This window comes from Mauremys mutica, chromosome 13 (genome assembly GCF_020497125.1).
Source record: "Mauremys mutica isolate MM-2020 ecotype Southern chromosome 13, ASM2049712v1, whole genome shotgun sequence".
NCBI lineage: Eukaryota > Metazoa > Chordata > Testudines > Geoemydidae > Mauremys > Mauremys mutica.
The window spans coordinates 41,702,599-41,754,235 of NC_059084.1; the positions used below are offsets into that span (position 1 = coordinate 41,702,599).

General features: G+C 44.6%; 2 protein-coding genes across 2 annotated transcripts; both read right to left on the bottom strand.

The window, feature by feature from the left end:
• Nucleotides 1-1,359: 1,359 nt before the first annotated feature.
• On the bottom strand, nt 1,360-2,295 carry LOC123348044 (olfactory receptor 4N5-like). The gene has a single exon (XM_044985290.1). It carries the CDS (start codon nt 2,293-2,295, stop codon nt 1,360-1,362), a length of 936 nt encoding a protein of 311 aa, XP_044841225.1.
• Nucleotides 2,296-23,716: 21,421 nt separating this feature from the next.
• Nucleotides 23,717-36,207, bottom strand: LOC123347351 (olfactory receptor 14A16-like). Its single transcript, XM_044984764.1, has 2 exons — nt 36,073-36,207; nt 23,717-24,700 (listed from the first exon to the last, which is right to left on the bottom strand). Exon 2 carries the CDS (start codon nt 24,671-24,673, stop codon nt 23,717-23,719), a length of 957 nt encoding a protein of 318 aa, XP_044840699.1. The 5' UTR covers nt 24,674-24,700; nt 36,073-36,207.
• Between the last annotated feature and the right edge of the window lie 15,430 nt (nt 36,208-51,637).

The following is a 51,637-nucleotide window of genomic DNA, read 5'->3' on the forward strand; positions in this document are numbered from 1 at the left end:
AAGCAAATAATCTCCAGCAACTACACACCACGCCACAGAAACACTAATCCAGGAACCAATCCTGTAACAAACCCCGTTGCTTTCGCTGTCCCTATATCTACTCTAGGACCATCATAGGACCCAACCACACCATCAGGGGCTCATTCACCTGCATTTCTACTAACGTGATCTATGCCATCATGTGCCAGCAATGCCCATCTGCCATGTACATTGGCCAAAGTGGACAGTCTCTACGTAAAAGGATAAATGGACACAAATCAGACATCAGGAATGGTAACATACAAAAGCCAGTAGGAGAACACTTCAATCTTCCTGGACACTTAATAACAGATTTAAAAATAGCCATTCTTCAACAAAATAACTTCAAAAACAGATTTCAAGGAGAGACTGTTAAGCTACAATTCTTTTGCAAACTTAACACCATCGATTTGGGCTTGAATAGGGGCTGGGAGTGCCTGGCTCACGTACAAAAGCAATTTTCCCTCTCTTGGTATTGACACCTCCTCATCAGTTATTGGGAGTGGAAAACATCCACCCTGACTAAATTGGCATTCAACATTGTTTCTCCACTTGTAAGGTAACTCCCTTCTCTTCATGTGCCAATATATATTTATGCCTGTATCTGTAATTTTTGCTCCGTGCATCTGAAGAAGTGGATTTTTTTACCCACGAAAGCTTATGCTCAAATAAATCTGTTAGTCTTTAAGGTGCCACTGGACTCCTCATTGTTTTTGTGAAATATAAATAAAGACAATAATTAACCCTGCAGTCTTTAAGTGGCATGAATTTAGCACTAGACAATTGACTCATGACCAAAATTCCTTCCATGTTTTAACATAACTAATACAAGCAATGATCATTTCCTGAGTATTAATTATTATTAACCAGGACTGGCACCATATTCAGATATAAAATAGAATGAGCTAATTTCTTTTCTCAGTTATAGCAGTGTAAACTCTTGAGTTACTCCATAGATATTCCACAGATCCTCTATTGATTTTACACATTCATGATATAGTTACTCCATAGAAGGTACGGTGTAAACCCATACACTCCATAGAGTGGCTGCATTTAACCACAGGCTCCTTTCACAGCTACTGTAGACTTACTCATGCGAGTTACTACATAGACACTACAGATTTACTAATTACTCAACAGATTGTACAGGGATTTCAATATATACTACAGACATATTCCATAGATACTACAGATTTACTATAAAGTTATTTAACAGAGTCAAGTTGCTCAATAGATACTACAGCATAACTACAGAGTTTCTCCAGTGTATCTAAAAGCAAAATGGAGCCCTGCACATAGAAAATTATTCACAGTTTGATACTACTTTATTCTGGCTTCCATTTACTTCCCACCCCAATGGCTGTATCTGATCATCAGTCTCTTCATGGCACTGATGATCTCCTTGTTCCTGAGTGTGTAGATCATGGGGTTCAGTAGTGGGAAGACCACGGTGTGGAACAGGGACACCACCTTGTCCAGGGGGAAGCTGCGGAAGGGGCGGGCATAGATGTAGAGGGCGGGGACAAACATGATGAAGACCACGATGATGTGAGTGACACATGTGGAGGCTGCTTTGTTCTTCCCGCAGAGGGACTGAATCCTGAGCTTGACCAGCAGGATGGTGAAGGAGATGAGGAGGAGGACAAAGCACACCAAGGTGACCAGGCCGCTGTTGGAGAACATCAGCATCTCCACCACGTAGGTGTCGGTGCAGGCCAGCTTGATCACCTGAGGCACATCGCAGAAGAAGTTGTCCAGCTTGTTGGGGCCGCAGAAGGGCAACCTGATGGTCAAAGCCACCTGGACTATGGAGTGCATGAAACCCCCCACCCAGGCAGCCCCCACCAAGGCACAGCAGACCCCCCTGCTCACAATGCTGGCATAGTGCAAAGGTTTACAGATGGCCACATAACGATCATAGGCCATAATAATCAGCAAGAAGATCTCAGCTGCTCCCAGGAAGTGGATGAAGAAGAGCTGGGCCATGCAGCCCCCGTAGGAGATGGTCTTGTGGTGGGAGAAGAAGTCAGCCAGCATCTTTGGGGGAGTAACAGAGCAGTAGCAAATGTCCAGGAAGGCCAGGTTGGCCAGCAGAAAGTACATGGGGGAGCCCAGGCAGGGGTCACTCCGGATGGTGAGGATGATGAGGACATTGCCTGGGAGGATGACTATGTAGAAGAGCAGGAAGAGGAAGAAGAGGAAGAGCTGGAGCTTGTAGGCCTCGGATAGTCCCAGCAGCATGAATTCTGTCACCCATGTGAGGTTCCCATGCTCCATCCCATCAGTGTGGATCCCTGTAGCACACACAGGATGGAGAGAGAGGAGAAGATTATAGTGGCCACCGTGAACGAGCACTTCCACATACAATAGCACAGTGCGCCGAGCCGAGGCACAGAGGAGCCTCATTATGAGGATGGGAGGAGAATGGAGCCTCCACTGAGGTAACTTACACACTGAGGGCTAGACTCTGCATGCAGGTGCATGGCTGCAGGTTCTGCTGATTTCCTCATATGCAGATCTGCAATATAGACGGCCGCACTTAGCTGAATGGAGTGCTGACAATTCACACCAGCAGTGAATCTGACTCATTGACTCCAATGGTGCTACTGTCAATTGATGCCAGCTGGGGATCTGGCATTGAGCATATAAATAGACTTATGGAGTTGGTGGTAGAACATCTATACTCATGGTAGCATTGAGATTTTCACTTAAAACATGGAGTTTTGCACTGTGTGAAGAATATAGTGTAATCTCTCCAAATTCACAGCATGTAATTGATGAATAAAGACTGAATTTCAGATTCTCTCATTTTCTAGTCCAGATTGTAAATCAAGTGATTACAAATTGGCCCCTTCTAAAATTTGAAATGTAGAAGGTGTGTGGATTTGGGGGGCACCCCCCAGCAAATTTTTTACTGATTTTTGATATTAGCAAAATCATTCACCTTTGGTGATTTCATCGTAGGCAACCTTTGAAGTTTCATAATCTGTCACTTTTAAGACTGGTAGAAAATTAGCCATCAAATCTCTCTCTCTCTTTTTTTTTCTAGAGAGAATTTGATTTCTGATTTTTTTTTAATGTGGGAAGGGTTTTCTTCCCAATTTTTTTTTAAATTAAGTTAGAAAACGGGAATTCAAAAATATTTCAAGCTTCTGATATTTTTGTCGGTGATTCTTTTTAGCAGTTTTTGGCCATTTTTTGGTTTGTTAGTGGCTGATTGTGTTTGATTTTTTTTAAAGGTTTAATTGGTCAAAAAGAAAAAAATATATTTTGTTTCTTGACAAAAACCTCAAGCTTTCACCCCCCCCCGCCAAAAAACAAAAACAAACAAAAAACAAAGAATCTAACAAAAAGAACAGGAAAAAGTCTGACCAGCTCTAGTCACTTAAAATATATATTCACAATTATATAGAATAACATTCTGTGCTAAAAGAAAGTTCTTTATGTTTTAAAGCCAAGCACTTAAAATTTCAGGATAGCAATAGCTCTTTTTTCCCCCACAGTGTCACACTTGGAGCTCATGTTCAGCTGATTATCCACCATGACCTCCCCCCCATTTTTTTTCTAAGTCATTGCTTCCCAGGATAAAGGCCCCCATCCTATGAGTATGGTGTACATTCTTTGTTCCTAGATATGTGCATTTACATTTAGCTGTATTAAAATGTGTATTGTTTGCTTTTGCCCAGTTTACCAAGCAACCCAGGGCCAAAACATAGGGCCAAAAACTGATCCCTGTGGGACTCATAGGCATAGTTTGACTTCCAATGGGACCATGGGGGGAGTGGGGGATTCTGTGTATGCCCAAGGCTTGCAGTTGGGGACGGGCAATGCTCCCCCCTCATTCTCCAAACTACACTCATAGTGTAGAATCACACCCGCTCAATAATGATTCCCTATTTGCATACAGTTTGGGTATAGCTACACTGCAATTGGGATATCTGATTGCAATTTAGACATACCTTTTGAGACCTAGAAAGTTTTAAAATAATTTAATTTGTCATGTTAATTTTCATCTTTCTAATTTCTTAATAAAAATATGGTATGGTTCCTTCTGTCCTGTCCGCTCTGCATTAGAAAGGCAAGGTGGGTGAGCTGATAACTTTTATTGGACTAACTTCTGTTGCTCAAAGAGACAAGCTTTCAAGCTACACAGAGCTCCTTTTCAGGCCTTGGACTAATACAACTATAACAATACTGCAAACAATTCTTAGACATTGATATTATGATACAGTGTAATTATGTGATCATAAACTATATTTTCCTGCTTTATTCAGTGCACAGGATGGAGAGGAGTATAAATCCCTCTGCTCAGAGCTCTTGTTCCCAGTGTTTAAAATCAATGAAATTCCTCTTTTTTCTCAGCTGTTCAGCCAGGCTCCAGTGGTGCCTGGTGATTGTCTAGGACACAGAAGAAAAACCCAGATGTCGAGCTGCTCAGAAAATGGGATTTCCATCCCGTGGAAAATTCCAAAATGTTGACAATAGCTTCCATCATGAATTGGGATGAAAAAGGAAAAGCTCAGAAAGGTTTCAATTCAGAAAGGTCAAAACAAAACATTTCAACATTTCCTATCACAATACAACGTTGAAATGTTGAAGCAATAGTGCAGATTTGTTTAAGTACTTGTGCGTGTGTTTAAGAGAGTATAATTGGAAATCAAGAGATTTCATTTGGAATCAATTGCTGGCTGAAAATGTGGATTCAAAATGAAACATGCCATTTCAAATATCATTCGGTACATTTGTTGTTTCAATTTTCATGACAGAAAATAAAAAATGGAATAGAAATCAGCAATGTTAACAATTTCTAGAAAGAAAGAAAGAAAGAAAGAAAGAAAGAAAGGGGCGGGAAGGAAAATGAAAAGAAGATTTAAGGAGGAAAGAAAGCACCTAATTGCAGACAGAAGGAAGGAAGGAAAGAAGGAAGGAGAATACATAAGCTTGTGTTTCCTCCCTGTAAAGCAGCTTCTGTCTCCGTTGCTCAGACAGGATGGCCAAGGGGGACAGAGAGCAACTTACCTGGAGGTCCCTGGATGGAATCCCAGCTGCGCCAGCAGCAGCTGGAAATTGCCCCTGTATGATGAGGCTATGGTATGTCTCCATCTCCCATGACACTGAAAGCACCACCTCAGTTGTCAGTCTCAGCTGAGAAGTGAATGCACTCCCTTTCCTGCCTTGGCAGGCAGGGTCAGGCTGATGTTAATATGAATGCAGCTATGCCATGAAACTAGGACATCTGCCTTCTGGCACTCAGTTCACCCCAACACATGGCACCTAGCCCAGCCAGAACTCTGGCCCTGTCACCCACCTTCAGAGGAGCAGGGAGGTTATCTCAGCAAGGGCCCATCTCTGCTCAGCCGCCTCCCAGTGAGGTGCTCGGAATGGTGTCCATGTGATTGTGGGGAGTCAGGGGATGAGATGCCTAGCTCAGAGCCAAGGGCCTTTGTTATAGGTAGTGCAGATCCAGTCCCTAAGGGGTGCGGCAGCAGCTGGGGGAGGTGCCAGACAGTCGCTTGGCAGGAGAGAAGGGGTAGTGATGGACAGGCTGTGAGGGTTACTGTAGAACAATATTTCTCACAGCAGGTGTGATGCCAGTCACAGTGCTTCAGTGCATGAATCCAGAGATCCAAAGACCTCTAAAAAAGGGGGAAAGGTGAGTCTGACTGTGACAGTGTGCCCCATAAGGCTTTATGGGGGAGGTGCTTATAAATGTATGTATGATATAACTGAAATAGAGTTTTGCTAGATATGCCATGTAACATATCTATGTAAAGGTTATGATCTACTGGTTATGTTCATCCTAGTTGTATGCAAGTACCATTTGTGTGTTCAAAGTTATGAACATTGGCTGTATACTTGCTTGATTTCTAAGCAGCCTTAGAACATTTGGTCATTTCTTGGAAAAGGCATGTGCAAGTTAAGCTCTCAATCAGGAAGCACTTAACAGACAAAAGAGCTTGGAAGACTCCAATCCACATAAGAAGTCTATCTCACAACATTTAAAGTAGCATGTGGGTAATGGCTGCTACCTGCAAGTCCTGAGTCATTCATGGGCATGTGACTTGTGACTTACCCATGTGATTCTAAATTTCCATTTAGTGACTGCATTCTACACAGAGGGAGGGAGGGGTGTCTACCCAGAAGAGAAAGTCAAATTTAAACCCTTGGGAAACCCCTCCATTTTGTCTTCAGCTGGCTAAAGAGAGAGTCTCTCTGCCCCCACCCCCCATACTAAAAGAAACTGGAATGAAGGACAGAGACTGCAAGGGGTGTGAGGGATTGCTGGACTCAAGCTAAAGGGAGATTAGTCTGTAAAAGGGAGCATTCTGGAACTGGTGAGATTATCTGTATTCAGTTTGATGAGACATAGATTTGCGCATTTTATTGTATTTTACTTATTGACTTTGTTCTGTCTGTTACTACTTGGAGCCACTTAAATCCTACTTTCTGTATTTAATAAAATCACTTTTTACTTATTATTTAACTAAGAGTATGTGTTAATACCTGGGGGAAGCAAACAACTGTGCATATCTCTCTGTCAGTGTTATAGAGGGCAAACAATTTATGAGTTCACCCTGTATAAACTTTATACAGGGTAAAATGGATTTATTTGGGTTTAGACCACATTGGGAGTTAGGCATCTGAGTGTTAAAGGCAGGAACACTTCTGTTAGCTGCTTTCAGATAAACCTGCAGCTTTGGGGCAAGTAATTCAGACCCTGGGTCTGTGAGGGAGCAGATGAGTGTGTCTGGCTCAGCAAGACAGGGTGCTGAATTCCCAGGCTGGCAGAAGGCCAGCAGGAGTAGAAGTAGTCTTGGCACATCAGGTGGCGGATCATCAGGGGGTTTCTATGATCCAACCCATCACACTGATCACCCCCATTTTATAGATGAGGAAACTGAGGCACAGAGAGCCATGGAAGTGATTTGCTCATGGTCACTGTAGACGTGCGGACTCACCCCTGCAGCGCCTCCTGCTGGTCTCTCAGGGAATTAGCTCGATTTCCAGCCCGGAGCACCCTCTGCAGGCCAGTGATCTGCCACAGCTTGGCCCCAAGTGTCCCTCCCAGGACCCCGGTGCCCATTTAACTGGGTGCTGCCCCCCTGGCAGTACCCTCACAGTTCTGGGTCTCCCCCTCCCAGGGGAACCCCCACCCACTATCCCCACCTCACCTCAGTTTAAGGCCACTGCCAGTCATCGTCTAGCCCCCGCACCCTGGGGCAGACTGCAGTGTCAGCCTACTCATCATTGACAAGGTTGGGTTTGGACCTGCTGCCTTGGTCTACCCCTGGCTGCCCTCTGCAACCCCTAGTACCCCCTAGCTTTCTGCTAGGCTGAAGCCTGGGGCTTTCCAGGCTAGAGTTCCAGTGGATATAGTGTACTTAGATTTTCAGAAAGCCTTTGACACGGTCTCTCACCAAAGATTCTTATGCAAAGTAAGCCGCCATGTGATAAGAGGAAACATAAGAACATAAGAACGGCCGTACCGGGTCAGACCAAAGGTCCATCTAGCCCAGTATCCTGTCTACCGACAGTGGCCAATGCCAGGTGCCCCAGAGGAAGTGAACCTAACAGGCAATGATCAAGTGATCTCTCTCCTGCCATCAATCTCCATCCTCTGACGAACAGAGGCTAGGGACACCATTCTTTACCCATCCTGGCTAATAGCCATTTATGGACTTCACCACCATGAATTTATCCAGTTCTCTTTTAAACACTGTTATAGTCCTAGCCTTCACAACCTCCTCGAGTAAGGAGTTCCACAAGTTGACTGTGCGCTCCGTGAAGAAGAACTTCCTTTTATTTGTTTTAAACCTTCTGCCTATTAATTTCATTTGGTGACCCCTAGTTCTTGTATTATGGGAATAAGTAAATAACTTTTCCTTATCCACTTTCTCAACATCAAAGGTGCTCTCATGGATTGCTAACTGGTTAAAAGATAGGAAACAAGGTGGGCCACGTCTTCTAGAGATTGAATCTTTAGTCCTGACATCCATGCATCCCAATTCTTTCTAATGTAGTAGGCGTGTCTGGGGAATGACACATCTGGTTTCCATGTTAGGGCTCTGAACCGCTGACAGGCATGCTCAGGTGTTAGCCCCATTCTGATACTGGCCTTTGTTTGAAACAGTTTATAATTGTTCATGTTTTCCTTAGGCATTTCAGCCGCCACCTCTGCTAAGGGTCCACTGAGCTGTGGCCTCAGCTCTATCATGTACTGGTCTGTAGGGATGTTGTACCCATGGCAGGTCCTTTCAAAATTTTCTAAGAAGGCCTCAGTGTCATCACCTGCCTTGTAGGTGGGAAATTTCCTGGGATGGGAAACAGTGCCTGGAGAAGGGTTGTTAGGGTTGGCAGGAACATTCTGCTTAGCCTTTTCTAATTCCAGCTCCCTCTTGTGGTCAGCCTCCTGCTTCTCCATCTCTCTCCTGTGGTCAGCCTCTTTGGCTTTTTCTTTTATTTCCATCTCCTTGAGTTTTAATTCCAATTCCTTTTCATTTAATTCCAGTTGTTTTTGTCTTGCTTCCAGTCTAGATGCTTCCTTGGTACTCATTTTTTCTGCTTTCTGGTATTGGCCACACCCCCCTGGAGTCATTGAATTGACTGTGTTGCTTCAGCTCAGGCTGCTTGGTTTACAGTTTCCTAACCTTTCTATTCCCCACTGAATAAAAAGAAAACAAAACTTTTCATTTGCAAATGTCTTTTTGCTGGTGTTGCTTGCTGACAGAGAACCAGAAAAACTGGTTTGCAACTTGTCTCTTGCAAACTGCTAATGCTCTCTCAGTGGGGGTCCTTTCTAACAAGCCTTGTTAGAAAAACTACACCTCTTCCCTCAGGCTGTTTTTCCAAGCAGCCAAAAAGGAAAAAAAAACCTCCCTTGCTTTTGTTTTAAAAACAATCCCCCCCCGCCAGCCTGCTTTCCTGCCCTAGAAGGAGAGAACAGCTCTCACTGGCTCTTGGTTCTTAAAACATTCCAACCGCTGCCTACCATGTCACAGGTTTCTTCCCCACATTGAACTTTAGCATCCAAAAGATGGGGACCTGCATGGATCCTTCTAAGCTTAAATCCTATCTTAGATCTGGTTCTTGCTGCCACCAGCCAGGTTTCAGTGTCTGGCACACTCTCTGTTCCCCCAAACCTTTCCCTGGGGAACACAGATCCAAACTCCTTGGATCTTAACACAAAGGGAAATAAACCATTTCCCCCACCTTCTTCCCCCTCCCCTAGTCGTTGGGAGAGATTACCTTGATTCAACTCCTTGAATCTAAACAAAGAGGGATTCACCTCCCCCACACCTGTCCCTGGTGAGTCAAACTAATCCCCTGAGGTTTCAAACAAGGGAAAAAATCAAACAGGTTCTTAAAAAGAAAAAGCTTTTAATTAAAGGAAAAAAGAAAAGGTAAAATTTAACTCCGTAAAATCCGGATGGAAGTTTACAGGGTATAGTTTATGAAGCTAGAGAGCTAGCATCAGTACAAATACAGCAACCAAAAATAAAATATTTCTCCAGCAAAACACACATTTGCAAATACAGAAATTAATCAAAAGACTAATTTGCCTTTCTAATACTCACTATACTGAATAGAAGAAAATACTTCAGAAAGCTTGGAGAGCCAGGATATACGTCTGTCCCCTCTTAGATCCAAAAAGAGAACAGCCCCCAAAACAAAGAATGCAAACAAAGACTTCCCTCCACAGAGATTTGAAATTATCTTGTCCCTTGATTGGTCCTCTGGTCAGGTGTCCGTCAGGTTTACTGAGCTTGTTAACCCTTTACAGGTAAAAGAGACCTTAACCCTTAACTATCTGTTTATGACAAAGGGGTAAAATAAATGGTCAATTCTCAGAATGGAGAGAGGTAAATAGTGGTGTCCCCGAGGGATCTATCCTGGGCCCAGTCCTATTCAACATATTCATAAATGATCTGGAAAAAGGGTTAAACAGTGAGGTGGCAAAATTTGCCGATGGTACAAAATTACTAGATACTTAAGACCCAGGCAGACTGTGAAGTGCTACAAAAGGATCTCTCCAAACTAGGTGGCTGGGCAACAAAAAGGTAGATGAAATTTAATGTTGTTCAATGCAAAATAATTCACATTGGAAAACATAATCCCAACTATATAAATGATGGGGTCTAAATTATCTGTTACCACTCAAAAAAGAGATCTGGGAGTCATTGTGGATAGTTCTCTGAAAACATCCACTCAATGTGCAGTGGCAGTCAAAAAAGTGAACAGAATGCTGGGAATAATAATAAGAAAAAAAGGATAGCTAATGAGACAGAAAATATCATGTTGCCTCTCTATAAATTCATGGTATGCCCACATCTTGAATACTTGGTGCAGATGTGGTTGCCCCATCTCGAGGTTCAGAAAAGGGTGACACAAATGATTAGGGGTATGGGACGGCATCAATATGAGGAGAAATTAATAAGACTGGGACTTTTCAGTTTGGAAAAGAGACAGCTAAGGGGAGATATGATTGAGGTCTATAAAATCATGACTGTGTAGAGAAAGTAGATAAGGAAGTGTTGTTTACTACTTCTCATAACACAAGAACTAGGAGGTCACCAAATGTAATGAATAGGCAGCAGGTTTAAAACAAATAAAAGGAAGTATTTGTTCACATGACACACAGTCAACCTGTGGAACTCCTGCCAGAGGATGTTGTGAAGACCGTAACAGGATTCAAAAAAGAACTAGATAAATTCATGGAGGATAGGTCCATCAGTGGCGCCTAGCCAGGATGGGCAGGAATGTGTCCCCAGACTCTGTTTGCCAGAAGCTGGGAATGAGCAACATGGGATGGATCACTTGATAATTACCTGTTCTGTTCATTCCCTGTGAGGCACCTGGCACTAGCAACTGTTGGAAGAAAGGATACTGGGCTAGATGGACCTTTGGTCTGATCCAGTAGGACCATTCTTATGTTCTCATGTTCTTATGTGAGAGAAATATGGTGACATTCAATAGTACAAAGTGCAAGTTCATGCACTGAGGGTCTAATAATGAGAATTTCTCCTACCAGCTGGCAGCTCACCAGTTCTCAGCGGGCTCAGCTGTCAGCATTCTGGGGCAGGCCTTAGCCATCCCATTAGGAGGTTTGACCTCTGAACCCCTCTGCCTCCTGATTATCTTTGGGCATCACAGGGGCTTAGCTGGAGGCACATCCATTCTGCTTTGCAACTCACTTTTCACTCTGTCTGGCTCCCCATCACATGGCTCTGCCTCCTGATGGCTCTCTGTGACTGGGATCCCAGAGTGCCACACTGCAGTTACTCAATTAGGGTGAACTGCAAAGAATGGGGCAGACAATCCCCAAAGCTGGTGGATATTTCAATACTTAGCACAACCAGCACAAAACAGCTTCTATAATACCTTACTGGTTACCCAGAAGCCACCCAGCCTTAGGCATCCACCCAGACACCCAAATCAAATATGATGAGGATTACTGAAAATCTTATTCATCATATAAGAAAGTTCTACCAATCCCAAAGGATCGGACACATTACCTTCTAGGTTAATGAATATTCCAGATCTTACTCAAATACATGGTTACAGCCAATTTTTTTAAACTAAACTAAAATTTATTAAAAAGAAAAGAGAGAGAGTATTGGCTAAAAGATCAGTATACATATAGACATCAGTTCAATTCTTGACATTCAGATTTTTAGTAGAGATGGTGAGTTTTGTAGTTGCAAAGAATTGTTTCAGAATTAGTTCATAGGTTATAATCCAATGTTTATATTCAGGATGATTGCAGATTAGTGCTGGAGATCTCAGCTTTGTGGTTTAAACTTCCCCTGCATGAAGCATCAAACAGATGTGAGATGAAAGGATCAAGGCCCAAGAGTGTTTTACACAGTTTTCAGGCTTTCTTTGACAGGCTGGAGTCCTTAGGCAAACAATAGGCAGATTGGAGTCCTTAGGTAAATCTCCTTCCTTACAGGTTTCTAAGGTCAGGTTGACAAAGCCCTGGCTGGAATGATTTAGATGGGGATTGGCCCTGCTTTAAGCATAGGGTTGGAAGGGACCTCAGGAGGTCTTCTAGTCCAACCCCCTGCTTAAAGCAGGGCCAATCCCCAACTAAATCATCCCAGCCAGGGCTTTGTCAAGCCTGACCTTAAAAACTCTAAGGAAGGAGATTCTACCACCTCCCTAGGTAACCCATTCCAGTGCTAAAGGAAAAAGGATGGCTCAACACCTTAGAATCAAAAGAATTTCTCTGGACAGGGCAACACCAGTTTTCCCAAGAGCTCTGGAAATATCAAAACACCTGAAGTGAAAACGAGGTTTTAGACAAAGACAGAGCATTTCACACCAAGTATTGTTGCTCTGGATGCAGATGACAATGGGCTAACCAGGGATCACAGAGTTGTATCCGAGTCTGGGACAGACTGACAGAGGACATGACCTAGGTAGAGACAGTGCTGAATCCAGAACTGCATCCACGAGGGTTATCTCCCAGCCCCATAAAGCACCCCTAACAATTGCGGTTGTGAGTCATAGCAACCCAGCCTGCAATCAGTGCAGACGGGAGAGCAGGACCCACACCCTGACCAAGGCCGGCGCTGAGCAGCCGGTTACAGCAGGACTGACCCTCCCAACCCCGCAGAGTGCAGCCTCCCTACGCACCACCAAACCCTGCCAACGCTACATGGAAACAGGGCCCAGGAGTCCCCGCCCACCCCCAGATGCCCTCCAGCACAAAAGAACCCACAAACTCAGGAGAGCTACAGGTCAAGGGGCAGCCCCAGCCTGGGCAGAATCCCCTGTCAAGAGCTGCAGATGGGGGAGAGCCAACCACACCCTTGCAGGGACCCGGGGGCGTGGCTGGGGAGATGGGCAAGGTGACTCCTTCCCACCTCCCTCCCTGGGACCCCAGCGCCAGTATTTCCTAAGCATCAGCGGTAGTTAGCTATAAGGATTAACCTAAGGCAATTTATCCATTAGGCAGTCTATCACAAACTTTAAAGAGACATAGACAATGACATTATTTCACCAAAGAATTCATCTAAATGTTAATATTCCCTTTGATCTCTGAATCAATAGCTATAGTAATAGACAGGGGCTGTCTGTTCACATGGCTAACATTTAACAAGATATGAGTACACACATACAATTAGTATCACCTCTAATTTGTAACAATATAGGTTTGCATTTCAAAGTTTTAGCCTATCTACCATGGAATGGCCCCAATTACCATTTATGTACTTTTCTAACATGTCTCTACAGGTTGATTCTGGGTCATTTTGCCTGCAGGATGCTTAACCTTTTCTGGCCGTGCGTCACACTTTGTATAAAATTCATTGCAATTATATAACAGTGGTAGCAACAATGACTTGCATGGTCATATTTTAATCAGCTAATGTCACATTCTCAAAGACTGAAGACTAGATGTCTCAAGGTGGGCAGCCAAAACTAGCAGCCACCACACTAGAAATTTTAGGCCCAAATTCTTGGGGAGTCCCTTCTGTACAGAGCTCTGTTGAGTTTTAATCACTTCATGGGTGTCCATTCAACATGGCCTAGATTAATAGATTCCAAGGGCAGAAGGAAATTATTGGGAAAAAATTCCTTCCCTTTGAAGAACATGCCCATGTCCCTGGTGACTCAGCAGCTCGCTGTAATGACACCAACCCACACTGCAGGTAAAAGAGCACTCCTGTATTTTGTCAATATGTTACATGACCCTAAAAATGTCACCAGAATAAAAAAGTTCCAGGGTTTTAATTTTGAAACTATGGGTGGAGATTTTCAAAGGCCACATAGGGCTTTGGGTTGCCCAATCCCCTTTAAAATTATATGTACTTTGATAGCCAAATTACCAAGGCAACCTTGAAAATCTCATTGATGATCACACTGACTCCAACATAAGCATAAAACCAGGATGATGGTTTCTTCTTTGGTTGTTGCAAAGTCCTGGTAAGGAATTTATTCCCATCAGATGTTACCACGTTTGAGAAGCAGTGGCCTACTTTAATGAGACTGAGATACATGATTATGAGTTGTGGCCTAATTCAATGAAAAATCTCCCTGAATCTATTTCACTAGAGTTAGTGAAACCAATGTAGGTTCAGGGGATCATAATCTTCCCACAAGTTAAAATAACTCAAAGTTTCTTTAAAGAATTCATAGACATTTAGAATGTTAAACAAAACAAAAACAAGAAAACTCTACAATTTTGGTGAGGATTTTGGCAACACTTTGTTTTCATCTTACAGGGAGTCAAAATTAGAAGCTTCTGCTGGAAAATGTTGAGTTAGTGCTACTAATTTTTGTGAATTTTTATTGAAAGACTTTTTTTTCTGCATTTGACATAAATATTTTCACACAAAAAAATCCAATATAAAAAACTGTTGACTGTATGTTAGTAATATTTAAATGCTTTTTTTTACATTGAGTGCTGGGGAAAATAGTGACATTTTCATAATTCTCTGGAAAAAAAACCCAATAACTGTTGGAAATTTGAATGTTGGAAAAGTTCCTACCAGCTCTAATTTCCTGTCATTGGTCTTTGCCACTCAGTACTGTTAGTGTCCCGGTGTTCTTAGAGAAGTAAAAGCTCCTGTTGAAAGCATCCTTCACCATCTCATGGACCTTTTTCCTCAGGCAGAATATGAAGGGACTGAGGAATGGTGTCAGTATTGTGTTGAGCATGGCAACCCACTTCTTGGCACCAGTAACGTGCTCTTGGTTGGACGCACATGGAGGATGGTGGGAGTACCATGACCCCAGATGACCATTCTGATTTACATGACACACATGGAGAAGACTTTTGGGCATTCCTCAATGGATAGGATCCTCACAATGGTCACTCTGATGAAGGAAAACATCCCCACCATCTTCAGGAGTGAAGAGAGGATGACAACAGTGGCAAAATGGAAGTTAAGGAGCTCAGTGAAGTTGAAGAGCTATGCACCAATGTAGGTCAGCCTCAGCAAGGGGGCTTTGTTACAGAAGTGAATGATGATAATGAGATTTTCAAAGTGGGCCAAGGAAGTTAGGAGCACATTTCCAGCTGTAAATCAATGGGATTTGGGCACCCATCTCTCTTAGGCCCCTTTGGAAATTCCAGCCTATTTGGATAACATGAGCATGCAGGTACTTTAGATAAAAATCTATAAAGGACTAAAACTCTTCTGCTACAGAGTATAAACCAGGCCTGCACAACATACGGCCCGCGGGTGGCATGAGGCCCGTGGAGCCTCACTGTGCGGCCCGCGAGGGGATTCTAAATCCCCCACACACGGCGCTCTGCAGGCAGCCCAGAGCCCTTTGAATCTCAGCCGCGGCCGGGAGTCAGAGGGCTCTGGGCTGCCCGCAGCAGCGGGGAGCATAGAGCCCTTTAAATCCCAGCTGTGGCTGGGAATCAAAAGGCTCTGGGTTGCCCGCAGCGGCGGGGAGCCCAGAGCCCTTTAAATCTCAGCAGCGGCCGGGAGTCAGAGGGCTCTGGGCTGCCGCGGCCCGGAGTCAGTGGGCTCTGGGCTGCCCGCAGAGATTCCCAGCCGTGGCTGGGATTTAAAGGGCTCAGGGCTCCCCGCCACTGCGGGCAGCCCAGAGCCGTTTGAATCCTGGCATGCAGCCGCTGTTTGCCCCCTCCCCAGACCTCTGCCCCAACTGCCCCCCAAGACCTCCACCTCCTATCTAACACCGCTGGTCCTTATCCCCTGATACCCCTCTCCTGGGACTCCTGCCCCTAACTGCCCTCCAGGACCCCACCCCCTATCTAAATGCTGCGGCTCCTTGTCCCCCGATTGCTCCCTCCATGCTCCAACTGCCCCTTTGGACCCCAGCCCCTATCTAAGCCTCCCTTCTCCTTGTCCCCAACTGCCCCCTCCTGAGACCCCCATCAACTTTCCTCCAGGACCCCACCCCCTACCTGTCCCCTGATAAACCCCTGGGACTCCCACGCCTATCCAACTGCTGCCTGTCCCCTGACTGCCCCTCCGAACCTCTGCCCCATCCAACCACCCCTGCTCCCTGTCCCTTGACTGCCCCCTGGAACTCCCTACCCCTTCTCCAACCCGCACCCCCCTTACCGTGCCACTCAGACCAGCGTGTCTGGCTCCATGCAGCTCCAGACACATTGCTGCCATGCTCCCCCGTGGAGCCCACAGGCCCCCTCCCGCCCCCCCCCCCGCACCTGCCTTCCAGATTTGAACACCTCAAAATTCAGGAGTGCTCAAGCTCAGTTTGGGCAGCTGTTACTTCATTTCTCCCAAATCATATACTGATCCACTGTAACTTGCTGTAGAAAAAGCAGGATAAAATTGAGCAAGAAATGCTTATTAGCCCTGGAATTGCTATTTTCAACAGCCATTGCCTTTTTGTTTGTTTAAGGAAGACAGTGATATTGCATTGGCAAATTCCCCATAGAAAGAAAGAGTGGAACAAAAGAATAATAAAGGCACCTCAACTTTTCCTCATTTATGGAGGACAGTCTTATAATATGCATCCAGATATCTTCCAATCATACAAGCTGAAAATTGTTCCACTTTACTGCAGCTCTGTAACCATATGGGAACCAATCCTGTCTGTGTTTTGTGCACATCCAAAATTCCTGCTGAATGACCTGCCCTGGGAGCGTTACCAGTGACCCAGGGCTGGGGAGGCACGAGGTGTGTGTGTGGGGGAGGCACTGGTTGGGGGGAGCCCAGGGCTGGGGCAGCAGCAGGGTGGGGGGAGGGCACTGGTGGGGAGGAAAGGGGGGAAGCCCAGCGCTGAGGCGGCAGGGGGTGTGGGTCAGTGGGGGGAGAGCCCAGGGCTGGGACGGGGGGCAGCCAAATTTTTTTTTGCTTGGGGCAGCAAAAAACCTAGAGCCGACCCTGCCGGGTTCCCCCAGCCGCCGGAGCCCCGAGCCCTTTAATTTGACCCTAAGGGCTCCCAGCCACCTCTTCAGCTGGGAGCCCCCGGTTGATTTAAAAGAAAGTATCACCTCCCCACCTGCAACCTTCCTTTTTGGCCCACAGCTGGTTTGGTGGGGCGGCGCTGGGGAAGGAGGGTTTGTTTCTGCAGGGCTGGACGGCCCTGGGGCGGGGTGTTTCTGCAGGGCCGGGATGTTTCAGCCCTCGGCTGTTTTCTTTGGAGGAATGTGGCCCTCGCTGCTTTATGAGTTGTGCAGGCCTGGTATAAACCACTGACCACTCGATGCGGGTCAGGGAAAAACTTTCTCATGGACAGATTATTCCAGTGCTGCCCACTGTCAGAGAGAAGATACTGGACTGGATGATCCTTTGGTCTGACCCAGTTAGCTAATCCCTATGATCAAACACAATCAGATTTTTTCAATTAAACTCACAATGAATATGGCACCCTGATCTACTCAAATTCATTCAATTTAATTTAATTGCTTTCTACTGGAACTGGTGAAAAATGAGAATTATATTTTTGCAGGATTATATTTTGTGTCATTGTTTTGTTTCCATTGAAATATTCCATGATATTTTTAAATAACATAGGGGTAGCCATGTTAGTCTGGATCTGTAAAAGCAGCAAAAAGTCCTGTGGCACCTTATAGACTAACAGATGTATTGGAGCATGAGCTTTCGTGCGTGAATACCCACTTCGTCGGATGCATGTAGTAGAAATTTCCAGAGGCAGGTATAAATATGCAAGCAAGAGCCAGGGTAGAGATAACGAGGTTAGTTCAAACAGGGAGAATGAGGTTCTCTTCTAGCAGTTGAAGTGTGAACACCAAGGAAGAAGAAACTGCTTTTGTAGTTGGCTAGCCATTCACAGACTTTGTTTATCTTGAGCTGATGGTGTCAAATTTGCAGATGAACTGAAGCTCAGCAGTTTCTCTTTGAAGTCTGGTCCTGTCTATCTATCTATCATCGTTCCAAAGGCCATTTTTTTCTTTTTGTGAAGAGGGAGTTTTGGTTAGACTCTTCCAGTTTTTGGCAGTTTTCAGCAGAAAATGTTTGGTTCTCTGATGCCAAATCCAATTTGAGGATTTGGGGGACTTGTATGAAAAGCCAATATTTACTAACAAAAAGGAAAGAAAAAAAATCTGACTATCCCTACTTGTTTGATTAAATAGATAGCAAAAGTCATAAAGAGTTAAAATTGGAAGTCAGATTTAGGTTCTTAAATTTGCCCTGTACATTAATACTCTAATATAGTTAATTGAAATATCAAACTTACTGCGTTGGTCTTTGTATAATTTTTCCCAATTTGTGATGCATTTGATCCTCCGGTGGTAGAAAATTTGGCCACTATCTATCTATCTATGTCCATTCACAACACTCTATCACCTTATCTCTCTCATGTAAACATCACTGCATTATCCAGCAGCGGTATCCATGTCTCATAGATGGATTTCCTGAGTCGCTGGTCTCTCCGCAGTTCCTAGCAGACAGGGAGCCACTCCACAGATGGGTGCTCCCTGCTCCCCTCCTCAGGCAGGCTTCGCCAAGAGGTGATGGACTATATGCGATGAGGGACTGAAACCCCCTGAAGATCTAGAACTGCTCCTGGGTTGTGCAGGCATCAAACACCATCACAGCTCAGTATGCCCTGCTCTGGGCCTAAATAGCTGAATCCAGTCTCCAGAGCTGTGAGCCTAGGTCTGATTTGACCTCAGGAACAAACCACCTGGACAACCTGTCCTAGCCAACCCTAACCCCACAGAGAGGGAACAGCACCTGCCCTGGATCTCACACAACGGCAACATCCCTGAAAGGACCCTTGGCTAAAAAAACAAGGCAGATTTGGCTAAGGTATTTGACAAGTCAAATGTATATTTATAGCACAGGCATGTGACATACAGTAGCTAAGAGACTAGCAGCACCAGAAGCTTAGCTGGCCTGGAATATCCTGTTCCTTCATTAACGCCGCATGATTACTACTGGGGCAGCAGAGAATTTTTTCCCCTGCATTGCATCAGCCGCTCTTGGGAGGCAGCCACCAGAAGAACCCACAACTCAGGCTGCCCAGGGTGTTCAAAGTTGGACACTAATAGGTATCCAGAGGCAAGCATGAAAAATGAAAGGTCATGTCCTGAGCTGGTGTAAATTGATGTAGTTCCATTGATTTCAAAGTAGCTAGGGCTATTTACACCAACAGATGACCTGGCCCTTTGATTTCAATCGAGCTATGGCCAATTTACACCAACTGAGGGCCTAGGCTGTCAGAGTTCACTTTGTTTGTTTGGGATTGCGGGTATCTCTTGAAAGCCCTTTATGTGTGTGGATGGGGATAGGGTGTTGTCATAGACTGAAGCTCCAACAGTTTCCCCTGAATACCACTGCCCTCTCCTCTAAGGTCAGTCTAGGTCTCATCACCCTGTCTTCCAAGGTGTCCTGTTGGAGAATCCAACTCAAACATTTGGGAAGCAGCTTCTCCAGAATGGCTTCTCCACTAAGGAGCGGGGCGGGGGTTGCTCAGCAAATGACCCTCCAGTGACTCAGGAGGGAATATGATAGAGGTTTATGAAATAAGGACTGGTGTGGGGGAAGTAAATAAGGAAGTGTTATTTACTCCTTCCCATAAAACAAGAATAAGGGGTCACAAAATGAAATTAATAGGCAGCAGATTTAAAACAAACAAAAGGAACTATTTTTTCACACAATGCACAGTGAACCTGTGGAACTCCTTGCCAGAGGATGTTGTGAAGGCCAAGATTATAACAGGGTTCAAAAAAGAGCTAAATAAGTTCAAGAAGGATGGGCCCATCAATGGCTGTTAGCCAGAATGGGCAGGGACGGTGTGCCTAGCCTCTGTTTGCCAGAAGCTGGGAATGGGCGACAGGGGATGGCTCACTTGATGATGACCTGTTCTGTTCATTCCCTCTTGGGCACTAGGTATTGGCCATTGTTGGAACACAGGACACTGGGCTAGATGGACCTTTGGTCTGACAAAGTATGGCCGTTCTTATGTTCTTACGTTCTTATGTTCAGTGCACAGAGCTCTGCCTAACGAGGCTTTTGTTCAATCTGCTGACAAAGACCATGTGATCTGGGACACACTATCTTGCACTGAGGAACCAGAGCGCTTTCTCTGCAGACTTCAGGTATTTGGAAGCATTTTTCAACCCCAGCTGTTGCTCTACATTGGAGAAGGTGTTCTTGTTTGGGGCCTAATTTGGGATGCCAGGGCCAGGTCCTTCAGCCCTTACTCAGCATTCTGGCAGCAGTTAGTGGTAGTGCAGTCTGAGCAACGGCTGAAGGAATGGGACCATCCAACTGGATAATCTCTTATACAGATATAGCCTTGTGGTCTGAGCCATAGGATCAAGTCACTGCAATATTTGTATTTCTTATCTATCTTGACTGATAAGAGAGCCCAAACTGTAGGTCTGTGCCCAGTACCGTAAGAACACATGTAAAATACATTGACTTTGTCCAACAAGTACTAAGCAATTTATCCAGCATAACATTCTCCTTCCTTCAGAAAGCAATTTTCCTATTATCTAACTGCAATTTTCCCCCATTAAGCAAATGGCAAAATTTTCTCCACCAATGTGCTAGCACATTCTCCTTCTTCAACCAGGTACAGTTTTCTCTTCCCTTTACTACCCCTACACTTCTCCACCTTCCAAAAATCACAGACATTCCCTCCTCCACCTATCTTGCCCCCCACCATTTACAATCTACACCAACCAACCAACACTAGCCTTCTTCCCTTTTCAATGATAATGAGAACATGCCTCATTCACCAACCATAACATTCTCTCTCCTAAATCAACAAAACCTCCATATAATTTTTCCCAGTAGTATCTTTTCTGCAGAAAAGGACCTAGGGGTTACGGTGGACGAAAAGCTGAATATTAGTCAACAGTGTGCCCTTGTTGCCAAGAAGGCTAATGGCATTTTGGGTTGTATAAGTAGGGGCATTTCCAGCAGATAGAGGGATGTGATCATTCCCCTCTACTCAGCACTGGTGAGGCCTCTTTTGGAGTACTGTGTCCAGTTTTGGGCCACACACTACAAGAAGGGTGTGGATAAATTGGAGAGAGTCCAGCGGAGGGCAACAAAAATGATTAGGGGGCTGGAGCACATGACTTATGAGGAGAGGCTGAGAGAACTGAGATTGTTTAGCCTGCAGAAGACAAGAATGAGGGGGGATTTGAGAGCTGCTTTCAACTACCTGAAAGGGGGTTCCAAAGAGGATGGATCTAGACTGTTCTCAGTGGTAGAAGATGACAGAACAAGGAGTAATGGTCTCAAGTTGCAGAGGGGGAGGTTTAGGTTGGACATTAGGAAAAACTTTTTCACTAGTAGGGTGGTGAAGAACTGGAATGGGCTACCTAGGGAGGTGGTGGAATCTCCTTCCTTAGAGGATTTAAAGGTCAGGCTTGACAAAGCCCTGGCTGGGATGATTTAGTTGGGTTTCGTCCTGCTTTGAGCAGGGGGTTGGACTAGATGAACTCCTGAGGTCCCTTCCAACCCTGAGATTCTATGATTCTATGATTCTGTGTCCTGTGCTCATGGCTTCAAGGAAAGCTTTGGAGAATGGGTAGGCCATAGGCCACATCCTGAAGTTTCACAGACTTGGGCAGTGGGTTCAGAAGGCACTCCACTGTCAATGAACCAGCATTGGTTTTATCAGTTGTCTCAGCAGATTATGGTTCTCCTGGTGTCTAAATGAAGATAGGAGAGGAGAGCAGAGGAGAGACGCTGCACTTTCATGTTTCTAATGATCGCAACTTCTGGAAATGATTTGAGCCAGGGTTACTGGGGCTTCCAGGATGAAGAGCTGAGAGTCAAGCTCTTATTCTAACCAGGGACCCCGAACTGTGATCTCTGTTGCAGGGATAAAGAGTAGAAGAAAGTCAGGGAGTAGGGAGCCTCCTGCAGGAGATGCAGAGAGGAGACCCAGGGCCGGAGAGAACTTTTGAAGAAACTCTCCAGAGCAGCCAGAGGGGAGGCCTGACTTGAGTGACCTGCACTGCAGAGCAGGAACAAAACCCGTCAGAGGGAGTTAGGAGCCCAGGAGGGGCATAACGGCCTGGTGAGTCTGGGCGAATGCAACCCGGAGATTCTAGCTTTGAGGCAACTCTTATTCTGTGTTACTAAACCAGTCTCCAGAAGGGGTGAGTAATTCAAATGCATCAATAGTAGGAGATGGATTAACAGGGGAAGGAGAAATATTCAGGCGGTGACAGTTCTGACACCAGTTTAGACCTAGCCCTAATCCTAATCCTAATCCAATAAAGGATGAGTTTTAAAATATAAATCATCAGTGGAACTACTCACGTGTTTAAAGTTAAGCACTTTCTAAAGAGGTTTGCTGGATCAGGGCCTTAGTGCAAAACATTAAAAGGAAGTGAGATGAGGATTAATAATCATGAGCATTCAGAGCAGATTCTCAGCTGGTGTAAATTCTCATGCTCAATTGATGTCAGTGGAGCAATATCAATTTAAACCAGTTGAGGACTGGCACCGTAACAGTGCATACACCAGTCTTTATGTCACTATTGAATTGAGGCTTGTGAACACAGCGGAGTCCTTGTGGCACCTTTGAGACTAACACATTTATTTCGACATTAGCTTTGGTGGGCTATAACCCACTTCATCAGATGCATGGAGTGAAAAATACAGTAGGCTGTATATTTATACCTGTCTACTGTATTTTTCATTCCATGCATCTGATTAAGTGTATTTTAGCCCATGAAAGCTAATGCCCAAATAAATTTGTTTGTCTCTAAGGTGCCACAAGGACTCCTTGTTGGTTTTGATGATAAAGACTAACACAGATAACCATCTGCAACCTGAGATGTTGAATTCACCCATGCATCTCTGTTGCACTCACATTCTCCCGGCCACCATTACCCATTCTTGGATCTTTGTGCGTATTGGCCATTGGTCAAATCCTGATCCATTTGAAGTGAGTGGCTAAATCCCAGTGACTTAAAAAGGATCAAAACTGGCCTCATTATCCTGTCTGATTGTCTTTAAGAAATACTCCACAGCTTCCTCTTCAACAAACAAACAAACAACGCTTTCCCACCATGGCACAAATGACACAGCATTGATTTATTTATTTAGGGTTACAATAATAAAAAAGATGTTTACCTAAGGCTCTTCCTTACACATCATTACAAGTACGATGATATCCCAGTCCTATTCATATAATTATTTCAACAGAAACTCAACCATGCAGACCCTTCTTGTGCACACCTTTATCATTGTGGAAAGAAAACTTTCAGCTCGCTCAGAAAACCCCATCAAACCGATGACATTTGGGCACCCCTGATTGGTAACAAAACATCAACTATGCTGTCTAAGTGAACACTTGCCATCTGCCCAGTCATTCCCACCCTAAAAACACTTTGAACAAAGAAAGAAATCAACCCACCAAAAACTGAAAAACAGAGATGGAGACAAAAAACAAACAACTACTGCACTGATACTGCAATCCAATTTTTACTTCAAAAAAGAAGAGCCGGACACTCCCTGAGGTTCACTAAGGACTTTGATATGGCTAATGATTTTGTGAAGAAGGTGCTAACATAGCATGGTGATGGGTGGCAGTACGCAATACTGTGATAGATAGATACACAGGCAAAGACATTGACAATGATATTATTTACATTGGCATGCATTTACAATAAATCCATTGACTTGAGTCGTGTTTTCATTTTTGCCAGGGAAATTCCCCACTTTGCATAAAGAGATGACAAACCATGTTCCCATGGAGTCAGTTATATCATCATTTGATTATATTTATAGGGAAAGATAGAAGGAAGTTAAAATCAAAAGAGAAAGATGGACATTTTATTGGTTGTAAAGAACTTCCGTCCAATGAGTTTCCTCAGGGCAGCTTTGATCTCCTTGTTCCTCATACTGTAGATGATTGGATTCAGCATTGGAGGTACCATGGAATAGAAAACATCCACCACGAGATCCAGATGTGATATGGATCTGGAGTTTGGTTTCAGGTAGGCAATGATGCCAGTGGAAACATACAAAGAGACAACAGTGATGTGAGGCAGGCAGGTGGAGAAGGCTTTTTGCCGGCCCTGTGCAGTGGGGATTCTTAGCACTGATCTGAAGATCTGAACATATGACACAATTATTAAAACAAAACAGCTTAAAGCTAAGCATGCACTGAAGACAATAACCCCAGTTTCACTGAGGTCTGAGTCAGAGCAGGCAAGCTTGAGTAGCTGGGGGATGGCACAGAAAAACTGATCTACCACATTTCCTCCACATAAGGATAATGCAAATGTGTTTCCAGTGTGCAGGGCAGAGTAAAGAATACCACTGATCCAGACACTGGCTGCCATTTGGACACAAGCTCTCCTGTTCATCACTCTCTCATAGTGCAGTGGTTGGCAGATGGCAACATATCGATCATATGCCATGACAGTCAAGATGCCGAGATCAGCTGAACCAAGAAACATGAAGAGAAAGATTTGGGCGACACATCCAGAATAAGAAATCACCCTGGTGTTCATGAGGGAATTGACCATGGATTTTGGGATGGTGACAGAAATGGAGCCAAGGTCTAGGATGGCCAGATTCACCAGGAAGAAGTACATGGGGGTGTGAAGATAGTGGTTGTGGGCTATGGCTGTAATGATTAGAAGATTCCCCAGCAGGCCTGCCAGATAAATTATTAGAAACACCACAAAGTGCAAAATCTGCAGCTCCCGAATGTCAGAGAATCCCAGGAGAAGGAACTCGGTCACGGTGGTTCGGTTGGACATTTTCTTCCTCAGCACGCTGTGTGATGGCTGTGGAGGGAAGAAGAAGGTCCATACTCAGGATTCGATTGTCAGAGAGAATGGCCTTGATTCCCTTCTGAGTAATGTTCCATGAGCTACTGTTAAATGTGCACAACACTCCTCCCATCCTTCCATTGACTAGGAGCAGTGAGTGCTCCTCACCTCTGACAATCAGATTACTAGAGAGACAAGTTAAGTGAAGCAATATCTGTTATTGGACCAACTTCTCTTGATGAGAGAGACAAACCTTCAAACCACACAGACTACCTCACCCACCTTGCCTCTCTAATAACCAACCAACACTGGAATAAATTGCTTAGGGAGGTTGTGGAATCTCCATCTCTGGAGATATTTAAGAGTAGGTTTGATAAATGTCTATCCGGGATGGTGTAGACAGTATTTGATCTTGCCATGAGGGCAGGGGACTGGACTCCATGACCCCTCGAGGTCCCTTCCAGTCCTAGAATCTATGAATCTATAAACTTGGGACCAATGCGGCTACAACTACTGCATGCAATCAGCCCACTACTCAGCCCATTAGTGTCAATTGACATAACTCTCTTACAGTCCACGGGGCAGCATCAGTTTACACAAGGATGACCAGATGTCCTGATTTTATAGGGACAGTCCCAATACTCGAGGTTTTGTATTATATAGGCTCCTATTACCCCCCCTCCCCCCCTCCACACCATCTGTCCCAATTTTTCACAATTGCTATCTGGTCACCCTAGTGTACACCATGTGAGTATCTGGCCTAAGATGCCAGTTGAACAAATACATTAAAGACTGGAACAAATTACAACCCAAGCCCACAGATCTAGCAAAGATGGTCCCTCTGCTCTGTCAAACAACAGAGGAAAAACTTGGGCATGAAACTAAAGTACTAGAACTCCAAGACCACCTGATTCCCACTAGGGAAATATAACAGACTCTCTGAGCATCCAAAGTGTAAGCTTGTGTATACTGATTCCTTCCTAAGCTCTGTATATAGATGACCTGATACCTGGTTATAAATTGACTGATGGCACCAATCCCAGCTCCACTCCCATCTCTGGGTGTTGATGGGCTAGTAGAATCGCTCAGTGACTTTATGTCTGGCCTGAGTGGGGCAGCAACCGTCAAAAGACCTGAGTTGTGTTCTTATCTCTGCCAGTGGCTTGCTGTGTGACCTTGGGCCGGTCACTTCTCCTCCCGTAGCCCCCTTGGTCTGCCTGTTTTTTTATGAACTCTATGGGGGATGGGCTGTGTCTTATCATATGCATGCTCAGTGCACCCATTTACAGTCTTCGTGCTCAGCTGGCAGCAGTGTTGCACACGGGATATGGTGATAGACCAGGAGGTCTGGATTCCTGTCCCATTGACCTCCTGGGGTCTGTCAATGCTGCAGCGGGGAGCATCTTCCCAGCTTCAGTAAACAGACATGGGGTAGCTCTGCTGAAGTTACTGTAGAAAACTTACCCATGTAGCCCTGAGGTAGCCTGGTCAGCAGCTCAGGCTCCATCTGTCTATGTACCCATGGAGTTCAGCCGGGTTTGTACTGAGGTTCAAAAAGAATTAGATAAATTCATGGAGGATAGGTCCATCAATGGCTATTAGCCAAGATGGACAGAGATGGTGTCCTTAGCCTCTGTTTGCCAGAAGTGGGAATGGGTGATAGGGCATGGATCACTTGATAGTAACCTGTTCATTCCCTCTGGGGCACCTGGCACTGGCCACTGTTGGAAGACAGGAAACTGGGCTAGATGGACCTTTGGTCTGACCCAGTATGACCGTTCTTATGTTCTTATGATGTCGCTAGACTGAGCCATTCCCTCTGCCGCCGGCATTTACTCTGTTATTTTTACAGCATAGCTAGTGAAATCTGCCTACCTGAGTTGGGAAGCACATTCCTAGCTGCAGTGTAGATGTGCCCTTAATGTCCCTGGGCAGGGTCCAGACAGATAGGCTGCAACCTCTTGACAGAATCCCAACTCTGAGTTTCAAGGTGCTAGTATGCCTGTTAGGTACAGCCCATATTCCCTGGGCTGTCAACTCTGCTGTTTACTCAGTCCTGCCATCCTGCTGCTATTTCTTTGACACAGAAATAAAAATGGATAGGACAGGATGATGGTGTTTGAAATTATGGTATCATTAGACAATATTACTTCTTCCTACCCTTCCTGAAAGATAATTTCCAAATACAGCTGATGAAAAATGTACTTGTTAAACTATTTTAAAAGAAAAAAAATGGTTTTCAGTTAAATCTATCTATCTATCTGTCTATCATTCCAAAGGTCATTTTTTTCCTTTTGTGAAGAGGGAGGGGGTGTTGGTTAGACTTTTCCAGTTTTCGGCAGTTTTCAGCAGAAAATGTTTGGTTCTCTGTTGCCAAATCCAATTTGAGGATTTGGGGGACTTGTATGAAAAGACAATATTTACTAACAAAAAGGAAAGAAAAAAAATCTGACTATCCCAACTTGTTGGATTAAAATAGATAGCAAAAGTCATAAAGAGTTAAAATTGGAAGTCAGATATAGGTTCTTAAATTTGCCCTGTACATTAATACTCCAAAATATTTAATTGAAATAGCAAACTTACTGCGTTGGTCTTTGGATAATTTTTCCCAATTTGTGATGCATTTGATCCTCCGGTGGTAGAAAATTTGGCCACTATCTATCTATATATGTCCATTCACAACAGTCTATCACCTAATCTCTCTCATGTAAACATCACTGCATTATCCAGCAGAGATTTCCATGTCTCATAGATGGATTTCCTGAGTCGCTGGTCTCTCCGCAGTTCCTAGCGGACAGGGAAACACTCCACAGATGGGTGCTCCCTGCTCCCCTCCTCAGGCAGGCTTGGCCAAGAGGTGATGGACTAAATGCAATGAGGGACTGAAAACCCCTGAAGATCTAGAACTGCTCCTGGGTTGTGCAGGCATCAAACACCATCACATCTCAGTATGTCCCTGCTCTGGGCCTAAATAGCTGAATCCAGTCTCCAGAGCTGTGAGCCCAGCTCTGATGTGACCTCAGGAACAAACCACCTGGACAACCTGTCCAAGCTAACCCTAACCCCACAGAGGGGTAACAGCACCTGCCCTGGATCTCACACAATGGCAACATCCCTGAAAGGACCCTTGGCTAAAAAAACAAGGCAGATTTGGCTAAGGTATTTGACAAGTCAAATGTATATTTATAGCACAGGCATGTGACATACAGTAGCTAAGAGACTAGCAGCACCAGAAGCTTAGCTGGCCTGGAATAACCTGTTCCTTCATTAACGCCGCATGATTACTACTGGGGCAGCAGAGAATTTTTTCCCCTGCATTGCATCAGCCGCTCTTGGGAGGCAGCCACCAGAAGAACCCACAACTCAGGCTGCCCAGGGTGTTCAAAGTTGGACACTAATAGGTATCCAGAGGCAAGCATGAAAAATGAAAGGTCATGTCCTGAGCTGGTGTAAATTGATGTAGTTCCATTGATTTCAAAGTAGCTAGGGCTATTTACACCAACAGATGACCTGGCCCTTTGATTTCAATCGAGCTATGGCCAATTTACACCAACTGAGGGCCTAGGCTGTCAGAGTTCACTTTGTTTGTTTGGGATTGCGGGTATCTCTTGAAAGTCCTTTATGTGTGTGGATGGGTATAGGGTGTTGTCATAGACTGAACCTCCAACAGCTTCCCCTGAATACCACCACCCTCTCCTCTAAGGTCTGTCTAGGGCTCATCACCCTGTCTTCCAAGGTGTCTTGTTGTAGAATCCAACTCAAACATTTGGGAAGCAGCTTCTCCAGAATGGTTTCTCCACTAAGGAGCGGGGTGGGGGTTGCTCAGCAAATGACCCTCCAGTGACTCAGGAGGGAATATGATAGAGGTTTATGAAATAAGGACTGGTGTGGGGGAAGTAAATAAGGAAGTGTTATTTACTCCTTCCCATAAAACAAGAACTAGGGGTCACAAAATGAAATTAATAGGCAGCAGATTTAAAACAAACTAAAGGAACTATTTTTTTCACAATATGAACAGTGAACCTGTGGAACTCCTTGCCAGAGGATGTTGTGAAGGCCAAGATTATAACAGGGTTCAAAAAAGAGCTAAATAAGTTCAAGAAGGATGGGCCCATCAATGGCTGTTAGCCAGAATGGGCAGGGACGGTGTGCCTAGCCTCTGTTTGCCAGAAGCTGGGAATGGGCGACAGGGGATGGCTCACTTGATGATGACCTGTTCTGTTCATTCCCTCTTGGGCACTAGGTATTGGTCACTGTTGGAACACGGGACACTGGGCTAGATGGACCTTTGGTCTGACAAAGTATGGCCGTTCTTATGTTCTTACGTTCTTATGTTCAGTGCACAGAGCTCTGCCTAACGAGGCTTTTGTTCCATCTGCTGACAAAGACCATGTGATCTGCAACACACTGTCTTGCACTGAGGAACCAGAGCTCTTTCTCTGCAGACTTCAGGTATTTGGAGTCAAGTATCAGAGGGGTAGCCGTGTTAGTCTGGTTCTGTAAAAGCAGCAAAGAATCCTGTGGCACCTTAGAGACTAACAGACGTTTTGCAGCATGAGCTTTCGTGGGTGAATACATCCGAAGAAGTGGGTTTTCACCCACGAAAGCTCATGCTGCAAAACGTCTGTTAGTCTATAAGGTGCCACAGGATTCTTTGCTGCTTTTACAGGTATTGGGAAGCATTTTTCAACCCCTGCTGTTGCTCTACATTGGAGAAAGTGTTCTTGTTTGGGGCTGAATTTGGGATGCCAGGGCCAGGTCCTTCAGCCCTTACTCAGCATTCTGGCAGCAGTCAGTGGCAGTGCAGTCTGAGCAACGGCTGAAGGAATAGGACCATCCAACTAGATAATCTCATACAAATATAGCCTTGTGGTCTGAACCATAGGATCAAGTCACTGCAATATTTGTATTTCTTATCTATCTTGACTGATAAGAGAGCCCAAACTGTAGGTCTGTGCCCAGTACCGTAAGAACACATGTAAAATACATTGACTTTGTCCAACAAGTACTAAGCAATTTATCCAGCATAACATTCTCCTTCCTTCAGCAAGCAATTTTCCTATTAACTCACTGTAATTTTCCCCCATTAAGCAAATGGCAAAATTTTCTCCACCAATGAGCTAGCACATTCTCCTTCTTCTACCAGCCACAGTTTTCTCTGCCCTTCACTACCCCTACACTTCTCCACCTTCCAAAAATCACAGACATTCCCTCCTCCATCTATCTTCCCCCCCACCATTTACAATCTACACCATTCCCCCAACCAACACTAGCCTTCTTCCCTTTTCAATGATAATGAGAACATGCCTCATTCACCAACCATAACATTCTCCCTCCTAAATCAACAAAACCTCCATATAATTTTTCCCAGTTGTATCATGTCCTGTGTTCATGGCTTCAAGGAAAGCTTTGGAGAATGGGTAGGCCATAGGCCACATCCTGAAGTTTCAGAGACTTGGGCAGTGGGTTCAGAAGGCACTCCACTGTCAATGAACCAGCATTGGTTTGCTCAGTTGTCTTAGAAGATTATGGTTCTCCTGGTGTCTAAATGAAGATAGGAGAGGAGAGAAGAGGAGAGACGCTGCACTTTCATGTTTCTAACGATCGCAACTTCTGGAAATGTCTTGAGCCAGGGTTACTGGGGCTTCCAGGATGAAGAGCTGAGTCAAGCTCCCGTTCTAGCCAGGGACCCCGAACTGTGATCTCTGTTCCAGGGATAAAGAGTAGAAGAAAGTCAGGGAGTAGGGAGCCTCCTGCAGGAGATGAAGAGAGGAGACCCAGGGCCAGAGAAAACTGTTGAAGAAGCTCTCCAGAGCAGCCAGAGGGGAGGCCTGACTTGAGTGACCTGCACTGCAGAGCAAGAACAAAACCCGTCAGAGGGAGTTAGGAGCCCAGGAGGGGCATAATGGCCTGGTGAGTCTGGGTGAAGGCAACCCGGAGATTCTAGCTTTGAGACAACTCTTATTCTGTGTTAATAAAGCAGTCTCCAGAAGGGGTGAGTAATTCAAATGCATCAATAGTAGGAGATGGATTAACGGGGGAAGGAGAAATATTCAGGCGGTGACAGTTCTGACACCAGTTTAGACCTAGCCCTAATCCTAATCCTAATCCAATAAAGGATGAGTTTTAAAATATAAATCATCAGTGGAACTACTCACGTGTTTAAAGTTAAGCACTTTCTAAAGGGGTTTGCTGGATCAGAGCTTTAGTGCAAAACATTAAAAGGAAGTGAGATACGGATTAATAATCATGAGCATTCAGAGCAGATTGTCAACTGGTGTAAATTCTCATGCTCAATTGATGTCAGTGGAGCAATATCAATTTAAACCAGATGATGACTGACTTCGTCCTATTTAATGATCCCTGATGTGATAGGTTAATTTATCCACTCAGGGAAGAGAAACAGGGCATGTTAAAAAGGTTGCCAGTGAAAATGGCTCAAACACCAGGTACTTATTATCAGCTGTTTGTAAATGATCATTGGAGTAAGATACTCATAGAAATCCTTTAGTAAATAATGTTTAATAATGAAATGAGTCACAATAATTGTTGTTATCTATCTATTGATTGATCTATTGATCTATCTCTCGAATCACATACTATGCTTTTGTCCTTATATATGAATTGTATATCTCCATGCACAGAGATGGGATTCTAATACTAATAATGGGCCTGCTTTGTGAGATCCTTTCTTAGCTTTAATGTGACTAGTTTTACAATGGATGATGCATGAAATGCCAGGTCAGTGCATATGACATCAGGCAAATTACTCATACCAGTATTTATTAGAGAGAGAAAGTGGACCTTGTGCAGAGCTCATAGCCAGACCTGAAGAAGAGCTCTGTATACGTTTTAAAGCTTGTCTCTCTCTCCTGCAGAACTTGGTGAAATAAATATTACCTCACCCACCGTGTCTCTCAAATATGCGGTGACCAACATGGCTGCAACAACAGTGCATACACCAGTCTTTATGTCACTATTGAATTTAGTCTTGTGTTTTTGGGCCAATATCAAATGAGCAATGTTGATGCAGCTACTCTGCATTAGCAAAGGATTAGCTAAGATGTGGAAAACACAGCGGAGTCCTTGTGGCACCTTTGAGACAAACACATTTATTTCGACATTAGCTTTGGTGGGCTATAACCCACTTCATCAGATGCATGGAGTGAAAAATACAGTAGGCTGTATATTTATACCTGTCTACTGTATTTTTCATTCCATGCATCTGATTAAGTGTATTTTAGCTCATGAAAGCTAATGCCCAAATAAATTTGTTTGTCTCTAAGGACTCCTTGTTGGTTTTGATGATACAGACTAACACAGATACCCCTCTGCAACCTGAGATGGGGAATTCACCCATGCATCTCTGTTGCACTGACATTCTCCCAATCACCATTACCCATTCTTGGATCTTTGTATGTATTGGCCATTGGCCAAATCCTGATCCATTTGAAGTGAGTGGCTAAATCCCAGTTATTTAATAAGGATCAAAACTGGCCTCATTATCCTGTCTGATTGTCTTTAAGAAATACTCCACAGCTTCCTCTTCAACAAACAAACAAACAACGCTTTCCCACCATGGCACAAATGACACAGCATTGATTTATTTATTTAGGGTTACAATAATTAAAAGATGGTTACCTAAGGCTCTTGGTTCCCTAACGCATCATTAAAAGTACAATGATATCCCAGCCCTATTCATATAATTATTTCAACAGAAACTCAACCATGCAGACCCTTCTTGTGCACATCTTTATCATTGTGGAAAGAAAACTTTCAGCTCGGTCAGAAAACCCCATCAAACCGATGACATTTGGACACCCCTCGATAGGTAACAAAACATCAACTAAGCTGTCTAAGTGAACACTTGCAATCTGCCCAGTCATTCCCACCTTAAAAACATTTTCAACAAAGAAAGAAATCAACCCACCAAAAACTAAAAAACAGAGATTTAGACAAAATACAAACAGCTACTGCACTGACACTGCAATCCAATTTTTACTCCAAAAAAGAAGAGCCAGACACTACCTGAGGTTCACTAAGGACTTTGATATGGCTAATGATTTTATGAAGAAGGTGCTAACATAGCATGGTGATGGGTGGTAGTACACAATACTGTGATAGATATATAGATACACAGGCAAAGAGATAGATAATGATATTATTTACATTGGCATGCATTTACATTACATCCATTGACTTGAGTCGTGTTTTCATTTTTGCCACTCCAAATTCCCCTTTTTGCATAAAGAGATGACAAATCATGTTCTCATGGAGTCAATTATATCATCATTTGATTATATTTATAAGGAAAGATAGAAGGAAGTTAAAATCAAAAGAGAAAGATGGACATTTATTTGGTTGTAAATAACCTCCGTCCAATCAGTTTCCTCAGGGCAGCTTTGATCTCCTTGTTTCTCATCCTGTAGATGATTGGATTCAGCACTGGAGGTACTATGGAATAGAAAACATCCACCACGAGATCCAGATGTGATATGGACCTGGAGTTTGGTTTCAGGTAGGCAATGATGCCAGTGGAAACATACAAAGAGACAACAGTGATGTGAGGCACGCAGGTGGAGAAGGCTTTTTGCCGGCCCTGTGCAGTGGGGATTCTTAGCACTGATCTGAAGATCTGAACATATGACACAATTATTAAAACAAAACAGCTTAAAGCTAAGCATGCACTGAAGACAATAACCCCAGTTTCACTGAGATCTGAGTCAGAGCAGGCAAGCTTGAGTAGCTGGGGGATGGCACAGAAAAACTGATCTACCACATTTCCTCCACATAAGGATAATGCAAATGTGTTTCCAGTGTGCAGGGCAGAGTAAAGAATACCACTGATCCAGACACTGGCTGCCATTTGGACACATTAGGATGCAAGAAGAAGGATGCATCCGAAGAAGTGGGTATTCACCCACGAAAGCTCATGCTGCAAAAACATCTGTTAGTCTATAAGGTGCCACAGGATTCTTTATTGATTTCAGAGTAGCTAGGGCTAATTATGCCTGGCCCTTTGATTTAAATTGTGCTATGGCCGATTTATATCAGCTGAGGATTTGGCCTGTCAGAGTTTAGTTTTTTTAGTTGGGATTAGGGGTGTCTTTTGAAAGACCATTTTGTGCATGGAGGGGGATAGGGCCAGGTTGGAGACTGAAGTTCCAACAGTTTCTCCTGAGGACCACCACCCTCTCCTCTCCTTCTATGGCCTGTCTAGGGCTCATCATCCATCCTGGAGGTGGCCACAGGATGGGAGCTGTTGGATGGTCCTCAGTGTGCCATGTCATCGTGTAGGTGATGGAGCTGTCACAGAGATGGCCAACAGGAGATGCACCGCACATGGCCAGGAATGGGCTAAACAGCCTATAGCCCTGGGTAGAGAGGAGTCTGATTGCAACTCTGTTCTGGTTCTAAGTCGTGTGTTTGGACCATGTGCCAGATAATCCTTCCATAAATTAAGGCCCAAGCTGAAGAACAACCTGCCGCCACTGCCACCTCCTGGCCTGTGGCAGGAAACTGAGGATCTCACTGGAGGTTCCACAGGTCATGTCCACCAAGGCTGGTGACCTGTTGGAGAATCCAACTCAAGCATTTGGAAAGGAGCTTCTTTGAAATGGCTGCTACACCTGGGGTGGAGGGGCATTGCTCAGCAAACCACCCTGCAGGGCACAGAGCTCTGCCTAACATGGCTTGTGTTGTGCTCCTAGAGTCCTGCTGACAAAGATCATGTGATCTGGGACACAGTGTCCTGCACTGAGGACCCAGAGCCCTATCTCTGCCTATTTCAGGGATCTGAAATAGTTTTTCAACCCCTACTGTTGCTCCATCTTGGAGAAGCTGTGCTTGTTCGGGGCTGAATTTGGGATATCAGGGCCAGATCCTGCAGCCGTTAATCATGGTTCTGGCAACAGTCATTGCCAGTGGTGTCTGAGCAATGGCTACAGGAATGGGCCTAGGGAATGAGCTTAGGGACTGTGCTCAGGGTCTGGCCAGCCATGCAACCGTCCCAGACTGGGTACCCCAGAGCTTCCAGTCTCTTGGGACCCCTGGCTCCCCAGACTTCCCATCTCAGGGTTGATTCCAAGGAGCCAGTTGGCCTGGGAATATGGAAGATTTTAGGTTCCTGGCCCAGGACAGTCTGCATGGCAAGGTTAGCCCAGAGCTGTGGTCACTGAGATTCCAGGCTCCCATCTCCATGGCATGGAATCTGGAAGCCCTCAGAGCCCTGTCTTGAGCCAGGGTTCTTGGGAATTCCAGGCTGCAGAGTGGAGAGCTGAAGTTCCCATTCAAGCCAGGGATCCCCAGCTGTGATCTCTGATCCAGAGATAAAGAGTAGAACAATTTCAGGGAGTAGGGAGCCTCCTGGAGGATATGCGTAGAAATACCCCACAGCTTCCTCTTAAACAAACAAACAAACAAACAAACAACCCTCTCCCACCATAGCACGAAGGACACAGCATGGATTTATTTATTTAATTACAATAATTAAAAAGATGTCTACCTAAGGCTCTTGGTTCCCTAACACATCATTAATAACACAGTAATACCCCAGCTGTATTCATGTAATTATTTCAATAGCAACCATGCAGACACTTGTCACACCTTTATCATTGTAGAAAGAAAATTTGCAACTCGCACAGAAAACCCCATCAAGAGGTGAAGTAGGGGCACCCCCAATAGGTAACAAACCATTGACAATGCTGTCTCAATGAACACTTACCATCTCCCCAGTCAGTCCCACCTTAAAAACAATGGAACAATGAAAGAAATAAACCCACCCACCGATTAGGTAAAAAAAATATAAACTAAAAATCAGAGACAGAAGCAAAAAACCAGCAGCTATTGCACTGATACTGCAATCCAATTTTGTACCCCCAAAAAGAAGAGTCAGGGACTCCATGAAGTCCACTAAGGACTTTGATATGGCTGCCGATTTTATATAGAAGGTGCTCAGATAGCATGATGATGGGTGGCAATATACAATCCTGTGATAGATAAACAGACAGACAGATAAATAGATGCTGATATTATTCACACTGGTATAAATTTATGGTAGCTCCACTGACTCGAGTGGTGTTTTCATTTTTCCCCATGCAAATTCCCATTTGTGTAAAAAGAGATGGCAAATCACGTGCTCATGGAGACAAAAATGTCATCAGTTCATTTATTTATAAAGAAACACACATGGGCAGTGGAACTAAGTGTGTGAGGGGTGCTGCAGCACCCCTTGGCTTGAAATAGTTTCTATTATATGCAGGGTTTATAAAGTTTGGTTCAATGGCTCTCAGCACCCCCACTATAAAACTTGTTTCAGCACCCCTGGAAGCACAGAAGGAAATTAAAATCAAAGGAGAAAGTTGAACATTTTATTGATCATGAATAACCTCTGTCTAATCAATTTCCTCAGGGCAGCTTTGATCTCCTTGTTCCTCATGCTGTAGATGATCGGATTCATCACTGGAGGCACCACAGAATAGAAAACATCCACCACAAGATCCAGACGTGATGTTGAGCTGGAGTTGGGTTTCAGGTAGGCAAAGATGCCAGAGAAAATAAACAAAGAGACAACTGTAATGTGAGGCAGGCAGGTGGAGAAGGCTTTATGCCGGCCCTGCTCAGAGGGGATTCTCAGCACAGTTTTGAAGATATGAACATATGACACAATTATTAAAACAAAGCAGCTTAAGACTAAGCATGCACTAAAGGCAATAACCCCACTTTCATTGAGGTCTGTATCAGAGCAGGCAAGCTTGAGTAGCTGGGGGATGTGGCAGAAGAACTGATCCACTCTGTTACCTCCACAGAAGGATATTACAAATGTGTTTCCAGTGTGCAGAGCAGAGTAAAGAATACCACTGATCCAGGCACTGGCTGCCATTTGGACACAAGCTCTCCTGTTCATCACTCTCTCGTAGTGCAGTGGTTGGCAGATGGCGACATATCGATCATATGCCATGACAGTCAGGATGCCGAGATCAGCTGAACCAAGGAACATGAAGAGAAAGACTTGGGTGACACATCCAGAGTAAGAAATCACCCTGGTGTTCATGAGGGAATTTGCCATGGGTTTGGGGATGGTGACAGAGATGGAGCCGAGGTCTAGGATGGCCAGATTGACCAGGAAGAAGTACAAAGGAGTGTGAAGATGGTGGTTGAAGGCTATGGCTATGATGATGAGAAGATTCCCCAGCAGGCCTGCCAGATAAATCACTAGAAACATCACAAAGTGCAAAATTTGCAGCTCCCTAACATCAGAAAACGCCAGGAGAAGGAACTCGGTCACAGTGGTTCGGTTGAACATTTTCTTCCTCAGCACATTGTGTGATGGCTGTGGAGGGAAGGAGAAGGGCAACAGTCAAGATTAGAGCGACAGAGGGAATTACCCTTATTTCCTTCCGAGTAATACCCCATGATCTGAATGTCAAAGGTGCACAGCGCTTGTCACTTCAACTGACTAGGAGCAGTGAGTGCTCGTCACCTCTGACAATCAGAGCACTGGTGAGACAAGGAGGGTGACGTAATATCTGTTAGTGTACCAACTTCTGTGGGTGAGAGAGACAAACTTTCAAGCCACACAGACTACCTCACCCGCCTTGGCTCTCTAATAAACTGGGACCAACACAGCTACAACTACTGCATGCAATCAGACCATAACCCAGGTGTGTTATCCCACTAGCGTCAATTGGTGTAATGCCCTTACAAGCCATGGGGCTGCATCACTTTCCACCATCTGAGGATGAGGCCCAAGGCGTCACTTGATCAAAGGCATTAAAGACTGGAATAAATTACAACCCAAACCCACAGATCGAGTAAATATGGCCCCTCAACTCTGTAAAACAACAGAGGAAAAACTTGGGCACAAAACAAAAGTACTAGAACTCCAAGACAGCCCAGTTCTCACATTCTAGGGAAATAGGATAAAATTGCTGTGCGTCCTAAATGCCACAGGTAGCATGGGCATCAGCTGACTACGAAGCCTCAGATTCCAGCCGGGTTTCCGCTGAAGTGGCGAGACTGAGCTGCTGCCTCTGCTGTCCTCATCTACTCTGCTATGTTTAACACAGAGCTGGTGAAGTCTGCTTAGCTGTGTTGGGAAACTCACTCCGAGCTGCACTGTAGATGTGCCTTCCATGTCCTTGGGCAGGGTCCAGGTAGACAGGCTACGACTGCCTGATTCAACCCAGACTTTGAGTTTCAAGCTGCTAGTATGTCTGTTAGGTACAGCCCATATTCCCTGGTTGTCAGCTCTGCTGTTTATTTACTTCTGCCATCCTGCAGTTATGTCTTTGAAACAGAAATAAAAATGGATGTAACAGAATGACAGCATTTGAAATTATGGTATCATTGGACAATATTAGTACTTCCTACCCTGGTCAATAATGTTCTGCTTTAACTCTTTTTAAAGAAAAATTGGGTTTTCAGTTAAACAAATTTTTATGCAAGGTCTCATCTATCTGTCTATCTATCTATCTATCTATCTATCTATCTATCTATCAAAAACTGATTTTTTTTCTTTGTGGGGGATTTTGGTTGGAATTTTTCAGTTTTCAGCACAAAATGTTTGGTTCTCTTTTGCCGAAACCCCAACATTTAGGGATTTTATGGATTTCTATGAAAAGTCAACATTTTCTAATAAAATAAATAAATCCGACCAGCTCCATTTGTTTGATTGAACTGATAGCAAACTTCGTAAAGAGTTTCAATTGCAGTTCACACTTATGTTCTTAAATTTGCCCTGTACATTAATAGTCTAACATATTTAGTTGAAATAACAAACTTACTGTGATGGTCTTTGGACAATTTTTTCCCAAATTCCGATTCATTTGATCCTCCAGTACTAGAAACTATTGGCCACTATGTATCTATATATTTACATGCACAACAGTCTATCACCTTATCTCTCTCATGGAGCCATCACTTCATTATCCAGCAGCAGTTTCCATGTTCTGTCACTGGTTCTCCTGAGTTGCTGGGTCTCTCTGTAGTTCCTAGCAGCCAGGGACTCACTCCACAAATGTGCACTCCCTGCTCCCCTCCTTGGGCAGGCTTGGCTGAGAGGTGATGGACTAAATGGGATCAGAGCTGAAAGCGCCTCCCAACTCTAGAGCTGATACCAGCTTGTGCAGCATCCAGAGGTGGCTACATCCCAATATGTCCCTGCTCAGGGGCTAAATAGCTGAATCTGGTCTCCAGGGCTGTAAGCCCAGCTCTGATGTGACCTCTGAACAAGCCACCCTGACAACGTGCCCGAACTGAACCTAACTCCACAGAGGGGGAACACGACCTGCCCTGGATCACGCACAATGGCAGCATCCCCAGAAGGACCCTTGGCTAAAAACAAGGCAGGTTTGACTAAGGTATTTGACAAATCAAATACATATATATATATATATATATATATATATATATATATATACATCAGAGAAATATGACCTATAATAGCTAAGAGCTAGCGGCACCAGAGCCCCATCTGGCCTGGAACAGCCTGTTCCTTCATTAACTCCACATGATTACCACTGGGGGAGAAGAGAATTTTTTGTCCTCCACTGCATCAGCAGCCTTTGGCATGCAGCCACCAAAAGAACCCACAGCTCAGACTGCCCTGGGTGTTTGAAGTTGGTTACTAAGAGGTATCCAGAGGCAAAGACTAAAAACTTAGGACCAGATCCTGAGATAGTGTAAATTGATACAGTGCAATTGATTTCAGAGTAGCTAGGGCTATTTATGCAATTGATGACCTGGCCCTTTGATTTCAATTAGGGTCTGTGGAAGGGATAGCTCAGTGCTTTGAGCATTAACCTACTAAACTCAGGTGAATTCAATCCTTAGGGGGCCACTTTGAGATCTAGGGCAAAATCAGTACTTGGTCCTGCTAGTGAAGGCAGGGGGCTGGACTTGATGACCTTCCAGTTCTATGAGATAGGTATATTTACACCAGCTGAGGTTCTGGCCTGTCAGAGTTTGCTTCATTTATTTGGGATTGGGGGGACCTTTTGAAAGCCCTTTATGTGTGTGAAGGTGGATAGGATGGTGGTGGAGACGGAAGCTCCAGCAGTTTCCCCTGAAGACCAGCACCCTCTCTTTCTATGGCCTTCCCTCTAAAATAAAATTGTCACCCAGGCTTCACAAATTTAGGAACTACCTGTCACTAAGTCCAAAACTCCTTTTGCTGTGGGTGGGGACTTGTGATTAATTTTCCCTTAGTTATGTTAATTGAAAAGTGAGTTCACAGGTATCCATTTCAACATGTTCTGTGATTCATCCAGTCCTTAGTACCGCTCAGTTTAACAATGCAAGACAGCAGAAGGAAAGGTTTTTTGGGGGGGGGGAGGAGAAACACAGGATACCTGCAGAGAAATGACCCCAAATTTAGATCACTAAAGCTACCCCATGCCTGCAAGTGGCTCACCAAACTTCAGAGCAAAGCAGATTTTAGAACACCTACAAGAGTCGAGCTTTAAAGAATATAAAATGCTGGGAATGGAAACTTTCTAGCCATTTTTCTGCACTGGTGCATGCACACTAAAAATGGACATTTTCTCAAATACCATTCTCAATTTGGTCTCTCCAAAGATTTTTATGGAGTTTATGAACTTCCTTTTGTTAAAGTCAACAGATCGAGAGCATTTTGAACTGCATCACATCAATTATTTGACCTCTAGCTCTGCACAAAAAAACCCCCAAAACCAAAAACCAAAACCAAAAATACCACCCCCTCCAAAAAAACAACAACACACCACCACTTAGAAACCTTTTTCATGGCTTATATCTCAGAAACACCTAGCTTAAAGGACTCCAAATGTGGGTCATATGAAAATGTAAATTTCAGCCATAATGTCCCCTAAAATGTGTTTTCAATTTTTCTCACACACACACACACACACACACACACACACACACACACACACACACACAGAGCGCTGGGGGAGGGGAAGGATAGCTGAGACTTTACCTGGAAATGTAATCAAAACCCCAATTTTCCTTTAAAAACAGATTAATCGGAACCTTTCTGATCACCCCTAATTGGAAGCTTAGCTTTCCACAAGGTTGGGGATCACTAATATTGTCCAATAATATAATTTCAAGCCCATTCATGCTATTGCATCCATTTTAATTTCAGTTTCTCAGGGAAGCTGCAGGATGGCAAAACTGCAAAGCACCAAAGCCGAGAGCCCACAGAATATGTTCTATACATGCTGGCACCTTTACAGTCAGGGACAGATTTGAACCAAGCAGACAATTTCTGTCTAACTGTATCCTGCCCAAGGACAAATAAGGGGTTAACAGAACTAGAACTAAGCTCTTTAGTCTAACACTATATCCTGTGTAGAGCACTGCTGTTAGCTGAGCACAAATGCTGAAGATGGAGCATATGCATAATCAGACACGGCCCATCCCCCAAAGAGCTCACAGTCCTCCTAGACACGGTGGAGAAATGGGATGGAGGGAGGGGAAACAGAGGCATGGGGAGGGGAAGTGATTAGCCCAAGGTCACACAGCAGCTCAGTGGCAGAGCCAAGAATAGAACCCAAGTCTCCTGAGGGCCACTGACCCGCTCAGCACAGAGGGAAACAATACAACACAGCAGTAGTAGAGGGATGGCACCAGACCATTATTTCAGTGATAGTGAAGTGCAGCGGAAGGTGCCATAAATCAGTGTGCAGCCGAGCAGCAGGCCATCAACGTGACATTGGCTGGAATCATCACAGACAAGCTTCCACTTCGGCCGTTGGGCGCGCCCATGTCCTGTTTCAATGGCAAGAGGGAATCAGGCTGTACCAGTGGTTTAGAATTTCAGTTTCCTAGCCAAGTTGTGAGCCTGCCGTTTAGCATAAGAACATACAACTAGACATGACCCGAGCCATCAAATCCAGTCCCCTGATATCACTGGCAACTCTATCATACAAACCTGACAATAAAGTTATCAAGCTCCATCTTGAAACTACTTAGGTTGTTTGACCCATTGCTCTTATTGGGAAGCTGTTCTGGACCCTCCCTCCTCTGATGGGTGCAAATCCTCTTCTCATCTCCAGCCTGAATTTACCCACAGGCAGTTTCTCCCCATTTGTTCTTCTGCCAACATTGTCCTTTAGCTTCAATAGCCCTTCGCCTTCCATGGTGTTTGTCCCTCTGAAGTATTTATGGTGAGCGACCATATCCTGCCTCAGCCTGTGTTTTGCTAGGCTAAACAAACTTAACTCTTTTAGTCTCCTCTCACAAAATAGGCTCTCTATCATCACAATAGAACAACTATTGTTCCTAAGATTGTTGGGTTGGGGTTGTAATTTGTTCCATATTTATACTGCATATTATCAAACATATTTTGAACCAGATTGCCAGAGAGTGGAATTAGATGTGAAATGAATCAACATGTCTCTGAGAAGGGCATACTTAGTGACTCACCAACAGATGTCGAGAGAGTTGGAAAGTTCCAATGGAGCAGGGAACCTTGGAAATAGCCTCAGATAAGAAGTGTGTTCCAAAAAGAGAAAATAGATAAGGAGCAGAATGATACACAATGAGGGTAACAAGGGTATAACTGCCCTGAAAAATGAGGAGGTGGTAGAGCCCATCTGCAGAGAACTATGGAGAAGTTCTTCACCAGTTCTTGGTAACTATATGCCTCCCTCTGTGTGTGCTATCCTTACTAACTGTTAATCAATACATCCAATCAAATTTGACTTTTCCGAGGTTTGTTACAAGTAAACTAATCTGAACACAAGAAAAGCCCTCTTGCTAAGTATATAATCAGAGTTGAAATGTTTACCAATTATTGATTATCAATTTACACTCGTGTGATAATGCCCTCCAAAGGCAGCACACAATGTACTGAGAAGGAAAATGTCCAGCTGAACCACTTTGTCATGTTTCTGGTGATGTATCTGACACCCTTGACAGGGAATCTTCTTGTAATCACCATTGTAGCCCTTAACTGCAGCCTTCACACCCCCATGTACTTTTTCCTGGTGAATTTGTCCATTCTAGACCTCGGATCCATTTCTGTCACTGTCCCCAAGTCCATGGTCAATTCTCTACTGAACACCAGGTTGATTTCTTATTCTGGATGTGTTGCCCAAGTCTTTCTCTTTGGCTTCTTCACTGTGACCAATATGTCCTTATTCACCATCATGTTTAAATGGCAGCCAGTGCCTGGATTACTGGCATTGTCTATGCTTCACTGCACACTGGGAACATCCTCAGATTATCCTTCTGCCACTCCAATGCTATGCACCAGTTCTTCTGTGAAATCCCCCACTCAAGCTTGCCTGCTCTGACTCAGACCTTAGTAAAACTGGGGCTATTTTCTTTAGTGTATCCCTATTTCTAATCTGCTTTGCTTTAATAATTGTGTTGTATGTTCAGCTCTTCACTATGATGCTGAGAATCCCCTCTGAGAAGGGCCAGCATAACGCCTTCCTCACTTGCCTTTCTCACCTCATTTATAAAATCATGAGTGATGTTGAGAAAGTGGATATGGAAAAGTTATTTACTTATTCCCATAATACAAGAGCTTGGGGTCACCAAATGAAATTAATAGGCAGCTGGTTTAAAACGCAGCGCACAGTCAACTTGTGGAATTCCTTACCTGAGGAGGTTGTGAAGGCTAGGACTATAAAAATGTTTAAAAGGGGACTGGATAAATTCATGGTGGCTAAGTCCATAAATGGTTATTAGCTAGGATGGGTAAGAATGGTGTCCCTAGCCTCTGTTCGTCAGAGGATGGAGATGGATGGCAGGAGAAAGATCACTTGATCATTGCCTGTTAGGTTCACTCCCTCTGGGGCACCTGGCATTGGCCACTGTCGGTAGACAGATAATGGGCTAGATGGACCTTTGGTCTGACCCGGTATGGCCGTTCTTATGTTTGTCATCTCCTTCTTTTTCCCTGCTGCCTTTGCCTACCTGAAACCCTCCTCCAGCTCAGCATCAGAACTGGATCTTGTGGTGGGTGTTCTCTGTTCTGTGGTGCCTCCAATGGTAAATCTGATAATCTATAGCATGAGGAACAAAGACACCAAAGCTGCCCTGAGTAAAGTGACTAGGTGGAGGTTATTCACCAGGAATAAAACAGCTGTCTTTCTCCCTTGAACAAGTTTTCATGCTGTATTTCAACAAAGCAGTGGGGGAGGGATAGCTCTGTGGTTTGAGCATTGGCTTGCTAAACCCAGAGCTGTGAGTTCAGCCCTTAAGAGGGCTATTTAGGGATCTGGGGCAAAAATTGGATATTGGCCCTGCTTTAAGCAGGGGGTTGGACTAGATGATCTTCTGAGGTCTTTTCCAACCCTGATATTCTAAGATATAGTCAACTGGTGACAATGTCTTCTTCCATGAAAACACAGCATGCAATCAGTTGTTTATGTAGTGGTAAAATCTACATCAACAACACTCAAGTTATTGGAGTTACTGTAGAATTATAGCAGTGCAAAGAAGATCAGAATGAATCTATCTATCTAATCAGTTTTATGCTTCCATCAGGCTATCAGAGTGCCTGGCAGATAAAACCAGTAGCCAAAGCTAAATCATGTTGGACTTCCTGGAATCTCTTTTGGAGTGTGTGTGTGTGTGGGGGGGGTGGAATTCCACCTAGGACATGAGGGGCTTTGTTTCCTTCCTTGATTATCTCTGATTTCTTTGTTTTGTTTCATTGGTTGGTTGGTTGATTTGTTTCTTTGTTCCAGGTGCGGTTTTTTTGGGGGGGAGGGCTTTGAAAGAGTGGGGTATTTTGAGTAGATGGGGATATAAGGTGGGTTTTTTTTCATATACTGGAGATATCAGTGTCATCATCTCTTTGGTGGGGTGTTCTGAGAGAGTTAAAGTTTTGCTTCCAACAATGATGAAGAGGGAAAAGAGTTTCTGTAGATATCCAGATGGCTGAGTTCCTACTGAATGATTATTTTAATGTTTCAGAGGTTTTAGTATATTATTAGTTAGTTGTAAGGGCAACTGGAGTTTTATATAGGCATCTAGTGCTCCAGACATGCCCTATATAGCTATATTACACCTATGTCTGATCTACACTTAAAATTTAGATCAACATCACTCAGGAGTGTGAAAAGGTCTGGGTGATGGAGCTATGACAAGCTAAGGCCAGGTGTACACATAGTAAGGTCGATGGAAGAATACTTCAATCTAGCTGCCATTGCTCAGCTAGGTGATTTTCCTATTAACCCTCACTATTGGTTGTGTCTATGCTACAAGGTTATTCTGGCACATCTATGGAACCTTGACTATGCTGCTATAGTTCCCAAAGTGCCAGCACGGACTCCAAGACTGAACTGTCAGAACTAGTGCCAAACTTGTTTCTCTCTGTAGACCAGCTGTGTGTAGATGGCTTTGAGCTTTGCTGGAATTAAAGGACCTATGATGTGGGATTTTTCTGTGTCTATTTCAGAAGGGCTTGTGAGAGTCACTCTCTGGAGCCCTACACAGCTCAGAAGCAGAGGTCCAGAGGCAAAAATTAATTGATTCTGCTGGGGGATTTCCTTTCACCCCTTCCCCTGATTCTTGTCATGCAGACAGAAAGCAGAAGACCAGTGTTTATTGAGGTCAGTTTCAAGCAAGCATGTCCATGGCTGTGACGCCACAGAGCCTTTGTCCCCATGTTCCTGGTCCTGTCCTTTTTAGCAGGCCTAAATATACCTGCAGTGCACACCCTCAGTCCCACCTCTTACAATCTATGGTCATGTTTCATTTTGGAGGGTCTTGAGTGTGGGGGCATTAGTACCACCTTTTTTGTATCTCACAGGAGGGGTAAGGAGTGAGGTTGTGCTTTGGTCAGGAACAGGCATTTCTTTGGCTTTTAGTGTCTCTTATTCTCCCCCCCATCCTTCCTTGCCCCTCCTAATTGGTTTCTTGACCTTGGCTTGAGAGAGGAGACAGGCAGCCTTCCAGAGTATGCTCGTATATTACACTCCCACCATGCCCAGGAACACTTTATCCATATCTCTTATCTTTTCTCCTTGTACTGTAAGCCTCATCTGGTTGTGGGAAATGCAACACACAGTGTCTTTGTTCACACATATTAGTAAGGATATAAAAGTATCAAAAGTCAAACAAAACCCAAAATTCTATCTCAGGCTAACAGGCCTACATACTAACAGATTCATCAATTTCCATGCCAAAAGGGACTATTGTGATCTTCTAGTCTGACCCATGCATAGCACAAGTCTCAGGATCTCCTGCAGTGTTTCTGATTCCAGCCCAGCTTCTGTGTTTACAGTCATTTAGGCACCTAAAGATGGAGACAGGCACTTAGTGTGATTTATCAAAGCTCCTATGTGAGCTAGGTGGCTAAGTCCTGATCATTTTCTATAGCAGTTAGGCACCTAGTCTTCTTAAGTGAATTGTAAATCCCACTGGGCACCTATTAGAACAGTTAGGTGCCTAAGTCCTTTTGCAATCCTGGCTCTGTCTCTACCTTTTTAACTTCCAAGGCCTGGGATTCTCCTGAATTTCAGAAATATTAAGCCTGTGATTTGCAAAAAGAACCTAATAGAACAAACCTTGGGTTTATATGGCCACTATGTCACCATTTGCAAACCCATGCAGCATGAGAATGTAATTGTCTTTATCCAGGGAACCATGGGTACTTACAGGGTTAGGCAGCAGTTGAGCAGAGTTTTGAGGATGTAAATTTTGGACTTAGGTACCTAAATCCTTTTGTGGATCTGACCACTGCTCAGTGGGATTGGGTTGGGACAGTTGGATTAGAGATGAAAGCAATTGCTTCATCTCTTATCTCCCAAGCCAACCTGTCCTTTCCTGCTGAGATGTCTGTAACAGTTACACAGAAATGGGATATGAACTGAGACATCATGTCCTTTCATACGTCCAGGGGGGCTAAGGCCAGGGATTGTCCTGCTTTCTAATGATTCCTTATTGGGGCACAATCTAGTCTCAGGCCTTGACACAGCATTAAGCTTGTGAATCGTGTTCAAGGGACATATCAGCCCGAGGATTCAGGTACTGATAGCAACCAAAGCAATCAGACTGACAGGAGAATCCCCTAGGAAATCCCCATGAGGAGTGCAGAGCTGTGATTATCCCCACTGGGAATTAGCAGATGAATTATTGGAAAACATCTTATCAGGATGGGCCAAAGTTATCCTAGGTTCATATCCATTGATTTTCATGGAAAGGCACCAGGAACGGGGTTGGCCCAGTGGAGTGACCTGCAGCTTGTGCAATTAGAGTGGGAACAAAGGGAATGTGGGTGCTTCAGAGTCTGGAAAAATACAGTGGATTCTTACCCTAGGCTGTGATCTGTGACAGGGGTTGTCAGAGTGGCTTAAAAGAATCAGGTGCCCAACTCCCATTGACTGAACAATGTGTGTGACCCACCTAGATCCTGGAGACCTTTTCAAATATCCCAGCCTTCATTCAGAAAGATTTCTAAAAGCCCCTTGTTATTTTATTTTTCATTGCTCGCCCTAAGCTTGCGTGGCCAGATGATTAGCCCAAGGGTCTAAAGTCTTAATTTTTTCAATAGAACATATGGAACCCCTGGAAGCAGCCGTGCAGTCTTCCCCCACTCACCAGAAACATGCCTATAGCCTCCCCAGCAGGGACCTTTCTCTAGATGTCAGAAGCAGGGGCTTGAACCTGGCTCTCCCTCCTTCCAGACAAGTGTCTTAAACATCAGGATGGAAAAAGTCTTGGGCTTTCCCCCCACTTTTCTTGTTGGAACCATTCCACTTTGTCTACATAATTAACTCCTCATTGGGACAAAGATAGTGACTCTGTAGCCAACAGGTGGGGGCCCTGTGAGAGTCCCTGTTTTCCCTAATTCAGAGCAGCCCAAGCCATGACCACTTGGGCTGTTAGCTCTGTTGGCTCTTTCTCCAGTAATTCCATCCTGCCAGAGGCGATGCGTAAGGGAGATATGGGGGTCAAGTGCCACCCGAGATTGGCCTGCCAGGGGTGGGGAAGGAGAGGGGCTCTGTCCTTCTCTCCCCGTGCCTCCCTCCGGAACATTTCGCTGCTCTCCCTGGTGAGGTGAGTGTGTGCGTGTGTATGTGAAAGCGAGTGTCCCAACCAGGCTGTCATTGGCAGAAGCCTTTGTTGTGTATTTGGTTGTCATGGTTTTTGTTGCTATGGCAACTGAGTTAGATTATTATGGGTTAGCTCAACCGGTTTCAACCGGCTGAGTGAGCTCTCTGTATATCTGTAAATAAAATGGAGGTTTTGGTTAGCTGCCTGCTCTCTGGCCTCAAGTGATTGCTTCCTACACCGGCTGCCCCAAGGATATAACACTGGCGACGAGGGTGGGATCCTGGTGCTGCTCCAGTAACAGAAGGAAGTAGAAGTCAAGGTAAAGACCAAACAAAGAAAAAAAGCTGCTTGTTTGCACTGACTGTGAAAGTGAAACTAAAAATCATGGCTACTCTGACCAGGCCCCTGGAGCCTTTTGATGAGAATACAGAGCAGTGGCATGTGTATACTGAGCGTTTTGAGCTTTTTGGTATTGCAAATGACATTACAGAAGCAAAGAAGCTGCCAATATTCTTAACTGTTGTAGGGGCTAAAACCTACTCTCTGCTACGCAGCTTACTGCACCCTGTTAAGCCTGAGACTAAATCTTACAGTGACATTGTGGAAATCCTGGGGTCTCATTTCTCCCCAAAACCACTGGTAATTGCTGAAAGATATAGGTTCCACAAAAGAGACCAAAAGGAAGATGAAACAGTTGTACAATTTGTAGCCATTTTGAAAAAGCTAGCAGAACACTGTGAATTTAAAGAGATGTTAAATGATGCCCTGCGTGACAGGTTAGTGTGTGGCCTCTGCAGTGAAGCTATACGGCAGCGCCTACTGACAGAGGCTCAGCTTACATTACAGAAGGCTGTTGATATTGCTGTCTCCATGGAACTGGCTACAAGGGAGGCACAATACATCGGTGCATCCCCTAGGGTGCAAAAAGTGTCACAAGAACTGACCCACAAAACGGTGCAGAGTCAAGAATGTTACCGCTGTGGTAAGCTGGGTCACCAGGCATCAGAATGCTGGTGTAAGGACCTGGTGTGTCGATACTGTGGCAAAAAGGGACACATTGAGTATGCCTGTAAACAAAAGAAAAAGAGGCCTGTGGTCTGGCCGACAAAAAGAGGAACCTTGCATACCCTAGAGCAGACCCAGGATGATCAAGGTGACACCTCCTCACAAGAGGAAGTGCCACTGCATGTTTTGTCTTTGGCAGCGGGCTCACATGAATACTGGGTAACCCCTTTATTGGAGGGCAAACCTATACGCATGGAACTAGACACTGGTGCAGCTGTCTCGCTGGTTCCTGAGACTGTGTATAAGGAAAAGCTACAGCATCTTCCGCTTAAGGCAACAAAAACTGTTCTGAAGACGTATACAGGTGAAGCTGTGCCCATGTTGGGCACTATTGATGTTAAGGTGGAGCTCAATGGACAGGCAGCTAAATTGCCACTGTTTGTGGAGAGAGGTGACTACCCAGCCTTAATGGGTAGGTCTTGGCTTGGGAAGATTCAACTGACCTGGGCAGAAGTGCACCGGATGACTAAAGAAGAAACCAGTCTAACCCCTATTCTAAGGAAACATGCTGCTGTTTTTGGAGATGATTTGGGAAGTATGAAGGGAATCACTGTGACATTGAACATTAAACCTGACAGTCCACCAAAATATCTGAAAGCCCGAACTGTGCCATATGCCATCAGGCCAAAAGTTGAAGCAGACCTGGAGCGCCTGGTCACCAATGGAGTCCTAATACCAGTTACCCATAGCTCATGGGCCACTCCTATCGTTCCAATAGTGAAGAAAGATGGCTCTCTCCGGATTTGCGGTGATTTTAAAGTCACTGTCAACCCAGTGTTGTGTGCAGAGCAATACCTGCTTCCCCGCATCGATGACCTCTTCGCAGGCCTGGCTGGGGGACAAAAGTTCAGTAAGATTGATCTGAGTCAAGCATATTTACAGATGCACGTCGATGAAAAGTCCCAAGAGCTGTTGACTATTGTGACTCATAAGGGGCTTTATCGATACTGTCGCCTACCCTTCGGAATAACATCTGCTCCCTCCCTGTTCCAGAGGGCTATGGACCAGATCTTGTGTGGCTTGTCAGGAGTTCAGTTCTATCTGGATGATATCCTGGTCACTGGAAGAAATGAAGAGGATCACTTAAAGAATTTAGAGGCTACCCTACAAAGACTGGAAGAGTATGGCCTACGAGTTCGCAAAGACAAGTGTGAATTCTTCAAGCCCTCTGTTGAATATTTGGGACACATCATTGATTCTGCAGGTCTTCATAAGGCCCCTGCAAAAGTTAAAGCTATTGTGGAGGCTCCCCCACCTCGAAATGTAAGCCAGCTGCGCTCGTTTCTAGGACTCCTGAACTATTATGGAAAGTTCATCTCACAGTTAGCCACACTGCTAAAACTACTTCATGAGTTCCTTGGGCAGAACAAGGCCTGGAAGTGGACTGAAGCCTGTGATGTTGCGTTTAACAAAGCTAAGGATGCATTGCTAAATTCTGAAGTTCTAACGCACTTTGATCCATCCTTACCACCGCAATTGGCCTGCGATGCCTCCCCTTATGGAGTGGGAGCAGTCGTGTCACATATTATGCCTTCAGGAGAAGAGAGACCTATTGCTTTTGCTTCACGCACTCTAAGCAAAGCAGAAACTAACTACGCCCAAATCGAACGTGAGGCATTAGGAATTGTTTTTGGAATTCGGAAGTTTCATCAGTACCTTTTTGGGCGAAAATTTACTCTTCTCACAGACCATCAACCTCTGACATCAATTTTTGGACCCTACACAGGCATTCCCCCATTAGCTGCTAGTCGTATGCAACGTTGGGCATTGTTACTTTCAGCACACACATATGAAATCAAATATCGGAAATCCACTCTGCACGGCAATGCAGATGGCCTCTCAAGGTTGCCTTTGCCGGTCAAACACCAAGATAGTGCCCAAAAGGAAATCTTCTACTTTGAACAGGTAGAGAATACACCCATCACTGCTACTCAGATAAAGAAGGCAACTCACATTGACCCAGTATTGTCCCACGTTATGGACCTGGTGATGCATGGAAAATCTCGACAAACCTCTCCGGTCTCATCCGACCTTGTTCCCTACATGTCCAAGCGGACGGAGTTATCGGTCCAATCTGGTTGTTTGTTGTGGGGGAGACGTGTCATTATTCCACCACCACTGAGATCACAGATGTTAGAACAGCTACATTCTGGTCACTGTGGAATAGTGTGCATGAAGGAAATTGCACGAAGCTATTTTTGGTGGCCTGGACTGGACAGCGCTATTGAAGAGAAGGCAAAAGCTTGTATGTCATGTCTGGGTGTGAGGAATGCACCCCAGTGGGCACCCCTACACCCATGGGACTGGCCTGAAAACCCGTGGCAACGTATTCATGTTGACTTTGCTGGCCCCCTTGAAGGAAGCATGTTCTTGGTGGCAATAGATGCCCATTCTAAATGGCCAGAAGTCTCTATAATGCAGTCCACTTCTGCAGAGAGTACTATCCAAAAATTACGAGGACTCTTTAGTCGTTTTGGTCTGCCAGAACAACTTGTGAGTGACAACGGACCGCAGTTCGTTTCTCAGGAGTTTCAAAATTTTATGAAGGCAAATGGGATACACCACATCACGTCAGCACCATATCATCCATCCAGCAACGGATTACCTGAAAGATTTGTGCAGACAATGAAAAACGCTTTGAAATCAGCAAGGGGACAACACTCCATTCAAAAGCGTCTGGATACCTTTTTACTTTCCTACAGAAACACACCTCATGCTACGACCCACGCATCTCCGGCCTTTCTAATGATGGGACGACAGCTGCGCACTTGCTTTGATCTGCTGAAACCTTCTGAACCCCGACAAATTGTGCAACATCAGCAGCAATATCAAGTCATCAGAGGGGCACCCAGAGCAAAAGACCGAACCTTTAGCCCAGGACAGCCAGTTTTG

What these genes read in the sequence shown, in the direction of transcription:
- LOC123347351 (XM_044984764.1), bottom strand. Translation starts at nt 24,673, where the DNA reads ATGTCCAACCGAACCACCGTGACCGAGTTCCTTCTCCTGGGATTCTCT.
- LOC123348044 (XM_044985290.1), bottom strand. Translation starts at nt 2,295, where the DNA reads ATGGAGCATGGGAACCTCACATGGGTGACAGAATTCATGCTGCTGGGA.